General features: G+C 50.7%; 1 protein-coding gene across 1 annotated transcript; it reads right to left on the bottom strand.

Annotated features, from left to right (window-relative positions):
* Window positions 1-11,316: 11,316 nt before the first annotated feature.
* SLC9A1 (solute carrier family 9 member A1) lies at window positions 11,317-60,343 on the bottom strand. Its single transcript, XM_046661946.1, has 12 exons — window positions 59,206-60,343; window positions 24,137-24,597; window positions 20,828-21,078; window positions 19,657-19,874; window positions 18,424-18,626; window positions 16,746-16,835; window positions 16,197-16,267; window positions 15,906-16,079; window positions 15,521-15,635; window positions 15,264-15,365; window positions 13,821-13,893; window positions 11,317-13,180 (listed from the first exon to the last, which is right to left on the bottom strand). The coding sequence occupies exons 1-12, from the start codon at window positions 59,552-59,554 to the stop codon at window positions 12,843-12,845; spliced, it is 2,445 nt and encodes an 814-aa protein (XP_046517902.1). The 5' UTR covers window positions 59,555-60,343; the 3' UTR covers window positions 11,317-12,842.
* Window positions 60,344-71,167: the final 10,824 nt, after the last annotated feature.

The following is a 71,167-nucleotide window of genomic DNA, read 5'->3' as shown; positions in this document are numbered from 1 at the left end:
CCCCCCCCCCACTAAATCTGCAAACACACCTGCATCTGCCTGCCCTGGAGAAGCTGGCCCTGCTTCTCTCAAGGGTGTCTGACTCTGAGTCTCTACCCCTTTTACCTTCTCAAAGTGTTTTCTTCTCGACTGGGTCATTTCCCAGCAGCTTACAAATATCTCTAATAGCTCCTATCCCCCAACGAAACAAAACAAACCTTGGTATTAGTTTTCTATTCTGTGTAACAACCACCACAAACTTAGTAGCTTAAAAACACACAGATTTATTGTGTCACAGTTTCTGTGGGTGAGAAGTCCAGCATGTTTTTGCTGGGCTCTGCCCAGGGTCTCAGCAGGCTGCAAGCAAGATGCTGGCCAAACCTGTGATCTCTTCTGAGGCTTGGGTTCCATTTTCAAGCTCACTACCTGGTGGCAGAGCCCAGCTCCTTGCACTTGTAGGACCAAGGTTCCCACTTTCTTGCTAACGTTCCACTGGGGGCCACTCTCAGCTCCTAGAGGCCACCAGCTGTTCTCTGCCATGTGGCCTTCTCCACAACACAGCAGTTTGCTCCTTCAAGGCCAGCAGTAGAATCTCTTTCTTTTAACGGCTCACCTGATTAGGTCAGGTCCACCAGGATAATCTACCTTCTCATAAATTCAAAGTTAACTGATTAGGGACTTTAGTTATATCTGCAAAATCCTTTACCTTTGCCGTATAGTGTAACCTAATCACAGGAGTGAAGTCCCATCATACTCAAAGTTTCTGCCCTCACTCAAGGGGAGGAGATTATACAAGGCACATATACCAGGACTCAAGAATCTTGGAGGCCATCCTAGAATTCTGCCTATCACAGCCTATCTTGACTCTCACCTCCTCCAGTTACTGCTTCAAGTCCATTCTGTCTGACACAGCAACCTTAAAAGAGTGGTCTAGACTTGTCTCCATTTCCCATCCACTCCAGTCTGGCTTCCATTCACTGAGATTGGTCTTGTCAAGTTACTGGTATCCATCTTGCCAAATCCATTACGTACTTTTCTTTTGAATTTTTTCTTTGTTTTTTTTTATGACGGAACATTTCAAACGTAAGTAAAATAGATAGAACAATATAATGAATGTCCATCAACTCAAACACCCAGCTCCAATAAACATCAACATGTGGCTAATGTTTCATCTCTACCCCACAACTTCTCTCCCCTCTATTCTTCTGGGTTATTTTAAAGCAAATCTCAGTTATTTATATCATCAGGAAATAAATCAAGACTTCAGTATGGAAATCTAAAAGAAAATGACTTTTAAAAATATGACCACGGTGTCCTTGTCAATAAGAAAATCAACAGGAATTCCTTAATTTCACCTCATGTCAGTCTTCGAATTTCCCTGATGGCTCCATAAATGTCTTTTAGAGCGAGTTAGTTTGAATCAGGATCCAAACAACAGCCATTCACCACATTTGATTGATCTGGTTCTTAAATTTCATTTCATCTACAACAATCCTCTTTTTACTCTTTTTTTGGTCTTGCCACTTATTTTTTGAAGAAATGTGGTCATTGTTCCAGAATTCCTCACTTTCTGATCTGGCTGCTCAAATCCCTCTGGTGATTTTTCACGTGTTCCTCCGTCCAATGGGCCCTTTCCTGTTATCATCAGACTCACGGCTCAGCAGCCTTTCACTCTGCTGCCCGCTTTCTCCTCCTCAAGACACTCTCCTCTCCCGGTCTGGACAGTACCACACTCTCCTGACATTTCCGCTTTCTTCCGCTTCTCTGGCCAGTCCTCTTCAGTTTCTTTCACAGTTTGCTCCTCTTCCACCCAACTTTGGAATGATGGTGGCAGCTCAGGTCCCTGGCTGGGCCCTCGTCCCTTCTCTAGCCACACTCTCTCCCTAGGTTAGTTCATCTGGTTCTGTGGCTTTTAATGACATTTAGATACTGTAAGACAGACCATTCTAGCTAAAACCTGTCCTGCAAGCTCCAGACCATTTATGTGGAGATTTACTTGATAGTTCCATTCAGTTCTGTCACTGGCATCTCAAATTAAACACCTGCTAAAGGGAACTAGGGATTTCCTGCTCCCCAAACCTGTTCTCCATCTGAGTGAACGGCAGCACCCCACCCAGTCACTAGAGCCTGGAACCTGGAGTTTCCCTTGATTGCTGCCTTTCCCTCACTTCTCATATGCAGCCTATCTGGGTCTGTCATTATAAGTCTAAATTACACACGTCTGCATGAGCACCATCTGCACCCTGGTCCCAGCCACCATCCTCTCTACCTGGGTCACTGCTCCAGTCTCCTTACTTCCTTCTTCCATTCCAGACTCCCTCTGATCAATTCTCCATACGGCCCAAAGTAATCCTTTAAAAGCATAAATCAGATAATGTAACTACCCTGCTTAAATCATGTGAATAATTGCCCAGCGCACTGAAAAAAAGTCACTCCCCACTCTGGCCTATGAAGTCTACGTAACCTGCCGTTGCTTACCTCTCCCGTGCTTCTCTCTCCTTTGCTCTCCAACTACAAAAGGCCTTCTCTCAGATTCCCCAAAATGCCATAGTCCTGCCAATCCCTCTGACTGAACGTTCTCCCTGCTACTCATCATGGCTGGTGCCCTCTTTTCCTTCAGCTGCAGCTTAAACAGTGCCTTCTCTAAGAGCCTGTCACTCACCACTGAGTCGAAGGGATTCTCTCGTATTACTCACTCTTTGTCTCCTTCAGTGCACTTAGCACAAATATGCTGATGTGCGCACTTGTTTATTATCCATCTGTCCCAGCAGACCATGGTCTGTTTCCCCTTCTCGTGAGTGGTGAACTTACAGAGAACGCAACCCTATTCTAGCTGTACGATTGGGCTGACATTAACCAGCCAGGCTCCCAGGAGCCCTCCCAAGCTGCAGCGAACTCTGGATGCTGCATGGATTAATTATTCAGGATGTGAACTCCAGGGCTAGTGGCTAGATTTCTTTATATCATTTTTTTAAATGGAGATAAAAGTTATACATAGTAAAATGCACAAATCTTAAGTGTACAATTCAATGAGTTTTGACAACACCCTGCTCAAGATATAGAAGACTTCCATCACCCCCAAAATTTCTGCTTGCCCCCTTCCAGTCAATCCCCAAACGCTATAGGGAACCACTGTGGGTAGCTGGATTTTCATACCCTGTTGAGGGCAGTGCAGTGTTTCTGTAATACTCCAGCCAATCCACATATCTTTTTTTCTTTTTTTAGGAAGATTAGGCCTGAGCTAACATCTGCCACCAATTCTCCACTTTTTGCTGAGGAAGACTGGCCCTGAGCTAACATCCGTGCCCATCTTCTCCATTTTATATGTGGGATGCCTACCACAGCATGGCTTGCCAAGCGGTGCCATGTCCCCGCACCCAGGATCTGAACCAGTAAACCCCTGGCCACCGAAGCAGATTGTGCGAACTTAACCGCTACACCACCTGGCCGACCGTAATCCATGTATCTTGACACTACTATTTTTACCCATGAGACTCTTTTCTGATATTCAGTGTGCTAACTGGCACTCTAGGGTTGATGGGAAATAAAATAAGCTGAAGCTCTGGTCATGGCCGAGCCTGGAGAATGGCCCTGCTGGCTAAACAAGGGCTGATAACCTCCACCCACTCCTCTCTCAGTGTGAATTTCCAATTGGAGCAACTGTCTGCCCCTGGAGCAGAGCTTAAACTAACACACATCTAATATCACACTGTTTATGCTCAAATTCAGGAACTACAGCAAAGTAGAACCAGTGGAACAGCTAGGCAAAACGGACCCTGGAAGGCTGGCTGGTGGGCCTGGAAAGCCAGCCAGTGGACCAATGGCTGGTGGTCTGCTGAAACAGCAGGCCTGGTTGATGTCCTCTGGGGCACACACCCAGTCCAGCAGACACAGACCACATCAGAACACAGTCTTCTCTGACCACCTGCAACCCAGCTTCAGAGCCACCTCTGACCTCCGCTTCCCCTTCCACAATGCAGGGTGTTATTAGGGACTCCTTTGGCATGTAGAAGGAGAAACAGCTCCAGAGATGCACGACCAAATCTGCCCCTTTCTCTCTTTCTGCAGCCCCCAGACTTTCCACCCTGGACTCAGAGATTCCTGCTCCTGGGTTCAACTCTTGCTGTCCTCCTTCCTGAAGTCCCTCTCGCGTACACCCTGGGGGCTAAGCAGGTGGTTTTCAACTCTCCACAAGTGCCCCCTCCCACCCCCATCCATTCCCTGAGCACAGAGTGCAGCATATAGTGAGACCTCAAAAAGTGTTCCTTAATGTAAAATTGCTCTCCTGGCTCTCACGTTATCCTTATACTGAGCTTATGACATGGGCAGAAATTAGGAAACACACACACACACACACACACACACACACACACTGGTGCATGCACACCCACACATGTGCTCTGGGCCTATTTGCTGAATTGCATGGGGGCAGCTAAGCCTTAGTTTCCTTACCTGTAAAATGGGCACCGTGTCAGATTGTCTCCATGTGCTAGTACAGGCCCACCCTTCGCCTTTCTTCATTCTGCACTTGTCAGCGGAGGCTGACCTTTCCCAAGGCTTCAGCTCTCACCAAGTTCCAGGACCTTCCCTTGCTCCCCAGGTGGTTAAGCTTCCTGCTGCTAGTCCCAGTGCTTCACTAGCCTCTCTCAGCTCCTTTACCTCTGCCCACCACTTTGTAATAGTCCCTTCATCAATCCCTTTTCAAGCACCCCTTTGAGCATGCCCTCTGTTTCCATCCAGGGCCGTGACTGCTACAATTGGTACCAGAATAGCCCTGGGAAACAAATCCTTGGATGGGACCTGGGTGGGGTTTCTCACACATCTTGATTAGTGCGTGGATAGCCTCCTTGATGGGGGTAATAGACAGTGGTAATCTGTGGCATGCAGTGGCATCACAGTTACTTCGTGACAGGTGGTGGCAAGAGATGGACTGGTAAGATGCTGGGAGATCAAGTAGCTATGACACTTAGTCACTATGGTGACAGTAGTGATTATAGACTGCAGTGGCCTTCTGACTCTACAAGTGATTGCCCTAGGAAATACACACAAAGAAAAAAATGGATTAAAAGCCTTAAGCTGGGCTATACTGGGATATAATTCTCAGTATGGGCCTGGAGGCAATGAGAGGTGATGAGGGTATGTCCTGAGGAAAATCAGCTTTCCTGTGAGGCAGCTGCCCCAAGAGAGATCACTTGAATGGTTGAGAGATCAACTTGAATGGTTTTTATGTGAAGAAAGGCTAGTTTCCTCAGACAAAGCAGGGGGGTTGCTGCCTTCACCAACAAGGAGGATTCAAGGGGTGTTGGGGTTCAAAGTTCTACCCAAATGTCCCCATTCCATGTCTGGGGGTCCCATTCCTTCTTACCCAGTGCTGCTCCCTTAGCACAAGATACTTGGTGGAGTTGCACATTTCATTGGCTTTGCAACCCTGGAAACCTGACAGTCAGCGCCTGTCAGGGCTTGGTTCTCTGGTAGCCCCTTGGCTACCAAAGAGCAGATTCCTTCAGAGCCACCCTAGAGGCTTTCTAAACTTCCACCCTTGCACTGAGTCATGAGTTCAAGGCTTTCAGTCTTTTCTGACCCAGAGCGGATCCAATAGAACCACAGACCCATCCTGTGTCTGTACATGAACTGGCAGAATCCCCCTGCTGATTTCCTGACTCATGGAGTGAGCTCTTATCAGAGAAGGGCCCTGAACTGCAATTTCACCACCATCAGAATAGCAAACCAAATGCAATACTACATCCCTAAGGAAATTTCAGAAATTAGTGCTACCATCAAAAATCTGAAATATGTAGAGGTTGTCATTCCTATCAAGACTCGGTTTAACTCACCTATTTGGCTGCTACAGAAACCAGTTGGGTCTTGGGAAACGACTATAGATTACTGTAAAGTTAATTAGGTGTGATGTCAATTGCAGCTGTGGTTCTAGACATGAAATTTTTACTGGAACAAATCCATGCATCTCTTGGTCTGGTGTAAATCTTTGACCCCAAATGCTTTCTTTTCTATTCCACTCGGTACAGATAATCAGAAATAGTTTGCCTTTGTGTAGCGGGGACAGTAGATATCTTTACTACCTTGGGGCTTTGCCTACTTTCCTGATTTCTGTCATAATAGAGTGCAAAGGGATACTGATTATCTTGTTAGAGTTCATAACATTATGCTGGCCCATTATATTGATGACATTCTGGTAACTGGGCCTAATGAGCAGGAAATTGCAAGCACTTTAGATTCTTGGTAGAACCTACGTATGCCACAGGAAGGATGATAAATCCCACACAAATTCAGAGGCATGTCATGTCAGTGAGCTTTCTAGGGTATCCAGTGGTCTGGGGCATGTCAGGATCTCTCTTCTAAAATGAGAGACAAGCTGCTGCCCGCTACAAAGAAAGAGGCAAAATGTTTGATGGGACTCTGGATTTTTGAGGTGACATATGCCACATTTGCCAGTGCTGTTCTACCCATTTCCTGGAAAACGCATAAGACTGCAAGTTTTGAGTGAGGCCTGCAGCAACATAAGACTCTGCAGTGGGTCCAGACTGCAGAGCAAGCTGCCCTGTCACATGAGCTTTATGATTTGGAAGTGACTAGGGCAGAAAAAGATGCTGTATGGACAAGCTCCAATAGGAGAGTCACAGTGCAGTTACAGACCCTTAGGGTTTTGGATTAATTCATACTCTCTTCTGCCAATAACTATTCTCCATTTAAAAACAGCTCCTGGCTCACAACTGAACATGGAAGAGGCTGAATGCCTGACTGTGGGACACCAAGTGACCCATGCAACCAGAACTGGATATTATCTGACCCATCAAATCATAAAATTGGACATGCATGGTAGCATTCTATTATTAAAGAGTGTATATGAGATCAGGTCTGAGCAGTCCAGAAGGCACAAGGAAATTGCATGAGCAGGTGGCTCAAATTCCCATGGTATCTACTCTTTTTTTTTTTTTTTAAAAGATTTTTTATTTTTTTCTTTTTCTCCCCAAAGCCCCCCAGTACATAGTTGTATATTCTTTGTTGTGGGTCCTTCTAGTTGTGGCATGTGGGACGCTGCCTCAGCGTGGTTTGATGAGCAGTGCCATGTCCGCGCCCAGGATTCGAACCAACAAAACACTGGGCCGCCTGCAGCGGAGCACGCGAACTTAACCACTCAGCCACGGGGCCAGCCCCCCATGGTATCTACTCTTATTGCTTCACTGCTTCTCCCTCAACTTACACTTGGGGAAGTTGCTATGACCAGTTATCATGGAGGAAATTGCACAGACATGATTTCCAAATGAGTTTGCGTGGTGTGTTAGCACCAGCTACAAATGGACAACTGCTGTATTAGAGCCACACTTAGGGTGTCTCTAAAAGATGATGCTGGAGGGATATGCTTTCAGTGAGCGGAACTCCTGGTTATATTGATTGTCCATTTTGCATGGAAGGAGAGATGACCGCAGGTACAGATCTACACTCATTCACGAGCAGTGGCTAACAAGTTCGTTGGCTGGTCAGGGACTTGAAAATAATAAGATTGGGAGATTGGAGGTAAGGAGGTCTAAGATATAGATATATGGATGGACTGCTTGAAATGGGCACAGGCAGTGAAGCTCTTCTTAACCCACACAAATGCCCTGAGAGGGCATCCATTGCGAAAGAGGCTTTCAATAATCAGATGGACAAGACGACCCACACTGTAGATGACAACTTCTTTCCCCAGCTACCCTGGTTCTTGCTCATGGTCCATATACAAAGTGGCCATGGTGGCAGGGATAGGGGCTAGTCATAGTGTGGTAGGCAGAATAATGATCTCCCAAAGATATCCATGCCCTAATCCTTGGGACCTGTGAATATGTTATATTTTGTATGACAAATGGTGAATTAAGGTAGCAGATAGAATTAAGGTTGCAAATCAGCTGGCCTTAAAAATAGAGAGATTACCCTGAATTACCTGGGTAGGCCCAATGTAATCACAAGGGTCTTTAAATGCAGAAGCAGGGGGCAGAATCATTGTCAGAGTGGTGTGATATGAGAAAGAGTTGATCGGCCATGACCGGTGTTGAAAATAGGAGGAGGGCACAAGCCAAGGAATGCAGGCAGCCCCTAGAAGCTGGAAAAGGCAAGAAAAACAGATTCTCCTTTAGAGACTCCAAAAAGGAATGCAGCCTTGCTGACATCTTGATTTTAACCCAACGAGACTCATTCCAGGCTTCTGATGCCAGAACCGTAAGAGAATAAATTTGAGTGGTTCTAAGCCACTAAGTTTGTGGTAATTTATTACAGCAGCCATGGAAAACTAATACACATAGTCTCAATACATTTCCCTCACCAATCTGATCCAGCATCTGGCACTGCTGAGGGCCCAAGCTGCCAGCAGAAAAGACCAAGCTGAGTTTCCTATATGTTACTATTCCTTGGGGCAATAGTTCTTAAAGGGCGGACGAGGAACCCCTGGGGGTCTCCAAGATTCTTTCAGGGGTTCTATGAGGTCCAATCTATTTTCACACTAAGACATTCTTTGCCTTTTTCACTGTCATTCTTTCATGAGTGTATAGTGGAAGTGCAATTTTCCAGAGGCTACATGCCACGTGTACAACGGACTGAATGCTGAGCAGACTAGAGAACCAAGCTGTCTTCTATTAAGCCAGACTTTAAAGAGATTTGCAAAAATGGCAAATAATGCCATTCTTCTCACAATTTTTGTTTTGAAAAAGTGATTTTTCATTAAAAATATTATATTAACACGTTATGGATTTATTAGTTTTAAATATCTTAAAGCTTTAATTTCTAATCCAGCAAAACAGAGAGATATAACCCACATCAACAAAAACTCTTTGTAATTTTTAAGAGTGTAATTGTTCAATAATTTTTAAGAGTGTAAAGGACTCCTGAGACCAAAAATTTGAGAATGACTGCTCTAGGCAGAACCAGCTAGCTACTTATTTATTGGCAGGGTGACTACACTGACTCCTTTTTTCATGAAGGAAACAGTAGTTCATTACTTCATGGTAATAAATATGTATTCCTGATATGGACTTGCCTTCCCTGCCAGCACCATCATTTCTGAACTTTTTAGAATGTCTTTTTTATCACTATGCTATCCTGCACATTGCCTATCTTCATTTTACGGTAAAGAGCATACAGCAATGGTCTCACCCATGGAATGCACTGGACTTACAATGTGCCCTGTCACTCAGAAGCAGTTGTCTGAATAGAATAGCTCCCAGCTGGGAGGCACCACCCTGCAGGGTTAGGTTATTGACGGCTACTGGATGCAGTACGTGCTTTCAATCAGTGGCCAATATATGGCTCCACCTCTGTTAGCCGGAACACAGAGGCCCAGGGACCAAGAGGTAGAGATGGGAGTGGCTCCTCTATTATTCAAAAAAACCCTACTGGAGGCTTTTTTGCTTTCCATCCCCTCAACTTTGTGTTCAGTGGGTCTGGAGTCTTTACTGCCCAAAGGAGGAATACTTCTTCCAGGGAAAACACAGATGTGGTTCCTTTAAATTGGAAGTTGAGCCTTCCCTCTGGTCATTTTGAGCTCTGGGTGTTGCTTAACCAAAAGGCAGGAAGGGAGTCAGCTGTACCAGACAGGCGACCAAAGTGTTGGCAGGTGGTAAGAGGAATATGGAAGGGAGGGGGAGGAGGATGCCGTGATTGCTAATTTAGGCCTTGTGACCCGCCACAGAAGGCGGGGCTGTAGCAGGTTTTTGTTGTTATTCCTCCCCCGCTGTCTTATTGAAAGAGCCCTGGTGCTAACATTTTAAGATGGGATCCAGGTGAGTATGACTGAAGGATGACAAGGATGTGGTGGAGACGACAAGGATGTTGCAGTTGATGAGACTGTGTTTCCCATTGGGGATGAGCGGTTTTTTTTCCCTTTCATTTTTAAAAAATTGAGGTGAAATTCACATAACATGAAATGAACCATTTTAAAGTGAAAGATCAGTGGCATTTAGTACTTTCACGAGGTTGTGCAACCATCACTATGATCTATTTCCAAAACTTTTTCATCACCCCGAACAGAAATTCTGTAACTATTAAGCAAGAGGGACATGAGTTTTTCATCTGAAGGACAAAAGTAGATGGTGGGGGGCAAAAGGAATGGCTCTGCTCCGATATCCTGTCTCCCCTCACTCCATTTCCTGGAAGGCTGACTTGTGTGGACTGAACTCAGTGAAGTCACTCAGGGACCTTCCCTTTTGACTTTCAGATGGGTTTGGCCAAGGGGAGGCACCAGCAGGATCAAAGTCAGAATACTTATCCCTGGCTCCCTGCCTGGCAGGAGCTGTGTTCTGCTCCCCGTGGCTGCAGTTCCAGCAGGCAGCCCCCCTCCCACAGTAACCGCTCCCTCCTCTTGCTCTTCACGTCTCAGGGCTGTAATGGCTTCCTGGAGTGTGAGCCCCCCGGGTCCCATCCCTCCTAGGCTCCCTTAACCCTGCCCACACCTGTGTAAAGAATCCTGAAGGCTCTTCAGTATCCCTTTGAGTACCATCCGTTTCTTGTTGGGACACCGATTGATACAGGAATGGATGGTGTGGTCCCTCCCTACCGTCCTTTTGGCACTCACCACTTCAGATTTTCTGAGTCAAGCCAGCTCTGTTCACAGGTACCGGTCTGGGCAAAGGAGATGCTTTCCTGGACAATCCAGGTTCCAAGGGTGCCTGGGGTGTGTGCCAAGGCCCCACTGCCCTCTGGTGGGCAGCTCCTGGAAATGCACCTCAGGGATCCAACATCAGCTGGGCACGTGCACTGTACCAGCCCATTACCCACCTGAGCACATTTCATCCAGAGTTTATTGTCCCCACTTAACAGGTGAGAACCTTTCCATGGCCCTTAGTATAAAACAAAATCTTAACCGTGGACTGCAAGGTCCCATCTTTTCTTCCCCTCCTGTCATTCCCTAACCCAGCCATGCCAGCCTTTCCTCACACGTGCAGCTCCCAATTGGAATATTCGGGAACTCCAAAACCTTCCTCACCTGGTTAACCTCAGCTCATTCTCTAGTCCTCTCCTAGGGTATCACTCAGGAAGATCCTCTTCACCACCCATCCCCCCCCCCCCCCCCCCCACCTTTCATTCACTGTCATTCACAAACACCCTGGGTTTTTCCTGGTCTCTATGAATGTTTGATTAATGCCGCTCTCCCCACTGAAGGCGCCTGAGGGCAGGGAGCATCTTGCTTCACTCACCAGTGTATCTCCGGTGCCTGACACACAGTAATCACCACACCAGCAGCTGACATGGATTAGGCATTTCTCTGTGCCAGCCATTGAGCTAAGTCCTTCAGGCCCCCAGGCCACCCTCCTCCCCAAAGTCCCTGGTCCCCAGGAAACAGCCCTCAACTCTATCAAAAACTCATACCGATTTATTAGAATATGAAAAAGATTCGGTTTCTGTACAGGCGGCAGAGCGGCAGCAGCTGTGGTGGCTTTGAACATGGTTGTCAACATCATCCTCGCATGGTGACTCCTGCCCAAAACAGCACTTGCATGGAGAGGAGGGGAGACAGATGAGCACCCACTGCCCAGTCCACTGGGAAGAGGGACACTCTGACTATTGCACAATCCTGGGGAAGGGAGTGCCCACCAATAGGCCTGGGCCTGGCCATGGTGGCAGCGGGGTGGGAGTGTGTGCCTGTGAGCAAAGGCCTTTGGGGGCCCAGGACCCTGGCCATCCACCAGCCCCAGCTGGGCGGAGGATGCTCAGAGGAGGCCTTCTCCCCCGAGGACTGGGCCCCACAGCAAGCTGGGTGCAGTGTACAGAAGAGGGAGATTCCAGGGGCCAACAGGGGGACGAGGGAAGGGACAGGCGAGCAGGAACTGAGGGTCAGGCCCAAGAGCAAAGAAGGCGCCAAGAGGCCCAGCGTCTGAGAGTTAGAGAGAATTATGACTGGGTTGGGGGTCACTTCTGAAATCAGAGCCTTGGGGCCACAGTTAAGAGCCCAAAAGGCAGAGGACCGATTTAGGGGAGAGTGTTGGGCACACAGGCACAAATGAAGAGGGGTAACTCTCTGGAGTAGGAGGGCAGGGCCGGAGCTCTGTCAGCCAGGGGTTTTTAAAATGTTTTAAAAACAGGAATGCCCTCTGTGCAAATAGAATCATACATGGAAGTGTGAACAAACAGAACAGATAAAAAGGCAGCACTTTCTGAAGCCCCTGACAGTCCTCCCCTGACAGCACCCCTGAAGAGCCTGCTGGTCCCTTGGAGCACAGTCTGGAAAGCTGAGTCACGTCACTGTCCAAAGCGCCCCAGCTCCAGACAGAGAAGCTCAGAGATGCCCTCAGCCTGCAGCTCTGAGTAAGGACAGGTCAGGGGGGCTGGCCAGGGTGACAGAGCTGGCAGGAGGAAGGACTACCATGGGTCACCAATCCCTCCCCCAGTCAGATGCCTGGTCCCCTAGTCTTTCCCCTGTTAATGGAGGGCCTGGCCTAGGCCAAGGGAGGCCTTGGCTCCTTCCCTTCCCAGGTGGGACCAAGGCTGAGCCAGAGGCTCTTTGGTTAGAAACTAAGATTGGTTTGAATGAGGAGAGTGATGGAGTGGGAGGGGGACCTCTGAGGTCTGGGAAACTCAGAGGCCCTAGTCGGGGTATGGGAGAGAGCCTGGATCGGGAAGGGGCAGGGGCTGCCTCACGGCCCAGCAGTTCTGCCTAGAGGACTGGGAAGGCAGTTCTGGTGGGAGGGAGGGCGCTTCCCAGGAGGCAGGGGGAAGCCGTGCTGCAATGGGGGCTGTGGGCCCAGCTGCCATGCGGTGGGGAGAGGGGCAGGGCCAATCCAGGTCAGGCAGGACGAGGGAGCCCTCCGTTCCCCCAGCAGCCCCTACTCTGGTGGGAGAGTCTGTGGTAGGATGGGCACTGCCCGCTGGCCGCAGGGCTACTGCCCCTTGGGGATGAAAGGCTCTCCTTCCCCAGGCTCAGGGTGGGGGCCTGGGTCACTGAGGCACCGCTGTATCCTCTGGGAGCTGGGGCTGTCACTTGGCCCAGGTGTGAAGACATCATCGGTGCCTGGGGACGAAGGCTCCTTGGTCCGCATCACAATGCCCCCATCGTCATCATCCTCGTCCTCCTCAGCCAACCTTGGATCCCGGCTCAGCCCCAAGACCTTGCCCTTCAGCTCCTCATTCACCAGGTCCACGGACTCAGGCGACTGCGGGGAGGCTGGGTCGATGGTGATAACAGGCAAGTCGGCCTTTGGCTCATAGGCCAGCGGGTCTGGGGACCAAGAGCAAGGCACAAGCTGGCTTCTGCCCCTGAGCCCTGCCCAGCATGCATCTACCTCAGCCCATGCCAGCGACTCCCATGGAAGCTTCCTGTGAGCACAGCAATCCTGAATCAGTCTACGTGGACCTTTATGAGCCCTCATCAGAGAGCTTCTCTTCCCCTTAGCCTGGGGCTCAAAGGGAGGACTGTGTTCCTCTCCTCAGACCTGGGGCTCTCATAGGTGCCCCTCCTCAGACCAAGAATTAGGCCTGAGGTCCTTCCTGAGTTGCTGTCTGCTCCCGGGGCAGACCTAGGAAAGGCCTGCCCTTGTTTCCCCTAAATCTTGGAGATCCCAATGGTACAGACCCCTCCTGCCTCCCTGCCAGGCACCCAGCTCCCTTCAGGCCTCACCGTGAGCCCCAGGTGGAGCACCTCTGTCCCTGAGGACAGCAGGGCCATTCCTCTGCCCCCTTTGGTGAACTCCCAACTCCACCTGATGCAGGAGGAGCTCACGGCTTGGGAGGAGGTGAGGGAGAAACCTGTACTCCCTGTTGACTCTGAGGCCTGTTCCTGTGGGAGCCTCATCAGGAGACGGTGGCACTGAGGGCCAAGTCTCGAGGCCCCTCTCCAGGCACCCTGCGCCCTGCCTTACCTGAGCCGATGCGGGCCCGTGACATGGTGGGCGAGTCCAGCTTGTGGGCAGGCACCGTCAGGTAGTTGTTGATCTGACAGAGAAAGAGCAGACAGGGGTGAGTGCAGGCAGCCTCTCCGGATGGCACCGGAAGCTGGTGGCTATACGCTTCTTTGGCCTGTTCAGAGCGCTCTCTCCCTCTCTGTCAGTTCCTCATCAGGCTCTTCATCTGCCTGTGCCTGCGCTGGTGCCGTGCTGGCACTTCAGGGGATCCTGGGGGCTTGTCCTGGGTTCTCATCAAGCCATGTGATCTCCTGGGCTGCCTCCCCATGGTGACACTGCCCCAGCTTCCAGCTCCAGTCCACACCTGCCCCTGAGGTCCAGACCCATAAAGAAAGCTCAGGAGCAGACAGCTGGGCCCTGGATGACCCGCAGGCATCACAGTGCAACATGTCGGAACTGAGCTCATCTCCTTATCTTCCCTCAAAACTTTGCTCCCTCCTCGGCATCCCCTATCACAGCCAGCAGTCCCAACTACCCAGAAGGCTAGATAAGACCCCTGACTCCTTTTCCTCTTCCCTCAGCCCCACCTCAAACGGGTGACCAAGTCTCACTAGGTCCCCCTCTGAGATGCCCTGAATCTACCCACTCATCTTCATCTCCCCCATCACTGCTCTAATCTGGGCCACCCCCACCCCTTCCCATGTCACTCCTTTGCTTAGAACCCTTCATGGTTCTCTATGTCCCTGGAATAAAGCCCAAACTCTTACACCATTAACAGGGTTCCTTGAAAGCTGAACCCTGCCAGTGGCTATTTCTAGAATGGGCCACATTCTGTGACTGAGAACTTAGGCACAAGATCTTCCTTCTGCCTGGACCACTGCTCTGCCCACACCCTCTTCTCCCTGGCTCTTGTTCCTAAGCTTAGCCTGACTTCCTTCCCGTTCAAGGTGTCCAGGGCCCCTTGCACTTCCTGCCCTGCATGGGCCACTGCATTAGAAGCTCTGCAAGAGAGGCACTGGGCTGAGTCACCGCCGGATTCACAGGCTACGCTGCTGCTTGGCACTTAGGAAACGCTCAACAAATGTTTCCTGACCAAACGGATGAATGCGTGTGTGCCTTGTTTTGTGACCCTGGGCAGGTCCCTTTCCCCCGGGACCTTAGTGAGAAATCACTAGAAAATGGGAGGTTGGAGAGGGCACACGGATAGACTCTTCTAGCTCAGAAGCCTGAGGATACAATGAGGGGCCCTGACCTCTTCACTGCTCTGAGGTGGGAGGGGGTGAGGAGGTAGCAGCTTTCTGGAACCTGCCCTGGAGCTTCGCCTTTGAAACAAGAGGAGGAAGCCAAAAAACCAGGTCAGAGTGGCTCTATCTTCAAAAGGGCTTGGTGGTGGGGGTGCACGAAGAGGAAGGACCCACATTCCCAGAGAAAGGCAGGAGCGAGCTCCCGTCCCAGACGCACCTTCTGCTCTAGTTGCCGGGCCTTCTGTCTCCGGAGCAGCATCTGGTTCCAGGCCTCCTCGTAGGGGTCTGCCACCAGCGTGTGTCTGTTGTAGGACCGCAGCTGTGAGGGGAACAGCTGTCAGGTGGGGCAGGCCCCAGAACCTGGGCCTAGAGAGGTCGAGGTGGCCCTGGGCACATGGGCAGCAGGGCTGGAGCAGAGAGGAGGAAGAGGGGCTCCTCTGCTGGAGAAGGAGCTGGGTGGGAGGGAAGACCCACCCGCTGCCTGGTCTTCTGCAAGTTGTTCCTCAGGATTTTGCGGATCTCCTCCTCCTTGTCCTTGGACAGTGCTGGCAGGATGCGCTCAGCAGGCAGGGACTTGGGGTGGATATTCCTGGGATAACAGGGCACAGGTTAGGTCCCCAAGAAAATTCCTGTGATTCTGGAGCCTGCAGGGCTGGGCCAGAAGGAGGTCACCCCGGGATGGCCCAGGTGGGTGAGCAAAGCCTCAGGTCCTCAGTGTGGCCCTGCAGCTCTCTCACTCGCCCTGACAGGACAACAGAGGGGCCTGTCTCAGTGTCCCCCAAAGGTGGCCTGCTCCCGGATGGTGTCGAGGGGTCAGTGTGTGGGTGCAGAAGCTGCAGGGTTGGCCATTAGCACTCACTGCATGGAGACGGTGGAGACGGCGGAGGGGATCTTGCCCATGCCCCCACTTTCCACCAGCTCAATAGCCTGCTTCATCTCCATCTTGTGGTAGAAGGCGATGAGCTGGGGCTCCTTGGAGCGCTCGCCAGCTATCAGACACTTCTTCACGTACTTCTTATTAAACCGGTTCAGCCTGATGGGAGGAGGGAGGAGATGGTTATAACCAGCTCCTTGGGGTGGGGAGACACCCAGGCCCTGGGAGACCCTTACGACCCTCCCTGCCCACCTGCCCACCAGGCCTGCCACCTACTTGTCCTTCCAGTGGTGGTGGCCGTAGTGGCCACAGATGTCCTCGATGCCTGTCAGAAGGTGGTCCAGGAACTGAAACGGGCCCAGGGCCAGGTCAAGCCTTACTACTGGGCTCCTTCCCTACCAAGACTTCTGAATAGGCTCCCCCACCTTCCACCCTACAGCAGCTCTGCCAGCCCAGCCCTGTAGTTCCAGGGACAGCCAGGAGGTGGCGCCTACACCTCACTCATCCTGAACTCCAGCGGCACCACATCAAGCCCTCTGCCACTGGAGCCCCGCTGAGCCTCCCTCTCTGAACCCACCTGTGCCCAATGCCTGGGATGGGTTCCTACTAGAGACAGAGATGGCATGACGCCCCTCCTCAGGCTCCAGGCTGCTCATACCACAGCTCCCTATGCTGTGACCTGGTGACCTCAGGAGGCTGAAAAACCACTTCGGCATTTGGATAAGGGAAGAAGGGCTGGCTGAGGGCATGGACACAAGGCCTAGCTGCTCCCCAGCTCCCTGGGCCTTCTCCCACAACCGAGGGCCCAGGCCCAGCTTCCAGTACCTGCGTGTGGATCTCCTCATTGATGGAGCGCTTCGTTTCTTGCTTTTTCTTCACAGCCAACAGGTCTACCAGGGGGCGAATGGTCATACCCTGGGGGGCAGTTGGGTGTCAGGCACTCCAGTTCTGCTACACTGGCAGGGAGGCCACAGAGCCTTCCTCCCTCCCCCCAGGGCCCCTGAGGCAGGGATGCCTTCTCCTCTGAGGTCCCCCATCTTCTAATCTCCGCGCCAGCACTTATGTAAAGGCCGATCCTTAAGGCCTGCTTCTTCCTGAAGACACAGCTAGAGGTGTAACAGCCCAGCCAGTCGAATGACCCTCATTCTGAGCATCTAGCCCAGGGCCAGGGGTCAGAGGGCCTGGATTCAAGTGTGGGCTCCACTACAGATGTATTCTGCAACCCCAGGGAAGTCAGGATGGCTAACAGAGAGAACCACCTCTGCTCTGTCTCCCTCGCAGGACTGAGACCACGGAGACCTAGTAACAGCAGCAGCAGTTAATTTAGCCGCATACTTGCCATGTGCCATGTGCCAGAGCCAGTTGTGTTTTACAAGTATTAGCTTTTCAATACCCAGAACGGCCCTAAGAGGTAGGTCCTTTCATTGTCCCCATTTTACAGATGAGGAAACTGAGACTCAGAGAGGTAACTTTCTAAGGTCTCACAGAATTAGTAGAGCTATAATCAAACCCAGGCAGGGAGGTCCCTACCTCAACGCTGCCTTCACTGAAAATGGGCTTGACAAACCATTACATATAACACTGCAAAGTCAAGGTGATAAAATATTTTTGAAGATAGAAGTAGGGCAAGAGGACAAAAGAGGCACTCCCCTCTCCTAAAGGACAGAAAATAAGTACCCTCCCAAGAGGTGTCCTCTACATATTTTTCTCCTGAGAAGGCAATGATGTTTCCCACCTAGGGCTCTGCCAGGATTAGAGCCCAGGAAAGACGGAGGGGATGGCAGAGAAACGGAGGCTCAGACAGAGTGTTTCTCACATGCCCAAGGTCACAGGTCAGGTAAGGTGGAGTAATTTACACCATCCCAGGCTGGGCTTCCTTGGAGACTCAGGAGGTTGGGGGTGGGCTCTCAGCTAAGCCTGGGTCATTTAAATGCACAGAAATCGCTGACCACTACACTGGAAGGATTCTTCAGGATCATCTAGTCCAGTCCCCTCACTTCACAGATGGGGAACTGAGAGCCAGGGACAGGAGAAGCGTCTTTCCCAGGGTCACACAGGCAGCAGCAGAGCTTGGACTGACTCCACACCTCCCGCTGCCCAGCTCAGTGACCTTTCCGGTGCCCCTCGTTGCGCTATTGTTCCCATTTTACCGATGCAGAAACTGAGATCGTAAGCTATTAAATCACTTCCCTGATGTCCTACAATGAGCATCGTGGGCCTGCTGACTGTACTCGCTTCTCTTAATGCTTTCTGGGTTCCTAACTAAGCTAGGCAGCATCCTGTTCACTTTACATTCTGCTTGGTCACTTTGCAATGACTCATTATCACAATTCACCCTTTACAATTGAGGAAACTAAAGCCCAGAAAGGGGGCGTGGCTTGCCCAAGGCTGCACAGCAAGTTATTGGTGGAGTTGGGACTAGAACTCCCTCTTAGGTCACGCACTTCCTCTATCCACTGGCAGTCAGGGTCCCCACACAGGGCTGCTCTGCCCTGTCCAGCACCTGTACAAAGACGGTGAAGAAGATGACGGTGATGATGGCAGTGAGGAACAGCTCACACATTGGGAAGTGCTTCTTGTCCAGGAGGTAGCCCAGGGAGAAGGCGATGGCACCTCGTAGGCCCCCATATGCGATGATGAACTGGTCCTTGGGGGTCAGCTTCACGATGCGGAACTTGTTGATGAACCAGGTCAAGCCCAGCACACCTGCCAGGGAAAGGCAAAAAGAGGGGTCAGGCTGTCCCCAGCCTCTCTTGGCTTCCATACCAGTGACTTCTGTCCGCAGGAGCCTCCACTAGTGAGCTTGCCCAGTTCATTCATTTCCCGGGTCCCTCAGCCCAGCGTGCTCTGAATCCCTGAATCCAAGAGCTGAGTGGATCCTTAAGGGGGGTCTCCCAACCTGGATGTACTTTAGAGACATCACAGAGGCCTCCAGTGGCCAAAGGTCGGGAGCAGAAAGGGAAAAGAGATAAAATAAGACTGGCCACAGGTTGACACCTATTAAATATGACGGGTACATAGGATCTACTTTTCTATGTGTTTGAAATTTCCCATAATAAAGTCATTAAAAAATGCAGAAGTCTGGGTCCAGCCTCAATCCATGGAACAGAATCTCTGGAGGACAAGGCCCAGGATTAAAGGGTTTTAACACTGTGCACCAAGTAACTGTGATGCCCAGACAGGTTCAGCGATCATAGATCTAATCTCAGAGAGGAGGTGAGTGAGATCATGAGTGGGGAAGTGATGCAGTCACTGAGGTGAGGCGTGTCTGGAAAGTGTAAGCAGAACCCAAGGGTCCGAGGCCTGGTCCCCGTGTGCAGGTCCAGGCTGGCAGCATAGATTTGGAGGAGCCGCACACAGCTTTGCAAGTGCTCGAGTCATCTGTGCCACGAGACAGCTCAGAGAACACTCACAGACCTGGGCTCTGTGGGCCTTGGTCTCCTCCTTAGAAATTGACAGGCTCAGAATCACAGGGTCCCTGAGGCCCCTCCACTCTGACGCACCACGACTGTCTCCCTACAGATCACAGACTTGCCGCCAGCATGGGCTTCTTTCCCCTCATGGGCCCATCATGGCCTCAGTGTGGCAGAGAGAAGAGGTGGGGAAGCCCCTGCCATCCAGCTGTGCTGGCAGCAGCCAGGAGCCAACCTGGGCCCCTCCATACAACACACTACCCATCCACTCAACACCCACCCCCTAACCCCCCATCCACCCCCACTCAGGCCTGGGGCCTCACCCAGTACTCGGGCGATGAGGCAGAAGATTAGGGTGCTGATGACAAAGGTCCAGTTCCAGTGGTGGGAGCCAGCCACAGTGGAGACGCCGAGGAAGATGAAGATGAGGGTCTCGCTGACACTGCTCCACATCTTCAGGAAATATTTGATGGTCGTGTGGGATTTGTGGGAGATGTTGGCCTCCACGTAGGGGCGCATCACCACTCCCGAGGCAATGAGTCTGGGGTTGGGGAGGAGTGGGTTTCAGGGTTCAGATTCGAGCTGTGCCTTCCCGGAGCCCCGCCACTGCCAGGGAGGCTGACAGGTACCTGTTTACTGAGCTCCTCTTACAGGTCAGATGCCCACTGCGGGCTTTACACACTTGTTCTCACTCAATCCTCACATCAACCCTACAGGCCTGGGCATATTCCTGCATTTTTCAGATGAGGGATCTGAGACTTGGAGAAATAAAGTTGTCTGCCCACTGTCACACTGGCAGCGAGTGGCAGAGCTAAGACGCAAACTATGGTCTGCCCAAATCCAAAGCCTGTGCCCTCTCCCCGAGGCCACACTGCCTCTCTGCTTACAGGGCATCAATTACACACATCCGTGGCCTTGGGTTTATTCCCCAAGTGTGATGCCCCCTAATGCACAGGAGACCCCACAGAGAGCTCTGTTCCATGCAGCAGCCCAAGCTCTCCCAGCCCAGCGCCCACACCTGGACTCCAGTCCTGCTGGCCTGGCTTCCTCGCTGTCACCCTGAATCCCCTAATCCAGGCCTGCCTCTGCACTTACAACGTCTCCCCTACTGGGAACACCTCTGCGCCTCACTGCCTCTCCACACGCCCGCAACTTCAGGACTCAGCTGAGGCCCCAGGACCTCCAAGACTCCTCACTTCAATGGAGGCCTCGAGCCTCCTTGCTGGGGCTGCTGAGGGGCGCAGTGAATGCGAGTGCCTGCATCCAGCTACAACCCAGGGAGTCCCTTTGAGACAAACGAAGGGAAGAAGTGGCAGGACCGAGATTTTCCAGAACTTTAAACTCAGTGCTTCCAGGGGCAGTCCCAGGCCCTGGAGCATGGTGCTCGAGTCTCATCCCTGGAGCTGGAGGCTGGGCCCTGGGGAGCTCCCCTGTGACCCTACCAGCCTGGGGAATCCAAGTTGGCGGCCTCCCCCACGCTGCGCCCAGACTCACGCCATGATGCCTGACAGGTGGAAGAGCTCGGCTGACAGGTAGGCCATGTAGCTGTAGAGGAAGACGAAGAGCGGCTCGATGACGCGGATGTGGGAGGTGAATCGGGAGGTGAAGGCTGCGATGACCCCGTAGACCACGCCCACAAACACCCCGCCCAAGGACACCACGAAGAAGCTCAGGAAGCCAAGGACAATGTCCACGATGCCCACATGGTCGTAGTTGGCAAACTCCTCAAAGAGATGATACAGGACCTGGAGAGGGTGTGCAGGCTGGTCGGCGGGAGGGCAGAGCCCTGCCCCACAACTCCCTGGGGTCCACCCAGGGTGATCCTGTCCCCTCCATTGACCATGGCCACAAGAAGAGGTCACGTGGTAGCAGAGGAACCCTGGTGCCAAGCAGGTACTCAAAACCACTGGCCTGGGGGCCAGAGGGTCTTGCTCTGGGGCTCCAGGATGCCATGCTGGTGAAGAGCACAGACTCTGAAGCCAAACTGCCTGGGCTGGAATTCCAGCTCTGCCGCTCCCTAGCTGTATACTGGGGAGAATTACTCCATCTCCTTGTGCTTCAATTTTCCTATCCATAAAATGGGGATAATGGTACCCACATTATAGGACTGTTGTGAGGATTAAATTAGTTAATAAAGGAAAGTGCTTAGAGCCATGCCTGTCACAGCTTCAGCTCCTCCTGGCATAACTACGTTTGCCTCTCACTGTTTGACCTTGGGCAGATCACGTCCCTGTCTGGACTTCAGTCTCTCCTTCAGCAAAAAGCAGGGAAAGTTCAGAGAGTGAACTAGAACAGGACTTCTTAACCTCTGAAGCTTTCCGACAATACACACGGCCAGGCCGTACCCGAGCTGGACTCTCTGGAGGCGAGGACCAGAAATCTCGCCAGGTGGCTGTGATGAACAACCAAGTTCAGATACTATGGAACTAGAGGCTCTCTAAGGCCTCCCCACCTCCTGGACTGGGAAATAAATGGTCGTCGTAATAAGTGGCACTTCACACACCGTCAAGCCCTTTGACAATGGTTATCCTGCTTGACACACAACAGCCTCATGAGATAGGCTGGCCAAGGATGCCTAAACTGAGGCTCAGAGTGGTGAAGCAACTCGCCAGAGGGCCCCCAGCTTGGGAGCAGCAGAACTGGGCCCAGAACTTGTTCCCTGACAGCAGTGGGTGGGGCTTCCCAGGCAGGTTCAGCTTCGAGGTTCTGTCCCTGCTTAGGGTTGGCTCCCTGGCTGCCTGGCCTACTCCTAGACAGCTCTGCCAGGAAACCAGCTGGGAGTTTCCGGGCCTGGGGGGTGCTGAGGGAGAGGAGAAGGGGACCTGAGGATCCCTGAGAAGGAATTCTCCAAAGCCCCCAGTAACTGGGCAGCACCTGGAGGCAGGGGGTGGGGTGGGGGTGCTTGCTGCAGGGCAAAGGCCTGAGACCACACAGCTCAGGGGCAGCCGTTACTTTTACTGTCTGGGAAAACAGGGCACTCAAATCCATATCCAGAGCTCTAGAAAAGGCCCAACTTGGGCCAGGCAGGAAGGGGAGATGTTGAGCACTGGCCAGTCCTTGGTGCTGCCTGGACCAGAGTGGTCTGGGAGACAGGGCAGGGCTCCAGCAGTGGACAGCTGAATTCACTCCTGGCCTGAGATTCATAGGTCCTCAGGGTGCACCACCTGGGCCAATGGAGTGGGCACAGACAACAAGGTCCTCCTTCCTAGCCTGGTACTATTGTCACTGGGACGAGAGAGGCAGTGTAGCATGCATAGTGGTAAGTGTCCAGGCTCTGGATTCAGACTGTGTAGATTTAAACTCCAGCTACATCACTTATCAGCTAATATGACCTTGGACGAATTCCTTAACCTCTCAGTGCCTCAGTTTCCTCACCTGGAAAAACTGGGGATAATTACAGTGCCAACTTCATGGAGATTAGATGAGGCAATAAACATTCAGACAGGAAGTGTTCAATGAACACCAGTGAATACTGCCACCATCTTGGGGAGGCATGGCTGTGGGCCCAAGGCGGCTGGACTGAGGTATCCACTTGACACAACCATGCCCCACTGCTCCCCAGTAGTGCCAACCTGTACCCCAACACCCAGATCCACTGGGAGGGCTTCAACTTTGGCACCTACTAGTTTCAGACATTAGTGAGTGTGACTCCTGTAAGAACCGTGGGAGGATGACAGGCTAAGTACTGCAATCCCTGTTACACATGGGGAAACTGAGGCTTGCACGGTAACCCTGGGCAAGAGTTGGTGCTAGAGAAACCAGGACTGTGGCCTGCCTAAGGCCAGGCTACCGCTCTACCAGCCCCACGAGGAGCTGACAAGGGTGTGGGGAAGAGGAACACGAAGAGGAAGCCAAGGCTGCGGGCAGCCGACCACCACTGTCTGTCTCTTCTTTGAGGTGCGGCTTCCTGAGGGGTTGGGGGTGGGGAAAGAGGAGTGCATGTGTAAGTGTGCGCTGGGTGTGCACACGCGTCCTTATGTTTGCCTGTGTATGCAGCTGCTCTCTGAGGGGGCCAGCTAGGAGGGGTATGGAGGTGTTTTCACAACATGATGTGAGTGTGCACATACACGTCTGTTTCCTGAGGAAACTGGCTGGGAGGAAGGACGTGTGCAAGTATATGCAGCACTGCCACGTGCAGACCCTGCGTTGAGGGCATCCGTCCTCACTAGACCCTGGCAGGAAAGCACTAACTATTCTGCCCCTTCGCAGCTGTCAAAGCTGAGGCCCAGAGAGGTAAAGTCACTTACCAGGCCAACTCACTTTACTTATCACTCTCTCGAGGTTTGGGAGGCAAGGTCCGTTTCCACAATTGCTACCCCAAAACTGTGCACAAACCAAACTCTAACTTAAGACACGGCCAACATGAAAGCTGAAATGCCCCTCACAGACTAAATGGTCTGTAAAGGGTAAACTGAGGTACAAAGAGGATAAGTAATTTAACCAAGATCACATCACAATCCAAGTCAGGGACAGAGCATATGACCTGGTAGGGCCAAGAGCTCAGGCCCTGGGGTCAGACAGACCTGGCTTCTATCCTGGTTCTATCAGAATCTAGCAAGTTATTTAACTCCTTTGGGCTTGATTCCTCCTCTGTAAAGTGAGAACAAGCCCGTGCTAAGGTTGCCACGAGGATTAAATGAGATACCCATGTCGAGTGCTCAGCATGACAGCTGGCACAGAGTAAGCAGGAATGGACATCTGCCCTTTCATTACTATTATTAGTGGGTGGATGTGGGATTCACTCTGGACCAGGATTCGGATCTGTGGCCTGTGTGCATGTGGGTGTGGTCCCTGCCCCCTCACCACAGTGACGGCGTCATTGAGCAGGGACTCCCCGAAGACGAGGATATGTAGCAGCTCGTTGATGTGAATTTCCTCAAAGACAGCCAGCACGGCCACGGGGTCCACGGCCGAGATGATGCTGCCGAAGAGTAGGTTGTCCAGGAGTTTAATGTTGCTGATCTGCTCGTCACCCACCAGGCACACGGCATACATGAGGCCGCCCAGGAAGAAGGCGTTCCACAGCGTGCCCACCACGGCGAAGATCAGGATGGTGCCCAGGTTCTCTGTGAACTGCCGCAGTGGCAGGAAGTAGCCTGCATCCAGGATGATGGGCGGCAGCAGGAAGAGGAAGAAGACGTCCGACTGCAGGAAGGGGGGCGTCTCCCCCACGCCCTTGATCAGGCCCCCCACCAGCAGCCCCACCACGATTAGCAGGCAGCTCTCTGGGACGATGCTCGAGATGGTGGGGATCACATGGAAACCTGCGGAGGGCAAGAGAATAGGAGGCTGTGGGCTTGCGTGGAGCCAGGAGAACAGAAGGTTGGGGACAGGGCCGAGGACGAGAAGAGGAGCTGGTGAGAGGGGCACAGGCTTGGCTTTAGATGGCTGCTCTCTTAACTGTCTGAGCCTCAGCTTCCTCACTTGTAAAATGGAAGCGATAATACCAGCTTGACAGGGTTGCTGTATAAACTAAGTGATGATGATGTTTTTAAAGTGCTTTTTTCAAAGGATATACAGATGCTCTGTCACTGTCATAAAATAGTAGAAAGAAGCAGCTCTGGAGGCCTCTAGAAGGCCAGAAACTATACACTGATTACTGAGGCTCCAAGTATCTAAGAGCATTACCTACACCTGAACCCAGGTCACCTTTCCAGGTACAAGATCAGGGAGGCAGATGGGAGCTCAAGACCAGGCATAACAATCTAATAGTTCTGTCTGAGGGAAGACAGCAAGTTCCCCGTCTTGGAAGTGTTCAAGTGGAAGGCAGGCAACTAGCTGGTGGAGAAGTGACACAGGAGATAGAAAGAAGCACAGAAGAATCAAAGACCATCAGTGTAGGAAGGAACTTGGGGCTCATACCACCCCCCACCCGGGGTCTGAAAGTCTGCAGAACACATGCAGCAACCTCCAATCCCGGACCCGCAGGTTTTCTTGCTGAGCCCAGAGAGCTGCTCCAGAAGACAACAGCAATCGATCTGTTTTGCATGTGAGACAAAACCTATTTGCCACCCTGTTTCTAGCCCAATCCCACTCACTTTGAAGATGGGGCAACTGAGGCTCAGAAAGGGGAAGGAACATGCCCAAGGTCATATAGCAAATCCACAGCAGAACCAGGACAGAACCCAGGTCTGACCGTCCCCCCGGCCCGCCCCAGCTCCTATCAAACTCCACAGTTAAGTCAACCCCTCCTGTCCAACCTCCCCGTTAAGGCATGAACAGATCCCTCTGCCTAAGACCCAGCAACCATCTCCCCAAGCCCAGTCCTGGCCGGCAGCAACAGCAGTAGGCCACTCTCTGCAGTGGCCTACCTTGGTGCTCCAAACTCAGAGCTGGGAGGCAGCAAAAATTACCTTCAGAGAGGGCCTCTTTCAATGCCAAGTTTGCTCCCCAAGCTCCCTTTGGTTTTTTTGGTTTGTTTTGGGGTAGCAAGGTGGGTAGAGAAGACCTGGGCATCTAGCTGCATCTTGGTACCATGACCCCCAGGGTCAGCTGGGTTAAGAGGGTATGACATTTTGCTCAAGGTGAAAGCTCTCATTCTCCTCCCTCCCTAGCCTGTAAGCTCTGTGCAGGCAGATTCCATATCGGCTTATATTTATATCCCCAGGACTGGGGACATAGTAGGTGCTCAACAAGTATCTACTGACTTGAAAACGCACAGAGCTGGGCATTACGTCCCATGATCCCCAATAACCTATCTGGCCAGGCCTCTGCTCTCATTACCCCTGAGAGCCTGGGGAAGGATAAGGAACATCTGTCTCCATCCTCCAGGCCCTCCTGCTCTCGGGTACTGATCTGAGTGTGCCAGTGTAGCTACAAGTCAAGACTCTCACTCAAAACAGAGCCGTGGCACAGTGCCAACCATCCAGGAGACCCTCAAAACAAATTGGATAAAAATCTTGTTTTATCCTAGGCCAGGAGAGGCCCCCAAAGCCACCATGTACATTCTCCTGACTTCAAAACAGACCTGACCAGAAGTCACCACTTTCGCTGAAAAGCCTTCACCGGGAACCACCAACGTTCAACTGGCTGCTACACTGGGAAGGGCTAGGTCACGCTGAGTCCAAGTCTCTCTGGCTGTATAAGTTAAAGTCCAAAGTTCTAACACTGCCTCTGTCATCTGATCTTGCTCATGTCCCATACTCCCCACTTACATACTCCCATTCCTACATTTCAGCCTTGCCAAATTCTTTGCAATTCCCCTAACTGAGCCACGTCCTCTTCCACCTGCAGACCTTACCTAGTCTAGTTTGTCTCTCCGGAACACCCCTCCTGTACCTCTACCCCCACTGTGTGTGGCTGACACCACATCCTCTTCCTGCTTCCTCGTCCGGGGAGTTTCCTGACCACCCTCGTGTACCCAGGTTAGAGCAGCAGTCCTTCTCTGCTGTCCCCCCCACTTTATAACATCTAATCCACAGTCACCGCCCAGATTCCTCTCTCTCCCTGGCAACGAGCAAGGTCAGACAACCCAGGCAGGAGCAGCGTAGACAGGACAATGGCACCACACCTCAGAGATCTGCACTGTCCTGGAGCGTAGACAGGATGGCACAGGGGTTTAGGGGAGCGGAGCTCCTGCAGGCAGGGGCCAGGAAGCAGCTTCTCCAGCTCCAGTCAGCTGACCTCCTCAACACTCTACCCTCGACCTGCCCTGGAGTTGAGCACCAACAGCTGCCTTAGGGGAAGGCAGAGTTTAAAGAGACAGCCCAGGGCAGGTAGATGACAGCTTCCACCTCCACTGAGCATGTTACAATTTAAAAATGCCTCCCCACCCATCTACACCATCAGTCCAGTCCAAAAAGCTTTCCTGGTCTCAGGAAGTGCCAGACAGTACACTTGAGACCCAGAAACAAGTAAACCACAGCCCCTTGGTGGGGGCGAGGTAGCAGGTGTGTGAAACAAGCCAAGAGCAGTAACGTGAAGAATGTTCATTACTCCTGAAGGTGCACCACAAGCCAGACACTGTGCTGGGAGCCTGGCACATATCATCTCTTTAGTCCTCACAACAGCCCTGTGGGATAGGTGCTACCCCCATTTTGCAGAAGAGAAAGCTGGGCTCAGCAAGATTCAGTGGCTTCCCCAGAGTCTAAGGGAGTTCTACTCTAGCTTAGAGCGTCTCAAACCCGCAGCAGAGGGAGCTAACGAATCCTTTACTCCAGCATGAGTATTTTCTCTGAGCCAGGCCAGCCATGAAGGTGGCGCAGGGTCAGAACCTGTGAGGAGCTCGTGGGGATGGCCATGCTTTTCCCAACCTTGCAACCTTCAGGCCATCGAGGCTCCATCACTAGGTGAAGAGACAGCTGGCATTCCTATTTGACAGATGAAAACCTGGCGCACAGAGGAAGTAGGACATGTCCAGGCCACCCAGGATGAGGTCCCGGGCCTCCAGACTCAAATGTAATGCAGTTTCTCCCAAATAAGCCAGCTCCCAGAGCACTGGGGCTGGAACATGTGCCAAGCAGGGCTCCTCAGGTCTCCCTGTGCTGGCCCTGTCTCTCGGCAAGCCCTGACTGGCATGGGAAGGGGAGGGCTGGGCCCAGGCTGGGAGGAAGGTCTGGGATCCACATTTGGCTCCTTGCCCATGGGTAGGCGGCACGTTACTGGAAAGCAGCTTCCCGGGGGGAGGGGGTGGAGTCTGTCATCAGATGCAGCAGCTCATGGAAGGAGAGGCCTGCAAACCTGTTCTTGGCTTGTCCCTCTCCCAAGACCCTGACCCCACCAGTCGTCCCCACCCTGCATCCCTAAAGAGTCCCCTCAAAGTGCAAGAAGTGGGGCCAGCCAGGTGGCGCAACGGTTAAGTTCACACATTCCGCTTCAGCGGCCTGGGGTTCCCAGGTTTGGATCCTGGGTGCGGTCATGGCACCACTTGTCAAGTCATGCTGTGGCAGGCGTTCCACATATAAAGTAGAGGAAGATGGGCACGGATGTGAGCTCAGGGCCAGTCTTCCTCAGCAAAAAGAGGAGGATTGGTGGCAGATGTTAGCTCAGGACTAATCTTCCTCAAAAAAAAATAATAATAAAATAATTAAAAAATAATAAAAATAAAGTAAAATTAAATTTTAGAAAAAGCACAAGAAACTTGCTGACACCAGATGCAGTGAAACGGGCACAGTCAGTGCCCCTGGTCCCCTGATAAAGACCCAGCATTGAGGTGAGATCCCAAGATGCCAGGAAATTAGGCAAAACTTTCAGGGCCTGAACTTGCAGTGGTAATGTCACCAGGACGGAATCAGGGGTGGGGCAGAGGCAGTTAGAATCAGATCCAGAGCCGTGAGAGCTGGAACAGACCTTGGAGATCATCCAAATCCTCCATTACACGGTTAGAGAAACTGAGATGCAAAGAGAACCAGTGACCTGTCAATGGTCACATGACCAGTTCCACCATGAGAACCCATGAAGCTCCAAGTCCAGTGATCTCGCAAGCCACAAGGGCGAGGGCGTCCAGTCTTCCAAGAGCAAGGACACAAGAAGGTGTGGAATTCAACATCTCTGAGCCACAGATACAGTTCCGGGTGGCTCCCCTTTTAGGTGAAGAGGCTAGGGAAGGGGAGAGCTGTTTCTCATTCCGTCCAGTATAGGTGGCAGGTGGGCAACTGAAGGTACTGGGGGACCATACACATGCTCGCCCATACTCTCTCTCTTACACACACACTCATCCACACTCTCTCTCACACACATATCCACAGTCCCACCCTTACACCCACACACACCCACACTCTTGCTCTTACACACACTCATCCACCCTTGCTCTCTCTGATACACACACACTCTCTTATACACACATGCACACATATATTCACCCACACTCTCACACTCTCTTGACACACATACACATACACAGGCACACTAAACAGACACAACCAAACTTTGAATTAGTCAGTGGTTCCCACCTCCTCTGCAGCTTCTCTGCTCCTCACCATGAGAACATTTTATTTACATCTCCTCAGACTGTCCCCATCTGCTGAGACTGGTGCAGTGGAGCAGGCAGGCAAGGCTGTTTCACATCACCCTTGGTTGCCAGCGTGACCAGACACCCCTGATCCCACTTCCGGCATCTCTCCCCTGGCCTGGGTAGTCAGAGGTGGGTGCCAGGAAGAGAGGCCCCCATGGCCCTCCAGTGCCAGGTCATCATCGACCCAGGGCCACACGAGGGGCTCCACCGCCCTAGTTCCAGGCCTGAGGACTGCTCTGGGGCTGCAACTCGGCCAGGTCCCAAGGGATTCCTGGTTGCACAATGATTCCATTTCTTTAACTCCCTCTTCAACTGTCCCAGCAACCAGTCTCAACTACAGCAACGAAAGGTAATGCCTCCCAACGAAAGCCTGGCCCTCCACAGTTTACAGCAGTGTGCTCTGACACTTCTGACTCATTTGCACCTCACTCCGGCTCTGGGAGGTCACAATTACCAGCCCCTCATTTTATAGATGGGGAAACTGAGAAAGGTTAAGCAACTTGCTCAGAGTCAAAGAGCTGGTAACTGATTCAAACCCAGGCAGTCTGGCTCCAGAGTCTGTGCTCTTAGCCACTTACCACATTATCCCTGGTTTTATTCTTATTTTGTTTCTATGGGGAGCATCAGCACCCAGGACTGAAGAGGCCCAAAGTGGTTCCCAGACGACAAGAGGTGGTGCTTCTTTCCTTGAGCTCTTCTCAAGGGAAGTCTCACCACTGCTCCCCTTCACTCTAGTGGCCTAGCGAAGACCTTGGAAAATCCTTCCTATCTTTTAAGCCTGGCCCCTCCAGGAAGCCCTCCTGAGCTAACTCAGCCAGACGGGGTCAGTCTTCTCCACTAAACTTCTAGGGCAGGAGGTGGGAATTCTCAGACTGCTCAGCCCCTGTCTGCCTGATCTGTACTCAGCTCCGGTCTCCAGTGGGGCTGGAGGGTCCTTTGGGGTAGGAGGAGCTCTGGTTCTTCTTGAGTCTGATTCTTCCCAGTGTTGATTCTTCCCACCATCAACGTCAGCCGTGAGGACCAGGGAGAAAGATAAACCAGACTACAAGAGACTCAGCTGCTGCCTCAGCAGGTTCACAGACAGACCAGCAGAGACAAAATCGCATGGCACCAGCCACCCTGCCCTGGGTTCCAATCAGGGTGCAGCCACTGACTAGCTGGGTAAATTACGTTCTATCTCCTATCCTCAGTTTCCCCATCTGTGTAAAAGCCTATTGCAGAGGGTTTCTGGAGTACGAGAGGAGATGATAAGGATAAAGAATGCCACACAATGCTGGCACTCAATGTCAGCAAAAAGCAGTGACTGCCATTATCATCATAATTTCCTTTAAAACCGAAGTATAACATGAATCACTCTACATTTATCATGACCTGTTGGTGTGTATTTGTCCATCACTGGGCTTTAAGCTCCCTAGGGGTGGGAACTTTTTAGAATCATCTGGGTCTCTAGCTTCCAGCATAGAGTAGACATTAGCTATTTGTAAGAACTGAGATGAAGCTGACTTTTAGATGTGAAGTGTGGGAAAAAGGAAGGAGGTGGGGATGGCTTGGAAATTTCAGAGTATCTGAAATGCTCCCAGAGCAGGGATCCTTTGGATTGGTTTTGAAGGATCAAGAGAAGTTTGCCAGAGAGAGAAGCAGAGGAAAAGCCATTCTAGGGTCTGTATCCTTGAAAGAACCCAGCACAAGTACCCTGCACAAAGCAAAGCGATGTACAGGGGATGAATGAATGAAAACAGGAAAGAAAAAGACAAACAGGAAGGCAGACTCACTTCACCAAGCCTTCGCCAATATCCAAATATGAGTGTTGCGGTGAGGAATAAATGAGATGGTGAACGTAAAACACTTAGCACGAGACCTATTATATGTGTCTTTGAGTCTTGGTCCCTCCTCTGGAACTGGGGAGATGATGCCAGGCTGGCTGCATCACTGAGATATTTTACTTAGAGCTCCTGGACCACAGGAGTCACCCGATGAATGACAATTTTTAAAAACCGCAAACCAATAGCGCCCACTCACTAAGACTGTATTTGAACACGAGTCACTTTAAGATACACTCTCCAGCACAGAGAAGGAGAAAAATACTGAGTGGACTCTTAAAGTGTCTGAAGCAAAGTGCTGTGCTGGGGGCTTTTACATATCTCCTCTCCTTTCACCTCATATCCTGACCCCCATTTGACAGAAGAAGAAACCGAGGCTCAGAGATGTGAAGTGACTTACCCAAGGCTACCTAGTTGGAAGATGGCAAAGTCAAAATTAGAACCCAGGGCTCCTAATTGCCAGTTCTTTGTGTCATGCTGCGTCAATGAAAACTAAGTCTGTCAGGATCAACAGGAAGAGAATTCAAGTCTGCAATATGCCTCCCCTGCAGAAACAGCCATAAATAAATCTGTTCCAAGTACCTGGGTAGGAACCATTTCCCATGCCGGGGGAGCCAGTCTCTGTGCCCTCCCCCATCATTCTTCCAAATGGCACCTCTATTTCTTGCTTATTTCACTCCATGTCTCAGGGAGACAGGGTCCCACACTCCAGGAACATCAAGTCTGGGTGGGAAATCAGCTAAAAAGCTGGCAGAGAACCCAGCACCACACGCTGGGCCACCTGAGGCGTGGAAAAAAGAAGGCTGGGCCAGGAAGCCAAAACCCCAGTCTGAGGCCCAGCTCTGCCCTTGAGTAACCACGAGGCTTAGGGCAAATCATTACATCACACACAGGCCTCAGTTTCCTTGTGTGTAGACAAGCGAGAATCACGGGACTGGACAGAAGCACCTTGTATCCTGAGGAGGGGCAGACAAACCCCAGAGATGACTGATGAAGGAGAGGTAAGGACAGAAATGCCACAGAGGCCAGGGAGCCTTGAGAGCAATAAGCAGAGTGATGCAGTGACCTCCCGGGCCCTCTCAGAGACCATAGCAGGACAGGCTGCTCCAGAGCAGGTACTCTCTGCTGTGATGAGGATTCCAGGGTCAGGGAGCTGGCTGAGCTCAGGATTAACCCTTAGCACTTAACTTCCATCCCCATCAACCTCTGATCTCCAGTCGCCAGAAGTCCTCAAACCCCATGTCTGCGCACACAGAGGGGAACTCTTCTTTACCTCGAACTTCTACTCACCTTTCAAAATCCAGCACAGGTGTCACCTCCTCTGAGAAGCCTTCCCCAAACCCCCCAGGCTGAGTCAGGTGCTCCTCCAAACTGAGGAGCCAGGAGCTCTGTAGCTGGTGTTCTAGTTCACTTGACATCCCAGCACATGGCCCCGGGCCCCACAAAGGTGACGCTCAGGAAAAGCAGGTTAAGGGAATGATGGTAGCTTCCTAAAGGACGTGGGATTGAAGTTGGGTCTTGAAGGCAGTGGACTAGTAGGGAAAGAATGTGAACAAATGAATAGAGAATCTTAAAAGCCTTCCCAGGACCCCGAAGCCTTCAGCCAGCCTGGAAATGAGACTGTACAGTGGGGGAGATGCTGGCACACAGCTGGAGCAGGCAGGACATGCAAGGAACTGAGTCAAGGGGCCCAAGCTGAGGCTGCAGTCCTCAGAGGCTCCCCTAACCTTCAGGCCTGGTCCTGAATGCCCCTGACCTGGCCTTGAGCTAGGTTCTACTCCTGCCCTGCCTTTCATTCCCACGAGCCCTCTCCCGGGTCTCAAGACTCATTTCAGTAGCCCCTACCCCACCCTGAGCTGGGGCAGCACCTCTCGGTACCCAGCCCAGCTTCCCCAATCATCTAAGCTCTCCATAAACATTTGTTGAATAAATTTCACTCCGGCAGCTTCTCCCCACCCCCCACAGGAAAGGCGCAGGATTGAGAGTCCCCATGCGTGAGGTGGAGGATGACTCACACAGGGGAAGGGGGTAGGGACAGGGACCAGGAACTGGCAGTAAACAGCCCATGTGTTGATACGATACAGAGCTCCATCAGGCAACAACAGGGCCTGGCAAGGTGGAGGTCTCCAGGCAGCCCGTAGGGGTGGCAGTTCAGGGGGTGCATAGGACCTGAGGCTCCAAAGCCCCTCCTGGCTGGTCTGGGTCCCTGGCAGGTCACCACATGATATTATACATTAGTTTCTTTTGATTTTTTCAAAATGGAAATATACTGCTTTGGTGATTTTAAATGGAACCCATGGTCATTTATTTTTTTCCAACAGTATACAAGCACATTAAGTAGAAGGAGAATAATCTGCCAGTGATTGTCCCTTGTTCCCTATACCCACTATACAAGCCCCCCAACCCCCAAATCTACACTGTTAACAATTTGATTGCAAACTTCCAAACTTCTATGCATCTATAGTTTTAAAATTTTGTATTAACGGTATATTCTACAGACTGTGCTATAACTGCCTCTATGGGGCAGAGACTGTGCTAAGCACTTCACTGCAGCATCTCATTTAATTCTCTCAACAACCCTAATGCAGTAGGTACTATTATTATCTCCATTTTAAGATACATAAAGAGAAGGTCACTTACATGCCCCAAGGTTACAGGACTACAGAGCAGCATTTCAGACCCAGGCTGACCCCACTCCCCAACCCGGCCCCCTATGGAGAAACCTCACTGTATATATGGCCTTGTCTGTGCCATAATGTATTGGACAGTCCCTCTACAATGGCATTACACCTAAGGCTGGTTTCTCATACTCAGATCCTCCACTAAGAGCCCCAGGCAGGCCTTGCCTCTGTGGCTGGCAGTGAAACCAGAGGGCCTTGGTTTCCACTTTCTCCTAACCCCATGGTACCAGTGGCAGAAAAATCTACATCACATCCCTTGCAAAGAAGGCCCTTCTAGGCTCCCTGAATTTCAACCTTGGAGTGTGGAGGAGATGAAAGCACAAAAGGCTTGAGCTGAAAAGAACCTGGGATTAGTCTGCTCTCAAGCCCCTGTCCCCTTCCTTTCCTGGTGTGCAGCTCCCCAGCTCAGGCTCTCCCCTCCCCATGCCAATCCCCATCCTTGGCCCTGTCTGTGACTCCTGCCAGACGGCTCTCAGGACTCACAGACGCTATCAGGAGCTCCAAGCACCAGTCTGCCCCACACCTGGCATGGGGGAAGAAACAAGAGGTAGGATAAAAGAGGTTCCATTTCCAGAAACTTTAGAGCCATGGGAAAGCTGGATTTTTCTTTTCTTTTCCTTTTGGTGGGGGGTAGGGTATAGTTTGCAAAATGCAAATTCCGGAGAAAACTGAAATTGAGTATACCAAATACCAGTTGTTCTTAGTGTCCCTTCCAGTTGAAAGTCACTTAGCCTAGAAGTGTAACAATGAATTAAATCCACCATATATAGCTGGAACTTGCTCACAGTATCATCGAACTTAGATACAGAGAGGCGGCAGGAGGAGAGCAACACAAAGAGAAATTCTACCATTTCCAGGACAACAGCCCTGCAGAAAGCTAGTCACCGCGTCCCATTTTCAGCTGCTACAGGGGAGGGAGGGGGGCTGCAAAGGGAGGACAAGACTCAGGCAGTGCTGGCGGGTTAGGGAGTGAACAGCTTCTACCCTCTCCCAGCTCAATCAGCTATGGAGTCTATTATGTGCTTCAAAGCGTCTGGGGGTGGTGATGAAGCAGGGGTGTCAGGTACCCTCAACCTGAGCATTTTGGTGACCTCTCAGAAGGACCAGAAAGATATTAATGAAAGAAAATGACCCTCAGAGGACAGAGCTTGGAGTGGGCCCGAGAGGATGGGGATGCTTCCTGGAGGAGTGGGCATGGGGTGACCCTTAGGCTGGTGTGTCTGGGTGCAGATGGGGTGGACCTGCAGAGTGACAAGGGCACAGGAGCTGAACTCCTATTTCCCCAGCCCCAGACCTGCTCTTCCTACAATGCCCCCATCTCCCCAGCATCACTCAGGTGCTCAGGCCCCAAACGCTGACCCCTTTCTTTCCCTCACACCCACATCCAATCCAGAGGCAAACCCTGTTGGCTCTGCTCACTCCCCTCTAGCTCTACTGGCCTCCTGGCTTTTCCTTGAGTGTAAATATGATTCCACCCCAGGGCCTTTGCCCCACATAGGTGGACAGCAGATTCCCTCCCTTCTTTCAGGTCTCTGCTCAAATGCCACCCCCTCAGGGAGGTCTCCCCCTACCCTCTCCATCTGCTTACCCTGCTTCATCTTTCTTTATAGCACTTACCACTTCCTGACAGTCTGTGTGTGCTCACTGATGGTGAACTCCATCAGGGCAGATGGTCACAGTCACTGTAGTATACCTAGCACCTGAACTTGTGCCTGGCACACAGTAGGCTCACAATCAGTATGTGCTCAACGGCCGATCATCTCCTGCCTCAAGGACCTAACAAGGTTGTTGTGAGGATCACATGAGACCACAGACATGAGAGCACTGAGCAAACCGCAAGGCCCTGTCACGGTAGGGTACTGGAGAGCCAGTCCCCCAAGGTACCGCTCACATATCAGCTCCTCTGGCAGCTTTCCCTGAATACACCCCAAGGCAGAAACTAATTTATGGTCCTGCAGAGCCTGGGACACACAGCCCTCCATCAAGAACCCTGTCCTATTCATTGTTCACTCTACAGTACTGAGCACAGAGCCTGGCACATGGCAAGGATCAAGACCTGTTTGCTGAGGCTGCATGACTATTCAAGGGCAGAATTCCTGTCTGATTTAACCTAATCTCCAGTGTTTGGCACTAAGCTCATGTGCACTAAATGCTAGCTGAACTGGGCTGACCCTGAAGGAAGGGTGGGGTTAGGGAGGCACAGCAGGGCCTTCCGGCAAAGCACCAGCATATGGAAAGGCAGGTGTGGGGAGCGAGCATGGTATAGATAGAGGGTTTCTATTGGGTGCAAATGACAGTGAAAGCTGGAGAGGAAATAATTATTCAGACGGTCAAAAGAAGACTCTCCTCTGGTCCTCACTAAAACTGGGGGCAGTAGACAACAGATGATGAAAAAGAAGTTCAGGGTAGTCCAAACACTCACCCAAGATCACATGGGGTAGCAGAGTCAAACCTGAGACTGCTGACTCCCAGTCCAGTGCTCACCCAGGGCCAGATCATGAAAGGCCTTAAATATCCTGGAGAAGAAATTCTGGGTCAACCTGGTGAGCCAGGCAGAGCCACCAGAGGGCTCTGACCTGGGGCTGGTATGAAAGTCCTGCTTGCAAGCACCTCAGGGAGGAAGACAAAGGAGATGGTGCTGGTCCCCCAGGCTCAGCACTCTGGGCAGGCAGAGCTGTCCAACCATATAGTCATTAAGTCTAGGCTCCAGGAGCAGCTGGCACTGCCTCCTGCAGATTCCAGCAGGACAGGTAAGCTCTCCTCCATCCTACCTCCAAATGCCTCCCGAGACCAGAAAGCTACATTCAGAGAGAGAAAGGACCTGTGCCAAGCCCAGGCTGGGGATCAGGAGACCTGGGTTCCAGTCCAGGCTCTGCCACCAACTCACTAGGTGCTTTGAACAAGCCCTTGCCTTTCTCTGGCCTCAGTTTGCCCATCCTCAGAGGCCTGTTGACAGCCTTTCCACCTGCGACATCTGACCAATGAGCTCTGCTGATGGACAAAGCTGGTGCTCTGTAATACTCACCATCTCTGCCCATGCCAACAAGCATGGCGTCTGAACCCAGAACAGTCTTCATGCGGAGCAAGATCGCACGAGGCAGCACAGGGCAGCATAAAGAGCCCTGGTCAGCCAACAAGGGAGCTGGGTTCTGTCCCAGTTCTAAACCTGAACTTCTCTGTGATCTCTGGCAAATCAGGGTCCTGCCCTGAACCTCATTTCCTTCCCTCCAGCATGGGGATAAGCAATGCCATGGCACAGGATGCTGTGAGAAAAAGGAGAAAATGGAGATAGAAACATACAAAGGAAGATAAAAACAAACACCCAGCGAGCTGCAGTGAACACTGTGAGAACTCCACTTCCAAGGAAGACACAAGGGGCAGAGGACACATCTTGGATGGAGGGGTGGGATGGCAAGAGGCCTCTCTGCTCCTGGGCTCTTTTCCTCCAGGGCTCTGCCTGCTCTTCAGCCAGAGCCCTGGTTGCCACCTGACTTGAGTTCCACAAGAGCACAGCAGGAATGTTGTGACACCAGAGGGGCTGCGCCCTCCACTGGAGCAGAGGTCACTCACTGCCTGGCTCACTCTGGAGCCTTGGCCCAGCCCTGCAGCCAGGCCCCACTGAGAGGAGGACCCACTGGTCAGGAAGCAGTACGCAATAGAAGCAGCTTCTCCAGGGGCTTGGCAGCCAGCACTTTGATCACTGAGGCAGAGGGACTGGGCCTGGGCTAGGAGGGCTGAGCCAAGGGAGGTAGTCCACACGCAGGGTGGAAGGTTCTGAGTGAGACGGCTGGGAGGGGAGACACTGGAAAACAGAGGTATCGCCTTAGGGTTATGTCCAAAGTTTCAACTCAAACTCAGCCACCAGTCAGGAGAGGCAGAGAGCCCTGTGGTTAAGAGAGAGCATGGTCTTGAGAACCCAGCAGCCTGGTTTCCTGGCTCTGCCACCTACTAGTCATGTCTCCTTGGCAGGTACTCAACCTCTGAGTCTCAGTTTCTTCATCTGAAAAGCAGAGTTCATAATCATTTATCTCAAAGGGCTGTGCTGAGGATCCAGTGAGATTATGGATCTGGAGCAAAGGGCTGCCAAAGAAAGCACTCAGCAAAAGGGCATGGTTCCATCTCTGTACCCCCATCCCTGGGCCCAGAGAGGGCCTGTTGGCACCAGAGCACAGCTGCCAGGAGACCAGACCACACTCTGAGGCTGCCTCTCAGAAGCAGAGCCTGGTGTCCTGTCCCTGTCATCATTGGTTCCAGGCTGAGCCTGACTAGCGGGAGTCTCCAGAGGTGCTGAGGGGATGCAGAGGGGAGGCTGTGGGATGGCTGGGGGGAGGCTAAGGGGAGGGTGGGGGATGGCTGGGGGGAGGCTAACGGGAAGCTGGGGGGAGGGTGGGAGAAGGCAGGGGGAAGGCTGAGGGAGGCAGAGGAGAGGCTGAGAGGAGGCTGGGGGAGAGAGAAGCCCTCTGAAGCCCCACTGAACCTGCTCCTTTTCCCCTATAAAATCTGTAAAACTTCCTTCCAGGTACCTGAGTACAGGTTTCAAGAGCTGTGGATGTGGGTGGGCCATGCAGATGCAGGGTCCTTGAAACCTCAGCAGCACAGTCCCTGGGCAGGCTGGTGGCGTGGAGGGGCCAGAGCTCCCCCTTAAACAGGTGCCCCAGGCATCCACCTCCAGGGAAGCCCTGAGAGTCTCCCACACGTTTCCCCTGCAGACAGCCCCCCTGGCTGGGCATCGTGAAGGAGGGCACTCAGAGGGCCTCTCCCTGCCCACCGGGGACAGTTTGTTGCCTCAGGCCTCTAGGAGCCAGGAGATGTACTGAATGGATGGGAGAGTTGAGCATGCTCAGAGGAGGCTGCCCTTTAGAGGACACTGCAGAGAAAAGATGAGGACACGGCCGGCTGCAGGCTTTGGTCCTGGTGCCAGAAAGACCCAGGGCTCCAGGAACAGCAAAGGGAGGTCAGGCCTCTATTGGGGGAGAAAAGGGGTGGCAAAGAGCCACAGGAGGTTAGAGGAGGCAGGACTTTCCCAGACCATTCCAATCCAACCCCTCCATCTTACAGATGCAAAGAACAAGCCCAGAAAGGGACAAGGACCTGGCTGAGGTCACACAGCAAGGTGGTGGCAGAGCCAAGACTCACACTTCAAAGGTGGCCCTTGCTTTGAACACAGTGCCACCCTCCCATCCTACTCCCGTCTTTTCTTTAAACTACCTTTCATCAAGCGCTTTACTCTGATGCTTTGTACACCTTAACTGCATGATCCTCCTAAAAGTTTCCTGATGTAGGTATCAGCATCCTCATTCCGCAGCTGAGGAAACGGAGGCAGGGAGAGGTTAAGGGACTAACCCATGCCCCAAAGCCTGGTCTTTCTGACTCCAGAGCCATAGCCCAACCATGCTACCTCCAGCTCTGAGCCCTGGTTTTGAGTCCTGCGGTGCTGGGAGCAGGGGCCCCAGTTCACTTCCGGCTCTGTCACTCCCTTGCTGGGTGACCTTGGAGGTGGGCCACCCACCACTCTAAACCTCTGGTCCCCTCTAGGACCCCCAGCAGTACCTATATGCCCTGGTTCTGTGTGTGCTCAGCCAGCAGGAGAACCAGGAGCTGTCTGGTAACCTAGTGAAGAGGAATGGAACTCTTGTGAAGGCACTTCCCAGGCCGGAGTCTAGCCTGCGGGGCCCCTGCTTCATGCCTGTGTGCACTGCCTTGGGGGCACACAGTGCAGCCCTCTAGCTGCACACCAGCATGGGAAGGGAGAGTTAACACCAAGCCCTGTGCTTTCTCATTTAGCCTCAGCAGCGCCATAAGGAAGGCACTATTTCCATTTTCCAGAGAAGAAACTGAGGCTCAGAGTTTAAAGAACTTGCCTAAATGTCACACGGCCAGTAAGCAATAAAACTGGTATTTGATCCCAGGACTGCCTGACCCAGAGGCCAAGCTCTGCCCTCAAATCAGATAGGAAATGACCTGTAAGTGCTTGCTGGTGTCGCTCTCATCCTCAGGGCACAGGTTCCAGAGGCTGGCTCAGATGTGGCTGTGTAATGACAGCCTGGCCAGAGGCCAGGAGCCCATCAGTGATGAGCAAAGCACAGAGGGGCAAGAGCCCAGACAGGCTGAGAGGCTGCTGGCCTGCCTACTTGCCTGCTGCCAGCCCAGCCCATAGAAGTCACAGCCCCGTGCCCAGGAAGGAGTAAAGAAAGCCTCCATCAGCACCTGCTTCTGCCTGGGCAGGGCCCATCCTATGATTCTGCACAAGGCACAAAGGCGGGGACCCCTGTGGTAGCAGAAACTGGGGAAGCAGCCCCCACAGGGCAGGACACAGAGGGCCGGGAGCTCCAGGTGGGGCCCTGGTTCTAATCAGCTCAGGCCAGCTTCCTCATGGGTTGGGGATGTTAATGGTGAGAGCACTCGTGGAGGGCTCCTTAGTCCTCACAACTACCCAGTGAGGGAGGCACTATCATACCCACATATAGAAGAGGAACCTGAGCTTCAGAGAGGCTAGGTATTGCCCAAGCCTCCTAACTGGTAAGTGTCAGGGCCAAACAGGATTCAAACCCAGGAAGCTGACTCCAGACCTGACAGGGGCTCATCCTCCAGGGCATTTCTCAACCAAGTTCCTCATCTGAGCCACAGAGAAAATGATCTGGATAACTATTTTCTCAATTCCCCAAAGGATGGACCTACCAGAACTGTCTCAGAATGTTCACACTGGGGCCTCAGTATGGCAATAACTATTGTTGTTGTCAATGGAATGGGAAGAACACTGGTCCTGAAAGCCAGTCCCCACACTGCCCTAACTCTAGGCCTCAGGTTTGCTCAGCCATATGAGGGGAGAGGACCAGGTAACCTCAAATGGCTCTTTTACTCTGGCTTCCTGGAATTCAAGGTCGCTCAGTTCCACTACTTTCTGGTGCATGTGACCTTGGGTAAGCTAGTTAACCTCTTCAGACCACAGGGTGCTCATTTATAAAATGGGGACACCTCCACTTGCCTCACAGGGTCACATGAGGCACATCTGAGATGAAGACAGAGGACCCAGCATAGTGCTATGCATAGCAAGGCTCGAGCATGAAGTGGTGGTGCCTCCTATCCTCTGTGCAGGACTTCTGTGGCCATCACCATCACTGCCACTAGGACACGTGTCACTCCACAACCTTGCCCTGAAAGCAGATACCAGGGCTCAGAGCCCCTCCCAAAACCTCACCCTGAACCAACAAGGCACTCCCAGGAGGGCCGTGTCCAGCTGCCTGATATCACTGCCATGGGTCCTTTCATAATGAACTGCGGCCCCGAGAGAGGTGGAAGCCAGAGCACGAGGAGCCATTTCCACCACCGTGTGCCTGGCACTGCGTGCGGTGCCTAAACACCGAGGAACATGGGGCTCACCTGGGCCGGTACTGTGCAAATCTTATCACGCCAAATTCTTCCTGGGGAAGGGCAGGGTAGTGAGGCCGGTCAGGGGTTTGTTTCTGGTTTCTTGACCTCAGCCTAGGCTGTAATCTCACAGGCCTGGGGGACCCCTCTCTATCCTCTTGCAGAAGCTGTGAGGGCAAAGGCACAAGAGATCCGAACACTGAGCTAGAAGACATCTGAGAGACTACTCAGCTCCAGGCCTTCATCAGGAGCAGGGGTGCTAGCTTGGCTTCTTACGGGGAGGGAGTGAGCTCTGTGGGGCTGGGGGATTGACAGAGGCCCAGGTTTGGGTACAGTTAGCGCAGGGAAGGCATTATGGCCTAGCTAGACTGGGGCAGTGTCTCCCTCCTCATCCAAGCCCCTGCTTCCCTGCCCTCTTGGACCAGGGGATGGTGGGCACAGATCACAGCCTGGAAGTTCTACTTGCCTCAGTGGCCTCAGCCAGGGACCCGTGGGGAGACTCGGCCTGGGAAATTTTCTAGAGTGCCCTTCCTCCCCAGCAGGGAGTCTCAGCAGATAGGAAGTAGGCGGGTCAGAGCGAGGCTCTGGCCTAAGGGAGAGTGGGAATCCTTGGGGTGAGGTGGGAAGCTGCAGCTCGGACGCCTCCCTCGGTTTGGTGCTGGCTCCATCACTTGCTAGCTCTGGTCTTCCCCAGGCGACAGCCTCCGCATGTAAGACAACAGGCTAGGTTAGCCTCTCACAGGCCTCCTCCTCTAGCTCTGACACCCCATGACTTTACGTAATAACCAGCACATATGCATCACTTTCCATTTCGCTTTGTACTTCCCTACACTTTATCGCACTTAAATCTCATGGCAGCCCTCTGAGGGAGGTATCAGTTCTCCTATATTAAAGATGAGAAAACCAAAGCTCAAGGCATTTAGGCCCAAGAATTCACCAGATAGGGCACTAGAGAGCCAGGACTTCCACCCAGGGTTGCAGAGAGAGGGCAGCCTTGCCAGGCCAGGGGGCAAGGCCCCAAATGACTGGTTCAGGAGCTCATTCCAGCCTGTTGCTCTCAAAGCTGCTCCTTCAATGCAGACACAGTGACTCTTCAAAGATCAGATTTAATGAAAACAGTTCAGTTGCAAAAGAGTATGGACAGCATGATTATTATTATGAAACCATTTTTATTAAAAAGAACTTCACATAACTGTAGGGAAAAGTCCAGGCAGACACACTGAACTGTGAAGAGTGACAAGCTCTGAGGAGCAGGGGAGTGAAAGAAATTTGACCTGTATGTTTTCTTTATATACTTATGCAGTGTTTGAATTTTTTTCCTTTTTATGAACAAAAAAAATCTGGGAGGAAAATTTTCTGAGCACTTGCTCTAAGTCAAAACTCAGTATTAAACATTTTGCTGTAATAGATTATCTCATTTAATTTTCACAAAAACCCTCTGGAGTACAAGAATGTTCATAGTAGTTTTATTCAAAATTGTCAGAAGAGGAAACCAGCCCAAATGCCCGTCAACAGGAGAATGAACCAACTGTGGAGTACTCATACAAGGCAATGCCGCAGAGCAATAAAGGGGACAAACCTCGGGTACACGAGACGACAAAGAGGAAACTCATGGATACGCTGAGCAAAAGAAGCCAGATACAAAGGAGCACGTTTTCTGATTCCAGTTGTGTGAGGTTAAGAACAGGTACAACCAATTGATAATGATGGAAGTCAGAATAGTGGTTACCTCTGAGGAGTGTGGGCGTACCCACTGGGAAGGGCAGGCTTTCGCTGCGTACACAGATGTCCGCTATCTTGACCTGGGTGGTTGTTAACATGGACACAAACATTTGTAAATAACCACTGAGCTCTATACTTTAAGATTGGTGCACTCTATTGTATGTATGTACCGTATGTATGTTATTCCTCAATTAAAGAAAGAGAGGGAAAACAGGGTTAAAAAAAAAACCACATGCAAGGGAGAATTACCTCTAGAAAAATGACACTCACAGGTCAGGTACTCAGCCTAAGGTCATACAGTTGGCAGGCAGTGGAGCTGGGATTCAAAGCCAGGTCTGTTGGACTCTGACGACCTTAAGCCACCAGGCTATACTGATCCCTGACTGTCCCAAAGGATGCCTTGAATCTCAACATCCAGGCCCCTGCACCCAGCCTCACCCCTGGGTTCAGACACGGGGACCTGCGTGCTTCTCACTGCTAATCACTGGTCTCTGTGGTTCAGTCATCTGCTCACGCTAAGTGGAGCCTGCCACCCCCCAAAAACCTCAGCACACTGAGAGCTGCTGTTTAACTGGTGAGACCAAAAGAGAGCAGAGGCCAGGCCCACAATTAAAGTTTTGGGCCTGCTGGGAGCTGGGATGGGAGGAGGAGTGCTCTGTGCCAGGAGAGGGTGCCCTGTGTACACCCACTTGCCATAAGAGGCCCTGGCCCACAATGATGGAATTTCAGACGTGGAAGGATAGTTGAGCGGCAGAGCTGGTCCAGTCCTCCGGCTGCCGGGCCACACTAGCTCACACTTTCCCACCAGGATCCCAGCTCCTGTTAACTCAGAAGAGCCAGACCCTGCTAGTCAACCTCACCCCCTTCCCCACCAGGGACCAGGAGCAGAGGAGCTTTGAGGGACTTGGCTCCCCCAGAGTCACCCACACACTGCTTTAAATTCCCAGCCTCCCCAGGCTCCCCTCACCCCGCTCCAAAGGGAGCCACCTCCTGCTGCTTGGCATGGATCCCCTTCCCTGCTGCATCCTCTCCACTCTCCTCCCAACTCCTACACAATCCTTGTCCCAAATCATTTCCTGCAGTTTCCCATCTGATCAGTTTCTTAGGAAGGATAATTACCCATGGAGGGAGGAGGCAGAAAATTCCAAGAACCAAGAACACTGGGAAAAACTTCATCTAGTCCAGTCTCCTTCTGCCAGGAGAGCCTTCGTCCTCAACACAGGCCAGTCATAGTTACACCTCCCCCCACAACTTCTGCAGTTCCTGCCACTACAGGAAAGAGTCCACGCTCCTCTACAATGAATCAGAGGCCTTCCTGATCTGTCCCAACTTAGGTTCGGCCTTGTTGCCACCACATTCTAGGAAGCAGTGCCAGAACCAAGACCCGTCTGCCACCAGGGCCCACGCTGCATTGTGCTGCCTCCCTGTGTCACTTCAGCCTGCTTTGTATTTTAGCTGTTTACATGTCTATCTCCCACACAAAACTGTCAGCGCCGCAAGGGTGGGAACCACCTCCCACATGGCCGTGCCTGACACATAGTAGGTGCTCAGAGGCAAGCTGAAGACAAGGTGGGATGCCCAGGGCAGTCTCCTCACTCTGCAGAAGGAATAGGGGACTGTCCCAGAAGGAATGATACAGGAAAAAAGGCTCACTTACACCATCACAGAAGAGCTGTGGACTACCGGCTGGGTGACCAGAACTAACCCCAGCTCTACCACTGCCAACTGTGGCCTGTGGGCAAGTCATTTCCGCTCTGGCCTTCTGCTTTCTCCTCTGTGAGACGAGGGGGTTGGGAAAGGCTCCATCACTGTTCACCATTTAGGAGCCCTCACTGGCAGGTGCTCTCCTCAGCATTGTCACTGAACCTCCACGACTCTGCAGCCAGGCTCCACACCGCTGCCAGAGCAAGAGCTGGGATTTAAGCCCAGGCCTTCTCATCCCAACACCTTATCTTTTCCACTACATCTTCTGGATCCTCACTCTATCTCTAGGTTCCCTTCCAACCATAAAGTCTGATTCTCTGATTCTAGGCCTGCCCTTTCTGGGTCTGACAACTCCTCAGGCCACGTGGGACCATAGGGTTCAGCCAGGACAGGCATGTCAGGGCCCTAGTGCTCGGCGGTGCCATGCCTCCCACATGACAGTCTGGTGACCGCCTGCCTGCGGGCACAGGGCTGGGCAGGGGAGAGGGCAGGAGTCCAGCAGAGCCTGGTGCCCCAGTCAGCCCCTCCCCTCCCCACATGCCCTCGTTCCCTCCTGCTCTGCTCCTACTCCCTACTCACCGCTCCCTGGGAACAGCTCTCCCAGGCTAGAGCTTCCATCCCCTTCTGGCCTGGCCAGAGATGCCTGGTAGAAAGCTTCATTCTTGTTGCTCTCACAGACCTGGGCCGAGTAGCTGCAGGCCAGGGACTGGCTTTGCTCAGCTCACTGTGGCCAGCCCTGAGCTGGAGCCAACTCTCCATCTCTGACTCCCAGGCTGCTTTGAACATCCCTCTCCAGGTCAGACCATGTCACCCAGCTCAAAAGCCTCTGATGGCACCACAGAGCACCTAGAATCCAGTGCAATGCCGAACCCAAGGCCCACAGGCCCAACATGATCTGGTCCCTGCCTTCCTCTGCATTCTCACACCACGCCTTCCTCTCTTACTCCACTCCAGGTTCCTCAAACACCCCATCCTTAGAGCCCCTGGTTTTTCAAAGGCGGGCTCCTTCTTATCATTCACTCAGCTCAGAAGCTATCTCCTTAGAGAGGCCTTCGCTGACCGTCCAAAGTAGCACATCTCTCTCATATTTATTTTCTTCAGGACACTTATCACTACCTAATATTGTTGTGGTCACTGTCCAACACCGTACACTGGTATGTGAGCCCCCTGATATCAGGAGCCTCCTTGTCTTGCTCCTGGCTGTATCCTCAGCACCCAGAATAGTGTCTGACATGGGGGGCGGGGGGTGTTGCTGCACATTAGACTGGGTGGCCAAGGAGGCCTCTCTGAAGAGAGGACATTTGATCCAGGGCCTGAATGAGGAAGCTGGCCTGCAGCAGTCTACAGGTAGTCTTCCAGGCTGGGGAGAGCAACTGTGGCTGCCTGTGGAGGAACACGCCTGACAAGGCTCTGCATGTTTGAGGAACTAGGAAGGCTGGTGAGTGGAGGAGGGGAAGGAGCAGCAGGGAGTAAAGTCGAGAGAGGTGTAGGCCACAGCTCTCCTGGATTTTATCCTTTGTTCATCAGAAGGCAACTGAAAGGTTTTTAGCAGGGGAATGCCATATTCTGGTTTACATTTCTAAACAACCCCTCTGAGTGCCCTGTGGAGAGCTGATTACAGGCAGAGGGTAGTGGAGGTGGGAGACCATTCAGGAGGCCACTGGAGTCACCCAGGTTAGAGATGGTCGCGGCTTGGATGCGGAGAGCACAAGTGGAAATAGAGTGAAGGGGCAGCATTTGATCCATGCAGCCATGCTCTCCACCAGCCTGAGAAGCGCGGGCCAACTCCACACCCCTCTGGCTGGAGTTCTAGCTGCTCGAGAATCCAGCCTGGTGCACCTACTCAATTTGATTTCTCAATGACCCCAGCCCAGACTTTCCCCACATACAGCTGTCTGGGCCTCCTTTCAGGTGCCCACTCACACCTGCTGCTCAGAGCTTCAGCTGGTGCTGCGACCCTTGCCTGATCTGCCACCTCCTCTCCTCTTAGGAGGGTCTCGTGAAGGTACCTACACAAAGTCCTCTGCTCCCTGTTCATCCCAGCCACATCTCTCCCCTCCCTGAAGTCCTCTGGGCTTTGAGGCAATGGCACAGCAATCATCAAGCACTAAATTATTCCGTTTCACTTTCCCAAGGTAGCTGGAAGCTGGACAAAGGTGGATACCACCTTCGGGGTTGTTGTAACGCTCAGACAATGACGCACTATGCAGAGCCTGCAGCAAAAGGCCAGACAAGTGGTAGGTCTCAATCAATGGTGGCTCCCTTCTCACTGCCAGAATGTGGCAACACCCATCACTGGTGTTCACTGCCCCAAGGGGGGCTCAGCTTTTCTGCCCAGCCAGGCACGTGGGTGTAGCACATTTGGGAGTGAGGTAGAGGGGATAAAGACGGCCCCAGTGGGTTTCAAAAGCAAAGGTCAAATCTATGGCTCTGCATTATTCACATCTCTGTGCCTTTCTCGAGCTCCTCCCTTTACATGAGCTGAGCAAACTCCTGCTTAACCTTCAAGGCTCAGCTCAAAGCTCTGGGAAGGCGTCCCCGATCCACCTCCCACCCTGCTCCTCCCGTGCACCCACAGCTCTGCGGGCCCCCACTGTGGCACTTCACAGCATATTGCAAGTGCCTATTTACATGTTGGCCTCTCCCATGAGGCTGGGATTATACTTATTCATCTTTCCAGCTTCAGCACAGCATTTATCAGGCACAAATCAGTGTTTGCTGAGTGTGCGTCTCCTTCTCTCCCCACTAAAGACCAAACTCGGCTCACAGTCTCATTTGCAAGCCCACCCTAGTCCTGATGACATTCAGCCCTATCCCAATGCCCTCCAGCCCACATGCCTAAAATCATCCTCCACTACCAGACTCCTCTCCTCTTCTCTTCTTCCAATGCTATAGGAATAGTGGCAACTTCCATTTCTGAGCACTTACGACGTGCTTGGGGCTTCACAGATACCATCTCCTTTTGACTGGGGAAACTGAGGCTCAGACAGGGTGATGCAGTTACGAAGCGGCAGAACCTTCTGCCCTTGACATTGGCACAGTTCACCTGGCACCTCATCACAGTTGGGCCTATTTTTAAAACCATCATCTGTTCTGCAAAACTTAGTGCTTTTATAGCTACACATCAAGTTGTCATACAAAATCGTGCTTTGCTCATTAAATGCTTCAAGTGATAAGTCTTGCTACTCCAGCTAGGTGGTGAAGTGACTGCTATGTAGGAGAAATAGCATCGGACTTGGAATGGGAAGCCCTGGGTCTGGTTTCAGCTGTACCATAGTCAGGCTATACGACTCCAGGCAAATCACCTGAACTCTCTGGGCCTCAGTTTCCTTCTTTGTGGAAAGGAGAATAACAGCATCTCCCCAAAAGATTTCCTGAAGCATGCTGGAAAGTGCTCTACCCACCTTAGAGGGTGTGCTCATTAAAAGGATAAGTATTATTTATCCATAGCATCCTCACCCCTGCGCTTAGCACAGCACTGGACACACAGCAGGGCATCAGTAAGTCTTGCTGAGTGATTATTCATTCAGCTGCTGGGAGATTCTTCAGGAGTCAGAGAAAACAAGCTCCTATTTCTTTTTTTCCTGATCCTAGAGGGACTCCTAAGTGCCACCATTTACTGTGTGTTCAGAATGTGCCAAACTCTGTGCCACTCATCTTACAAGGGTACTCTCCCTGAATCCTCCCGACAACCCTGCCACGTGCTACCCCATGTTGCATTTGATCAAATTGAGATTCAAAGTGGGGAAATGACTTGCCCAAAGTCACAGTGCTACAAAGCGACAGAGCTGCAATTTAAACCTAGGTCTGCTGAGCTGCAAAGCCTGTGTGTCCAACCACCACGTTTCCAAAGGGAACTGTCCTGGGACACTATTCTGCAATCCAAAGGTCCTGCCCCAAGCAGAAGCTTCTAGCTGTGCCCAGTGAGACCTATTTCACTCAAGCATCTTATTTCAATCTTATTCTTCAAGGCCAGGTTCAACGGTCACCTCCACAAAGCCGCCTCTGATCCTCCCAAGTGGGAAGCTCTTTCTGCCTCTTCTAGACCCTCAGAGAATTCCATCTGCACCTCGAATCACACCCACTTTCTACTGCCTGACAGTTCTGCATCTATATTGCATTTCTCAGACCAGTCCCTGAGCTCCTTAAGAGAGGCAGTTCTCCTGTGTCTTTTTCATTCCACTGGCCAGGCAGATCCGGAAGGGTGGGGTAGGGTGCCTGCTCCTCTCCCCGACTGAGCTGTAACCTGAGTCTTGGGCTGTGCTCAGCTAGATGAGCTGCCCTCCCCTCACGCTGGTATCCTGCCTACCTGGTACAGCATCCAGATTCCCGTGCTCCCTGGCCCAGAACGCAGGAGATAAGATCTCATTCCCCAGTTTGATGGCAAAGATGCTATAAAAAGCACAGCACCCAGGCTCAACATTCTCTTGTGATGGAGTACAAAGGCCTGAGGAATTTGATGGGTCAGAGCAGAAGCCTCTGACCTGGCTCAGAAGTCCCGAGCCTTGCACTTGGTTCTCCTGCAAGGACCTGCATGGCCAAGGCCAAATGGCTTCCCTGCCAGGAACAGCTCTCTGATACACTCTCCAGCCCTTAGGCTTAAAGGGCCCACCAGACAGTAACCAATGCTTAGATACCTGTATCCAGGCCAAAGACCACAGCCCCTTCTCTTGGTCCAGCTCTGACTGCCTAGAAATCCCTGGGTTAGCTAACAGAGAAAGGAAAGTCCTCCATCTGGAGTTAATTCATATGTGGCTCTGGGCACATCCTCTCTGGGCCTCCAGTGGAAAATGAGAGGACCAGATCAAAACATCTCCGTTTCCCCTTTGGGCCTCAGGGCCACAGGCAATAAGGTTCTTTCTACTTCTGATATTCTAGAGGTAGAATAATATTCTCTACTTTCACTCACAAAAACAGGGTGAGAGCAAGAGATGGAGGTCCTCAGCCCAGGGAACAGCAGAGGCCAATCAGGGCTGCCTAGCAGTAGGCCCTCAAAGCCGGTCCCCTTTAGAGGCAATCTCTTGCTTCTGCTACCTCAAAGGTAGCTGCTTTCCCTAATAGAGCCTCAGAGGTGTGTTTGGGCCCTAGCCACTTTACGAAAAAGTTTGGGAGGCCTGACTTATCTCCTGGAGTATGAGCTGGGATCACCTTGGAAACTCAGCAGACCCAGGGTGCAGAAGGCACCTAGCACCTTCCCTGCCTGCACAGGGCAGAAGGAGCCTGCTGCATCTGCTTTGATCCCCAATCCAAAACAGCTTTTCTCTACTTTACAGTCATTTTCCCTTCTCTTTTACAGTAAGGACACAGCTTACTCATTCTGACTGGTTCACTCCCCTTGCCTAGAAGGAGTTCTGCAGTCCCCCAGGCAAACCCCATTCATCCCAGAGTTAAGTACCACTTCATCCAAGGAAAGTCCTTTACACTTCTTCAAACTCTCACAGCACGAAGGGCAGAGCTCTCAACATTTGGGGGACCAGAGAGTCCTCTGAGAATCTGTGGCTACTATCGGCCTTCTCCCTCTGATAAAAACACACATATAAGAAATGTCTGCAGACTATTTTGGGTGGGCAGCAGGTCCCCCGAACTCCATCACAGACTCAGGAAGAATCTTAGGAACCTAGATCCTAGAAGAATAGCAGGTTATCTAGTTCATTCTCTCACCTAAGCCAGAATTCCTTCCAACAGTAACCCCTCCTAAAGGATGTTCCTCTTCTCCATCTGGCCCACCGCTCAAGATCACCTCTTTCACGAAGCCCTCCCCATCTCTCCTCCTCCTCTCTGATCCCCTCAGAATCCCAACCTGAGCCACACAATTTCCCACCTGTGCTTTCTCCCTTGTGTGTTGTCTTACTTCTCCAGCAAGTGAGCTGGCTCTCCATGGACCTATTTATTCAACTCCATAATTGTGAGCTGGAGTTGGAGACAACTACAATCCGGTACTTGAGAATTCTGTGCTTTGAAGCCAAGACTCATGACAGCATTGGCCCATCCCCCAAAAGATGGAGCTGTGGAGATACCCTTCCGAGGGCCTCACCAAAGCGGGGGCTCCCCTGGGATGACTGCTGTTCCCACAGAAAGTCCCAGAGAGTCTTTCAACAACTGAAATCCACAGATAGGGAAACTAACGCCCAGCAAGGCAAAATGACTTATGATAGGTCAATAAGCAAGAAACAGGCAGAGCAAGGAAGAGGACTGAGGTCTCTCATTCTCAGCCTAGAGCTCTTTCCCTTCGTACAAATGGCTTTATGAAAACTAAATCTGCCCACACACTCATGTATGCATAAAGAATTTCTGAAAAGATGCACAAGAAAGTTAACAGTGGTAACCTCTGGGTAGGACGACAATGGGGGTGGACAGAGAAGTGAAGAGGGAAACTTTCACTTTTTAATACCCTTTAGTACCGTTAGGTTTTATTTCTGTTTGTTTTGTTTTCTACCATGAATATGTTTTATTTATTCATATTATAAAAATAAATCTGCCACAGAGGGGAGGTTCTGGCCCCAGCCCACCCCCAACATACACATAAAAACAAAGAGAAGCCATAAGTCAACCTGTCCAGGTACCACTATAAATTAACGAGATTGCCTTCTTGCAGTTTATGGCCACTGGTCTCATTAATTCATAGTCACAGTGCAGTTGATGGCTTGAGGAATCTTCTCGGGAAAAGCTTAATTCAATTAGGGCTCTTGGCAGCTCCCTGAGGAAGCTCTGGTATCTCACTTTTACTTATAAAAATTGAGGGCAGACCAAACAGAACCAGATTTTCCCAGAGAGAGCCCAACCAGCCCAGAGAGAATGCCCTTGCAGACCCTCCATTAGAGCCAAGCCGAAGGAGGGAGGCAGCTGCGGCAGCACCCCTTACACACAGGCTGACGCCTAAAGCATCACTCTGTGTCGCTTTCTGAGCTCAGTTAAACTCCCTGGCCTAGCATTCTGTCTGGAGACCAGCCTCTCCAACCCTTGCTCTCCCTCATCTCTGAGCAGTCAAACTGGTTTCTTGTCTGCCCCAAAGGCTTCACACGGACCCTATCTCAGCATGCACTCACTCATTCTCCAAATACTTAGGAGCCCTTACTCGGTGCCAGGCACAGATAAGAAAGTAAACAAAGGCCCTGTCTTCAATGGGTTTACATTCTTGTGCAAATTGGGTACAGTCAGGTGTCGCATAATGACATTCAGGTTAACAGTGGACCCCACACACGATGGTGATGGGTGGTGGTCCATAAGATCAGTACCATATAGCCTAGGTGTGTAGGAGGCTGTGCCATCCAGGTTTGTAAGCACACTCTATGATGTTCGCACAGTGATGAAATCGCCTAACGACGCATTTCTCAGAACATACCCCCGTGGTTTGCGATGCATGACTGTACTAAGAATAGCTCTCTCTGTCCCCCCTGCTTATCTAATTCCTCTCCATCATTCAAGACTGGCTCAAGTTCCACCTCCTCTGAGCAGCCTTCCCTAACCACCTCTGCCCCCAGGGATTGCTTGTTCCCTCTGAACTTTGCCTCTGCCAGGAGTCTGCCCAGCCCTCAGCACAGATCAACCATTTTCTCCTAAGCAGACTGGAAGCTCCTAATGAGCAGGCCCTGGGTTTCACTCTCCTTGGTTCCCCATTGGGCCACAAGCTAAATGCCTGATGGCTGATTTCAGCTGACCTGCCTCTTCGACTCCAACTTGAACAGATGAATTCATTAGCTGCTCTCAGTCCTGGCTGGCCACCACAAAGACACAGCCTTTGTCAGCTTTGCCTGGCACACGGCAAGTTCTATGTAAGTGCTAGCTATTTATTATTTTGGTGAGCTTGTGGGCTCTGCTTGACACACAATCGTGATGTCACCTCTTCACCGTCAGTGGCCTGGCCTCAAACAGGCTGAGCACTATGGGAGGACCAGTCCGGGCTTAAGGGGAAGTGTCCCCCAAGGGACCAGAAAGGGGGCTTGGGAAGAAATAGGACTTCTCATCCTGAACCTCACTTAGAGTACTTAAGGACAAAGCTTTTCAGAAAAGAGCTTCCTGGGGTAATCTAGGGAACTCCAGATTCTCAGCAAGTCAGCATAAGAACTCAGGGGTCAGGTCTGGCCTAACAGACCCCAAAACTGGTCCTGCATGTTGGATGAGCTTTAAGGGGGAAGGAAACGAAGTCAGTATGATACCAGGGAAGGTGGGCAGCCCACTGATCCTAGCCCAACCCAAAACTTAGTTCAGTTAAAATTAGATTAGCCCATAAGATTAAAAATACCCACATATAATCACGGGCTGCCTTAAAGCATCAGTTGATGTTTATCGGCATCTAAAGAGAGGGTTTGGCCCAATGCGGTGTGCAGACAACCTTGGGTTGAGACATGTCTGACTCAGACATTTGCAGGGGAGTGAGTGCTGCAAAATGAGGCCCACACAGGCGATGGATGACTCAGGAATAACCCAGGTCCTGTGTTTGCTGAGTGAGCCCTCTCTCCCCACCACGGAAGGAAAGGGGGCAGATGAGGGGGAGACCCGAGGAGGGAGGGGCGGAGACAAGCGTGCTCGCTGTGTACAGGCTGGCATTCCCACAGGGAGCCTGGGGCCCCTCGGCTCCAGTCCCCTGCCCTCCGGTGTTTCCGAATGCCTCCACCTCTGAGAAGGGCTACTTGGTTCACAGCGGCACTTGGAGGGGGTCACAGTCTTTTCCCTAAACCCAAGAAATAATCCAGAGAGAGCAGCCAAGACTTGAAATACTAAAAGCTTTAAACCCTTCCCTGTTCAAAATGATTACAGGAAAAATAAAACTTCTGAACTGAAAGGGAGGCAGGGCATGATGATGAAAAGAATGTAGGCTCCGAAGTCAGACAGAACCGGGCTTAAACTCCAACGTTTGCTAGCTGTGCAAGTACCTAACACAGGTTCTGAAACAGGAGCTCAGTAAGTGGCAGCTAATATTTACCAAAACTTACAAATTAGGAAACAGAGGCTCAGAGAGGTTGTGCCTTGCCTAAAGTCACACAGCTAAGCAAAGAGCTAAGACCAGCTCTCAAGTCTCCTGACTTCCCCACTTCCACCCATCCAGCATGTCTTCTGTTGTAATTCACTTCTCTGCCCCTCCTTTCTCCTCCTCAAACACTTCAAGGGAAAAGAAAAGGCCTCCATTTCTAAGGTTTGCTGCTCCAGAGAGAAGGGCTCTGAGAATGACAAGTCCCAAGGCTGTTCAGCCCCCACACCTCTCATAAAAAAACAGATGTCCTCAAAGGGTTGACAACAACTCAGAGCTGAACTGGCCTGGGCTCCAGGCCACCCCAGAAGGCCCTGCTCCTTCAGCCCTTCCCTCCTACAGAGGAACTGGTATCCGTCCTGACAACCATCCAGGTTACCAGTGTAGATGTGCCTGGTCATTTACTTTCATCAAAGCCCCCAGGGATCTCTGGTCCCCTTTATCTTCACAATGACCCAGCACGTCAGCCAGGCAGCAAAGAGGAAAGGGCCTTTGGTTAGAAGTCCAGGGATTGTGTTCTTTGCCATTTACTTGCCATGTGACCTCAGATGCCTCGGATATAAAATGGGTACATTAATACCATCTGCTATTCTAACTCCAGGACCATTGAGATGATCAGAATTAAATACTGTATACACAAGTGCTTTGGAAACATTTAAATGACACTACTAATGAGAATTACTACTAAACTCTGCCTGCCTTACAGGGCTAAAGAAAATTGTGCCACCTACTCCCAGCATAGAGGCTGCCTCTCCGGGGATCCTACTGGGCCCTGAGGGTAACCAAAATCAGCTCAGCAGCCTTCCTGCCCAGCAGCAGGGGATTACACTCACAAGGTTAGCCATCCCCTGTTGGCTAAAGGAAACTACCCTTTACCTGGCACTCCCCTGCCCAAGCAGGGAAGAAGCTCCAGTCAGACCATGGAGAGGGCACCAGCAAAGACACGGCAGGCAGGGTCACTACCCCTGGACAAGGACGCAGGATTCAGTTGCACCCATGCAACTCACAGGAACAGAGGATGGGCCCAAAGCTGGGCACAGAACCCCAACAGCTCTCTCAGGGCACAGAGATGACTCCCACTGTTGACATCTGCCCAGCCCCCAGAGGGAGTCCTAAAATTCCCAAGTGCAGGTGCAGTGAGCTGGGGACCTACTCAGTCAGGGCAGCATGCATCTGCTGAGGGGACTGTGGGGGGCAGGAGATGCAGCTGCACCCCTAAAGGGGGCTATGCCAAGACTCAAACAGAAATAAATAACAATTCTCATCACTGAAGATAACCTTTATGAACTGTTTCCTCATCTGTGAAACAGAGATAGCCTTTATCTCATATGATTTTAGTAGGGATTAAATGAGATTACTTTTATAAAGTGCCTGACACTCCTCTGTAGATACTCAATAATGGTAATTCTTATTAAAACGCACACACCCCCAACAGAAGAGATGTCACAGGGCAGGCTAGGCCTTATGCCAAGGTTGTGGATAAACAATAAGGGAAACGGGTTCGGGGGACAAGTGAAAGCGACTGCTGTGGGCTGGAGTGGGCTGGGACGACCGCCCAAAGAATCTGAACAGGCCCTGAAAGCTGCCAGAGCGAGCCAGGGACCGTGCTGGGCAGGCCCACATTCCGTCCCTACATCAGTCCTAGAAGTTAGAGATGGTGTCTTCACCTTCCCGATGACGCAAGTCAGGTGCAGAGAAATGAGGTGCCTGGCCCACGGTCACACAGGTACCAAGGGGCAAAGCCCAGGCTTTGTGACCATGTCTTTCCTTTCCACCAAAGCTGGAGGGGTGTGGCTAAACGAGAGGAAAGGCGTGCCTCATGGGTGCTCAGCTGAATGGAGTCCAGGGAATATGACCAGCCAAGGGCCTCTGAGTGCCCTGGCACTTCTGGAGACATATGTCCTACCTGAAGCCTTCTGCCCAGTTCCCAGGTGACCTCCCCTCCCACTGTCCTACAGTCAGTCAGTTGTTGTCCCAAAGAGAAAAAGGTCACCTCTTTCTTTTTAAAGACTCCCATCTGGGCTTCCTGAGACGTTCCAAGGTGACCTTTAAGTCATTCCTCTCTCCTTCTGAGAAGTAGGAGAGGGAAGCTCTAGTCTTATTTTTACCGGAAACCAGTTGCTGGGTCTGATATCCACGCATGTGTAGTGGGCATAATGACCCCCATCTCCCCAACTCACAGACTTGTTCTAAGGAGGAAATGGCAGGATATGCCTTGCAAAGACCAAAACTAAAAAAAGCTATACGATGTAAGGGACAAGGGAAGGCGTTTTTGTCTCTGGTCAGGAGACACGATGAATACCTGCTTTATGGGCTCCCGGGCCTGTGCCAGGAGTTCCGGGGCAGGGATTTGTTTGCGTTGCAAACAAACGCAGGGGGTGCCAACGGCACGCTGGCTTTCAGTGAGGCTCTCCCTTGGAACCAGCACTGGACTGGGAGATGGGTGAGCTGAAGACAAAGCAGAATTCACGCAGGGTCCAGATCACAAGGTGGGGTAGGAGTGCGGAATGGATCTAACCTAAGGCTTGGGGTCACTCTCACAGTTCTCCCAATAGTCCAAACCTCCTCCATGCCATTAGCCCCTCCCCGTCAAGGAAAAGGCAAGACTCCCTAACTGTCAGAGAGAGCAAAAAGGCCCAGAGAAGGGAAGTGACTTACCTAATGTCATCTACTGAGTCAGCTAGAAGAGAACCCAGAAGCATTTTCCCTAGAACTTCAACTCTAACCCTACCCCTCCCACACCCATCTCCGACAACGTCTACCTGAGGCTCTCAGGATGATTAGGAATGATTAGGAAAAGAATGAGAACTGCACACAGCACTTTCTATTTTTAAAGGAGGGGTACCTTGCAAGGGAAGCAGCTGCCAGAGATGACAGAATGAGGCCTCCAACATAGCTCCAACCCACACTGGGGCACTCAGAGAATAAACAAGACCCCAAACTGAACTCCTAAGTTCTTCAGTATCTGACAGTGCAGAGGGGGCATGGCCTCAGCCCCCCATTCCTGTGCCCTAAGTCAGCTGGTGCCATCTCCCCTCCCCCCAGACCAGCTCTGGAGGCAGCTTAAGTGAAAGGAAGAACAAAGTCAGTAGGACACACCCAAAACTCTGAAACCTTAAGGAAGGACACCCCGTGGCAGCCTCGGTTGACAGATTTGGAATTCTTCAGCCTGAGAGGAACGCTGTAGGAGGCTGCGGTAGGGATGCGTTTGCCTTAGGTGGTTAAAACACCAACGGGGCAGCTGCCACTCACTGAATGCTTCCTAGGTACAAAGTCAACTTTATGCGCATTAATTTATGTCGCTGCCACATCAGCAGCACTATAGCTAGATGCTATTATTTCCTCCATTTTATACACAAGGAAACTGAGGCTCAGAGAGGATAAGTGGCAGAGTAGTGGAACCCTCATCTAACATCAATTCTACACTGCAAAGGCAAAGGAAAAAATGGGCTTTCACTATTGCCGCCTGAACTAGGAACTTTGAGATCTTTAAGGCACCCTTCTCTCTACTCTCTTCCCCAAGGTGGCCAGATGCTAGGGGTCCTCTGTTTTCCAAGGCAGAAAAATGCCCTTCCAAGCCAGAGACACAGACTTATGGAGCTACAAAGGCCCTCAGAGATCATATCCAGCCTCCCCAATTTATGATGGGAAACCTGAGGCCCGAGGCTGAATGACTTGTCAGGGTTACCCAAGCCAGGGAATGGCAGAAATGTCAGACCTGGAAGGGGCCACACAGATCAACTGACAGGTGGAGAGGCACGACTGGCCCAAGGTCACAGAGGGAGGTGGGATGACAAGCCAAGTTTCCTAACTTCTAGACTGGTCCATTTGCCATGGCACCATCTCTGTTCTCCAGCTGCCCAGGATCCCTGGCACAGGTTCTGGTGGAGACAAAGCAGGCCAAGGCCGACCCCATTAGAACTAGAGATATCAGGCCTACAGGGAGAAACTCCTGACTGTCCACAGTAGAATCTTTTCGGTGATGCCGTCATCCCACCAGGAGGCACTGAGACCTGCAGTGTGTGTACCAGCCCCAAGGCCCTAACACAATGCCAGATGTAGCTGGGAGGTGAGGGGGTTGGAGAGAGGAGAACAAATTATAGACAGTGCTTGTGAGGTCTCTTCTTGCTCTCACACAGGCAAATGACACATCACGGTCACTTCAGTTTCCCACAACAAATTAAGATAGAGGTTTCATGACTCAATTGATATGGTTAAATTTAGAGATTCTCGCCAGTTTCACAGGTGGACGAGACCTTCAGAAAATGGCCCCAGTTTGTTCAAGGTCATCTATTTGTCAGAATCAGTACACATGGCTCCCCTTGCCCAGTCCTTGATTTTTTCCAGGAAGTTGGCTGCCATTAGGGTATAGGTGCTGGTGGCCCAGCTCCACACACAGGCCTGTTACTGTTACAGCACTAAAGCCCTGCACCAGGAAGCCAGCTTCTGAATCTGTCAAAACAGAGTGGCCTCCTGCAGCATGTCCCAGAGCCTGCCTCACGACAGCCCGGCTGCTGCATGTCCTTGGGAAAGCTGCGAGGCTTCCTGTCAAGAGTCACAAACTCCCCAAACCCAAGCCAGCAGAGTCCCAGGCCCTCATGCCTTCCACAAGCCGGGGGTAAAAAAAAAAAAAGCAAAGGCAGCTTTCAAAGCCCCCCTCCCCGGATGTACTTCCAGGGACTTCTGGGCTATGCAGACTCTGGTGAGCTCCATCCATCACCCAGCAGAAAAGTACTCAGGCCTAGCAGGGAGACCAAGCCTTTGGAAGGGAACTTTTCTGTTTCCTTCTCCTAAAATGAACATTTCAAAGTCTCTTCAGACCAGAACATCCTGAGCCCCTCCACCTGTCTCTCTCCCACTTGGCTGAACGGTAGGCTAACGTGACTGGTCAGCCCAGACAGCACCTTGAGACACAGCCGGGTGCCAATCCGGAGGTGAGCTGGGGCCAGACCAAGCTTCAACCTCCTCCACTCCCTCTCCACCCTCAAACAGACTTCAGAAATTTCCAGGGCTCCTTGTCCCATAAACTGTATAAGGGCTGGTATTGCTGGGCCGGAAACTGACTCAGGGGCTCCTGACCAGCCTGGGCAGGCAAAGCTTACAGATAACATTCTCAGGATAAAGAAGGTGAGAATACGGGGATCCTTCATGTTCCACCACTCTTCTAAGTCTCCATCACACAGGTCCCCCACTATACTCAAACACCTTAGACAGGCCAAGTAGAAATACACTCCATCCTGGAATGCCCTCCCATGAAGCATGTAATTGCACTGGTGCAGTTGACAGAGCCAACTGTGCCGATTGCTGGAAGACACTCTTCTCTCCCTCACACACAGCTGGGTGCCTGACTCCCCTCGGGGTCTGACCCCACCAAAGGAGATGTGCCAGGCCTGGAAGCCTTGCTGAAGGTATCTAGCATCAGAAGCAACCCATGCTCTAATCCTGCTTTCTCCCATGCACAATGCTGGCTCCAATCTTTGGGGGCCTCAGACCACAGAGGCCACAGAGCTCAAGTTTGAAAAGAACCAACATGGCAGAATGGAGGCTGCCTACATTACTGTCCAGATCCTTATTCCTGAGCAGCCTCAAGTGGTAAGGACAGGACAAGAGCTCACTGGTTTGGCGGCAGCAGAAGCATTGGAGCAAACTAGACTTACCTATCTTCATGAGGCAAGCCAGAAGGATCCAGAGGGAGATCTCAAAGGGTGTGCGCACGTGTGAGTAGTCAATCCCCAGAACCGGAAAGGCCTTTCGAGTCTTCATGCTATGTTCAGTGACGGAATGGTTAACAGGGCGGCTCTCAGGGGGGGACTCCGGTGGGGCGGTGGTGACATCCCCAATGGAGCGTTCCCGTGGTGGCTCTGAGCCTCGGATGGTGCTGGCAGTAGGGCTGGACTGGAGGTCATGGCTCCTGAGAACAGGGAGCAACCCCACCAAGGCTACCAACACAAGCAACGAAGGGAAGATTCGAGGCGGCGAGAGGCCACAGATGCCAGACCACAGCATTGCGCTGCTCCCTCTGCCCAGTAGGCCTTGACCCTTAGCAAAGTGAGAGTAAGACCAGGGACATAGGTAGCAAGGGGTCAGCAGGTGAGAAGAAAGACTGGAGTGGTCTCTAGGAAAAGTTCATGTTTTAGAGAGGTATTTTGTGGAAGCAGTCCTCTGGGGGGTGGAGGGAGGCTGGTTTCCAGATCTTGAACTCCAAAATGGGGAAGAGGAACAAGGACCCAGGAAGGACCACAGGTGGAGACCAAAAAGTCTGGAACTCCAGGCCTGGGAAAGGGGGAGAGGGAAGGGACTGCGCCCTAGGGACAGAGGAAGGGACAGGATAGACTGGACCCCAAGCAAGGAAAACGAAGAGGGAAGGTTGGGACCCTCAGCTGAGGAAAGTGACTGAAGAGCTGACTCGGCTAAGGGAAGGGGCAGGCAGCCTGGGCTACAGGAAGGGGACCGAAGGGAGTGGGATCCAGACCAGGAAAAGAAGAGAGGGGGGTGGGAGTCCAGGCTGCGAGGAAAGAGAGGAGCTGGAAAGCGGCCGGGAGCTTCCTCCCCCAGTGAAGGGCCGGGATGCAGGCGCGCCGGGCTGAGATTCCGGGCAAATGGAGGGAGGTGGAAGGCGGAGGCAGGCGGCCTGGCGGGAGGGCACCTCGGCGCGGGCTGGAGGCGGCTCGCGGTGGGCCAGCAGCAACACGCCCCTCCTTGCGGCCCCTGCGCAGCGCTGCGCTCCGCCCCGGCCCAGCTTCAGCTCCTCGGCGTCCAGCTCCAGCTCCAGACGCAGCCCCGTCCCCAGCCCCGGCGGCGGCAGACTGATGCCTCGTTGAGCCCGGCGCTGATACTTATAGGCACCAGCGAGCAGCCAGCGCAGCGAGCTAGAGGGACCTGTCAGCGCCCGCGCCGCGCAGCGACCCCTTTCGCCTAGGGGAGGAAGTATCGCGTAGGAAGAGGAAGAGTCAGACACGGAAAAAAAAGTCCTGAATCTACAGAGATTCTAACTAACACAGGCAAAATGTTTTACTATTTACAAAGCGCTTTCGCATCTACATCCACAATCTCATGAAGGCTTCCCGATAATCTTGTGAAAGATGTATTTTCTCATGCGTTTAGTTAACTTGCGACCTTGAGCAAGTTACTTGACCTCTCTGTTCCATAGCTTTCTCATCTGTAAAGTGGAGATAGTATGAGCACCTACATCAGAGGGATACTCTGATGACTAAATGAGATAATCTATGTAAAGTGTGTAGAATGGAGACCGCATGTAGAACCATTATTATGGTTCCAATTTTGCAGATGAGGAAATGGGTGAAGAGAGTTCCTTGGCTACTATTTAAGTAGTTGTATTAGTTTGCTAGGGCTTCTATAAAAAAGTACCACAGCCACCGGCCTGGTGGCACAGTGGTTAAGTGCACGCGTTCCACTTCTTGGCGGCCTGGGGTTTGCAGGTTTGGATCCCAGGTGTGGACATGGCACTACTTGGCAAAAGCCATGCTGTGGTAGGCGTCCCACATATAAAGTGGAGGAAGATGGGCACGGATGGTAGCTCAGGGGCAGTCTTCCTCAGCAAAAAGAGGAGGATTGGTAGCAGATGTTAGCTCAGGGCTAATCTTCCTCAAAAAAAAAAAAAAAAAAACGTACCACTAACTGGGTGGCTTAAAGAACAGAAGTTTATTTTCTCATTTTCTGGAGGACTGTGAAGGAGAATCTGTTCCATGTCTCTCTCCTAGCTTCTGGTGGCTTGCGAGCAATCTTCAGTGTTCCTTGATTGTGGCAGCACAACTCCAAACTTCGCATGGTGATCTCCCTATGTCTCCGTCTCTGGGTCCCTTTTTATGAGGTCACCAGTCAAACTAGATTAGGGATCCACCGTAATGACCTCATCTGAACTTGATCATCTTCAATAACCCTATTTCCAAATAAGGCCGTACTCATAGGTACTGGGGTTAGAACTTCAACATCTTTTGAGAGGACACGATTCATCCTGTAACAGTAGTGGAACTCGGATTTGAACACAGTGTTGGTTGGAATTGGTAAGATTCAAGAGGTCATGTCTATATGCTGGAATGATTGGAAAGCTTTTAAAAACTACCATGGCCCAAACCCACCTTCAGAGATTGGATTCAGTTGCTCTAGGGTAGTGCATGATAGGTATTTTTTCTAAAGTTCCCCAGGTGATTCTAACGTATAACTGGCGTTGACAACTCTTGACATTACATCCCTGTTGTGCAGAATAGTAAATCAAGGCCAAGAAAGTCAAAGGGACTAGCTTGAGATCACAAAATATTTCAAAGGAGTTCAGTTCAGTTTAGCAAATGTTTACTGGGCCTCCTGACAGGTTTTGTGTTGGGCTCTAGCAGCACAGAGCTAAGACATGAGGAAGAAGGAGCTGAGAGTGATTGGGAGGGGACACAACCAGGGCTTTTAGGGTGCTGATAATGTTCTACTGCTTTACCAGGTGGTGGTTACAAAGGTTGCACAGATATGGTTGTTTTGTGATAACTCATCGCATAATCATAATTTGTGCACTTTTCTTGAGAAATGCTATGCTTTCACAAAAAGGTATATTAAAATGATAATAGAGTGATGTGATAACGACTGAAGGTGCCAACACTAAACTGAATTCTCTGTACCTCGTATTCTCCTGGCACAGGTCCAGCCACTTGGGAGATGACAGAAGAGCCTAGAAGAGCCTTCAGAAGGCCAAGGACCTTGTGTCACCTGGGAGCAGATGAAAGGAGAGCATCAGCTATAATGGAAATAACCAGAGAATAACAGGATTTAGGGCAAGGATCAGAATATGACAATGATGCCTCACAATGAGTCCATCCTGTATAGTTCACAACCAAGTGCCCCAGGTTTATCAATGTCCCAAGTCCTGTGTGTAGTGAGGACTCAAAAAATAGTAGTTATTATTCTCATTTCCATTTGACAGATGAAAAAACTAAGACTCAGAGACATGAAGCAATTTGGCTGAGGTCACACACCTATTAGGTAGCAGATCCAGGACTTAAGTCAGCTTTCTAACCTCTAAATCCAGCACTCGCCCAAAATACCACAGGTTCAGTATAGAAAAAAGAAGAGCGAAAGGATGGGGCTAATGGAGGGACTTTCCACAGGTAACACGGAGCCAGAACTGAGACCCACAGTTCTTTCCAGTCTAGAGGGCAACGCTCACTGGTGCACTCTGATCCTCCCTACTCTCTCCTTCTCGCTCATTCCAGTCCTCAGTGAGTCCTTGGGTGCTAGCCTGGAAGGTAGCAGAACCCCAGAGGGCCAGGAAATGCCAGCTCTGAGATCCTCTAGAGCCTGGAGAAGGTTATAACAACATGACAGTGCCAGGAAAGAGCCCTTGAGAGAAACCACCTGGGACAGCCCATGGCCATGGCCCAGCCCAGCCCAGACAGTGTAGGATGAGAGTTAAGTACAGGCGCTGCCTACCATGGATAGCTGCCTACATGGATAGCCAGATTGTCTAGGTTCAAATCCCAGCACCGCCACTCACTGGTTCTAAGCCCTCGGGTAAATCAGTCAACCTCCTTGTTCCACAGTTTCGTCCTCCATATTATGGGGACAACAACAGTGCCAATCTTATGGGGCTGTGATGAGGATTTTAGCCAGTACACACATAGCCCTTAGAGCAGCACCCAGCAGTGTGCCAAGGGTCTCAAATGTAGATGTTTGATGTGAGGACCACGTGAAGTTAGACATGCAGTTACAGAGAGACATTGATAGGCTAGAAAGAAGACCCTCACATCTGTGAAATTGGTCCCATATTCAGACCATACCACCTACGGCATGATATAAATTTAATAATTTTAGATAAATTATACTGCTGCATATTTTGAATGTTAAAAGCATGATCTGATTAAAGGTAATCAGTTAAAATATACTGCAATATTTGTAACCCTGTTTTAGCAAGTCCTCATTTTTTTAACTATTCCAGGCCCACACCACTGTTGACTCAGAGAGGCCGTGTCTCTGCAGACTCTTTCTCCTGGAGATCTAGGGCAGCCTCAGGATGCCCGGGCCCTGGGCAGCATCTCCCCCTCTTTAGGCCATGTCTGTTCCCCATCCTCTCATTGAATCCTTTCACAAAACGTGATGAGAATTGTATGGAATTGCTATGGCTATGACATCAACAGACACATGGAAAATAAATTGTGGGACAAGGAAAGGATCTGCTGGGCCACTTACTAGCTATACATCACGGGCAAGTCACTTTTTGCTTCTGTCACTCAGTTTGTTCATGTGTATAAAAGGTAGATGGAGTCATATCTTCTTTGCAAGAATTAAGTGGCCAATGTGTGTCAAGCCCAGTTCCTAGCACATAGCTGGCACTTAGTAACTGATTTCATTTCTTTCTTTCCTTTGTTATAGAATATCACAGCCCTCCAAGGCCCTCTTCCTCCAATCTCCCCTTCACTCACTCCACTCCAACCACACTGCCTCTGTGCTATTTCTCAAATACTGCCAGCCACACTTCTGCCTCAGGGCCTTAGCACTTGCTGTTCCTTCTTCCTGGAACACTCTTCCCCAGATATCCACTCGGCTCCCTCCCTCACATCCTTCAAGCCTTTCCACCAATCTCCCTTCTCAACGTGGCCTAATACATGGTAACTCTAATTAATAGTGACACTGCCTGACCACCACCACTACCACCCAGTCCCAGCCCCTTACTCAACTCCTTTTCTTCTTTTTTCCATAGCACTTTTCACCTTCTCGCGTATGGTATAATTTACCTATTTACTACATTTATTGTTTAGTGTCATTTCCCCCAGTAGGATATGAGCTCCAGAAGAGTAGGAACACTCTCCTGAATGAATGAATGAGTCAATCACATGATACATTATTTGCATATGAGAAAACCAAGGCTCTAAGAGGAGAGTTTCTTGTCTGAGGCCACAGAGCCGGGAGGGAGAGGAGCCAGGGGTGGGTCCAAGTCTGGCTGACTCTGAAGTCCAAGCTTTCCTCCCTTCTCCAGGCTGTTAGCCACTGTGAAAAAACATGCACATCCCGCGTTGGGAAGACGGTTGAGAGAAGAAGAGAGTTGGGAGAACGGTAAGGAGTTAGAATTTGGGATTCAGTGAGTTGCTTTTAATCTAAGTTCATAATTCACTCAATAAACATCGAGCACCTACTGTGTGCAAGTCCCTGTGCTTCCTGCAGTGAGAGACTCAATAAAGAATCCAATATGGGGCCAGCTGGTGGCGCAATGGTTAAGTGCGCCACTTAAGTGCGCTTAAGCACTTTGGCAGCCCTGGGTTCACTGGTTCGGATCCCGGGTGCGGACATGGCACCACTTGGCAAGCCATGCTGTGGCAGGCGTCCCACATATAAAGTAGAGGAAGATGGGCACGGATGTGAGCTCAGGGCCAGTTTTCCTCAGCAAAAAGAGGAGGATTGGCAGCAGATGTTAGCTCAGGGCTAATCTTCTGCGAAAGAAAGAAAGAATCTGATAAACACTCGTCAGTGAACTTGAAACTCTTATGGGTCCGTTCACCGACTGGATGTCCCATGGGCACCTCCCTCTCCACAGGTACGAAACACAGCCTCCTGTCTTCCCTGAACTTGCTTCCACACCCTGTTCTCAGGTTCAGATTGCTTGGCCCTGCTGGGAGGTTAGGATTTAGGAGGTGGAAGAGGAAGGGCCCAGGGTTTGAATGTTTATTAAGTGCCCTTGGCAGGGTTTGATGCAGATGATCCTGTCCACACTTTGGAAAACTCTGGCCTGGACTTTTTTTTTTTAAAGATTGGCACCTGAGCTAACAACTGTTGCCAATCTTCTTCTTTTTTTTTTTTTTATTGCTTTTTCTCCACAAATCCCTGCAGTACGTAGTTGTATATTTTAGTTGTGGGTCCTTCTAGTTGTGGCATGTGGGATGCCACCTCAACATGGCCTGATGCGTGGTGCCATGTCTGCGCCCAGGATCTGAACCAGCGAAACCCTGGGCCACCGAAGCAGAGTGTGTGAACTTAACCACTTTGCCATGGGGCCAGGCCCTGGCCTCGACTATTAAAGTAACCTTTAAATTGCTCCCACCTCCAGGCTGCCCCACACACAGCTTTCAGGGAGAACTTTCTGAGCCACGGTCATCCCCTGTTTGGACAGGTGCATATCCCATTCCTGGCACAGTGCTCAAGGTCTTTCACACATTCAGGCCCACAAACTTTTTTTTCCTAATTATTTGTAAGGAAATTTTAAAGTATACAGATAATACAACAAACACCAAAATTTTCAACTTTCTGGGTTATCAGCTGTTACAGTTTGTTACATTTGCTTTCAATTTTTTTTTACCGTCGATGTTTTTTATTGTTTTATTGAATTTTAAAGTCTCTTTGAACCATCAATGACATCAACCTCTATCATGAGTGTAATGTATTATTTTGACACTTTAACACACATCTCTTCACCTCGTACTCCCTTCCAGCTACTGCCAAAAACTTGAGAGTTGTTTGTACTGTCTGAATCATTTCTCTCCTCTCAGTCTCTCAAATCTGATCCAGTTAGGCTTTCACACCCGTATGCTGTACCTAAACTGCTTTCAATGTCACTTCTGACCTCCACGGGGAAGGAAAAGCTCTTCCTCTCCAGACCGTAGTTTCTCCAGCTGGGGCCTTGTAAATTAGGCTGGCCAAAGACAGATTTACAAGAGAAAAATAAACAGAAGTTCATAAACATGCATCTCGTACCCAGAGTACCCAGAGATGAGTGACTCAAAGGTTTGGTTAGAACTGGAGTTTATACAGCATCTTAGCAAAGGAGCAATAAAATTTTAGAGAAGTGACAAGACAAAGGGGCCGTTAATTGTGGGAAGGCAAATATGTGGGAAACTAGTGGTAGATAAAGGCTAGTTAGGAAGCTTGCGATGTCGATTCCTCTGCTACTCTCTCCGGGTGGATGAGGGTCTAAGGCTGTCTCCGGTGATTAACTTTTGTCCTTCCTGGTAGAGAGGGGAGGAGGGACACCTTTGTAAACTTGTGCCTGCTTGTATGCAAATAGTAGGTGGGCCGAGAGCTTTTCTTGTATCTGCTTCTTCTCAATTATCTTCAGCTCCCAATAATCCTTGTGCCAAAGTGGCATGTTTTGGAGTGGCATATTCTGCCACTCTACACTTTCCTGTTGCTCAGTCAAATGGTTATTTCTCAGTCCTCATCTTGCTTTACCCATCAGCATCCTCAACACATTTGATCACTTGCTCCATCTTGAAACATTTTCTTTAATTAGCTTATGAGACCCTGCTCTCTCCTGGTTTTCCTCCCGCACCGCTGGCTGTTCTGTCTCAGTCTCCTGCTGCTGAATCCTCCTCCTTCTCCTCTTCCTCCTCCTCAACCACAACCTCTAAACGTTGGGGCCCCCAGGGTTCAGTTCTCACCTTTTCACTGCTCTGTATCTGTCATTTCTCTGATGATCTCACCCTTTCTTGTGGTTTCAAATAACATCTATATGCAGATGATGCATAGATTTTTATCTCCTGCCTCCTCTGCTCTAAACTCGACCACTACGTCCAACTGAAAAATATACATGTCCACCTGGTTGTCAACAGGAATTTCAAACTCAGCATGTCCAAAACGAAATTCCAGGCCTGCCCATCCCCTCCCCAAATCTGCTTCTCCCACTGTCTTCTCCATCCAGGAAACAGTCCTTCCATCTTCCCACTTACTCAGGCCAAAAATCTGAGTCATCCTTGACTCCTTTCTTTCACGTTAATCCTCGGCAAATACTGGCAATTAGACCTTCAAAATGTATCCGGAATCCAACCACTTCTTACCACCTCCACTGCTACCACTCTCATCCAAGCCAACACCATTTCTTGACCAGATTATTAAAATAACCTCTGGCAGAGATCCCTTTAAAGCCTAAGTCAGATGCTATCACCTCCTGCTCAGATCCCTCCAAGGTCCTTATTATGACTTACGAGGCCCCCCCCATCTAACCCCCACCTCTCTCCAGACTCGTCCCTGACTCTTTCCCCTTGCTCTCTCTGCTTTAGCCACCCTGGCTTCCTTGCTATTTATTTTTCAGACCCTCCAGGTTTACTGCTTCCTCAGAGCCTTTGACTTTGCTGTTTCCTCTACCTCCAGATGTCAGCATGGTTTCCTCCTTCACTTCCTTGAGGTCTTTGCTTAGATGTCATCTCTCAGGGAGGCCTTCCCTGACACGCACGTCTCCTCTTTAAAGTGTGATCCCCCCACCCCACACTCCCTCTTTCCTTCCCTTCTTTCTTTTTCTCCACATCTCTTTCACTGTCTGACCTACTACATATTTTTATGGCCTGTCTTGCCTTCTCTACAATGTAAGCGCCATGACAGCAGGGATTCAAGGTAGAGAGTGTAATGACTATCTGGATTTGCATGCTGTCTCTACCACTATCTAGCTGCATAGCCCTAGGCGACCTATTGAAGTTCATTGCACCTCAGTATCTTCATCTGTAAGATGAGGATGATGACAGAACCCATATCACAAGTTCACTGTGAGAATTAAATGAGTTAGTGCATGTGAAGTGCTTAGAATTATATCTGCTGTATAGTAAATGCTTCATAAGTGTTTGCTATTATCATTATTATTATTATTATAGAATGCTTGGCTCATAGTAAGTCCAAAATAATTGTTAGTAATTATTGTTCATTGCTTTATCCTCAGAACTGAGAATAGCACTTTGGCACATAACAGGTCATTCAAGAAAGATTTGTTATATGAATGAATTAGGATACATATATACATAAACAATATATAGTATTTTTCTGTGTCTTTTAAATTTATATCAAAGGCATCATATCATATACATCCTTCTTTTTTTTTTTTGGCAGGAGAAGATTCACCCTAAGCTAACATCTGTTGCCAATCTTCCTCCTTTTTTCTTCTCCCTTCCCCGACAAAACCCCAGTACATAGTTGTGTATAGTTGTAAGTTCTTCTGGTTCTTCTATGTGAGCCATCGCCAAAGCATGGCCGCTGACAGACAGTGGCATGGTTCCACACCTGGGAACCGAACCCGGGCTGCTGAAGTGGAGCATGCCAAATCTCAACTGCTAGGCCGTCGGGGCCAGCTCTATGGCCTTCTTTATCTTTACTTTTTCACTCAATATTACATTTTTAACATCATTAGCCACGTTGATATATATATATCCCATTCTTTCCTTTTAACTGCTCTATAGTAAATATTCCATCATATTAATGTCTCAATTTTTATATCTGTTTTCCTATTGATAGACATTTGAGCTGTTCCAATTTTATGTTATTGTGAACAACGTTGTATCAAAAGCCCTTATATGTACCCCTTGGTGCACATGTATAAGAACTCCTCTCCCTATATACTTGAAAATGGAATTTATGGATTATAGAATTTGTATATCCTCTGCTTTCTTAGACTAAATTGTTTTCCTAAAGTGCCTTTTGCCCTCCCACCTGCAAGTATGAGAGAACCGTTTTTCCCATATCCTCTTCAATACTTGTCAGACTTTTTATTCTTTGTTAATTTGATGGGTAGAAAATAGTATCTTATCATTTTTTTAAATAAACTTTTTACTTTGGAATATACTTAGGTCTCCAGAAAATTTGCAAAGGTAGTCAAGAGAGTTCCCATGTACCCCTCAACTCAATTTCCTCTAATGTTAACATTTTACGTTACCATGGTAGATTTGTCAAAACTAATATTACTATTTAATAATAATATTACTATTAATTAAACTCCAGACTTATCCAGATTTCACTAGTTTTTCCACTAATATCGTTTTTTTCTTCTAGGATCCCAACTAGAATACTACATTGCATTTGGTCCTCATGTCTCCTTAGTCTCCTCTGCTCTGTGACAGTGTCTTAGTCTTTTCTTGTTCCTATGACCTTGATAGTCTTGAGGTGCCCTGGTCAGGCATTTTGCAGAATGTCCCTCAATCTGATCTTACCTGACGTTTTCCTCGTGACTAGACTGGGGTGATGGATTTGGGGGAAGAAGAACACAGAGATGAAGTGCCCCTCTCATCACATCCTCTTAGGGCCATATGCTAGCCACATGACTTATTATTGGTGACGTTAGTATCCTTGATCACTTGGTTGAGGTGGTGTTTTCAGGTTTCCCCACTGTAAAGTCGTTGTTTTTCCTATTTCCATACTCTATTCCTTGGAAGTGGTATCTAATCATTTTAATTTGCATTTCCCTGCTATTGGGAGTTCCTCTTACGAGAATTCCTGCCCATGTCCTTCGCCTATGTTTCAGCTTGTTTGCTTGTCTTTAGTTCTTATGGATTTCTGGGTGTTATTTATATATAAATTGCAATTATCTTCTCCCAGGGAATCATTTGGTATTTTAATTTTGTTTATGATATCTTTTGCAATGTATAAGTTTCTTATTTTAATTTAATCATATGTACATATTGCTTCCTTTATTCTTTGTGCTTTAAGAACACCCAGCCATGACTCAGCAATCTCCTAACAACCATTGGTTCTTGTGATTTTATTCACATTGGCTCCTTGCTTGGAATGCCCTTCCTCCCTTTTACTGCCAGGCAACCTCCTACTTATCTTTAGTGCCATAAACCAAAAGAGACTTCCTCTGCGAAGCCTCCCTGATTCCCATAGGTAGAATTTGTGGGTTGTTCTCTCCACAATGCTCCCACGACTTATTGCCCGTATCTTTATTAAAGCACGTATCATATTCTATTATACTGCCTTTTGCTTAATTGTTTGTGTATTTTCTGTCCCACTAGATTGTTATTACTTGAGGAGAAGGACCCCATCTAATTCATCTTTGTAAGCAAGCACTGGGCCTGATGCAGTCAATGTCTATGGAATGAATGGATGAGGCCATCATTGGAATCAGTGGTCTCCACACTTTTTGCTCCTGTGCTCCCTTTAAGAATTTTTTTAAACTCTGTACCCCCTCTGTATTTGTGAGGATTCCAACAGGAAACAAATGGTACACTTAAAGTAAAACAATTCAAGAGGGTTATATACATTCAAAAGGACAAATTTAGAAGGTGTGGTCAGTGTGTAGGGAAATCACAAGGGATCATACAGAAAGATGGATTGGGCAGCAGTCAGTCTATTACCACCTGAGGCCTAAAGAGGCAATTCTTCTGCCTTAAGAGGAGCACTAACTTTCTATCCTGGGACAGGGCCAGACTGACTAGACCTCAAGGAGTCTAGTCTAGGGACTAAGAGAATAGAGACCCTGACCTCACTCTCTTCTCTCCCTCTATCTCCTGCCAGGACTCCCCATTGGCCAAACCCAAGCCATGGCCAGAAGACACAGAGCCATTGATATACCCCATCCAAGTCAGCCAACTCAGGGAGAGGCAGAGAGGAGGAGGGTGGAGACTGGATCTGTGGGTCCCATGCAGGATATCTGGCACATTTTTAAATTGACAACTAAAATGTTCATCTTAAATATAAATCACTGCAAAGGATATGTTTCCTAGCATATTGTAAACATCAATATTTTAAATAAAACTGTTCCATCATCAACTGAATGCAAGTACCATCATGATTTGATACTCACTATCATTCATTTCAAGAAAATACTGGAACAAGCACTACTTTTAGCAGGCAGAGATGCTACGTCATTATTTCTTCTTGAATGCATAGCTACATTTTGTTTCCTCTCACACAATGTTATCTGTGATATATTTT

The sequence above is a fragment of the Equus quagga genome, chromosome 5 (assembly GCF_021613505.1).
Source record: "Equus quagga isolate Etosha38 chromosome 5, UCLA_HA_Equagga_1.0, whole genome shotgun sequence".
NCBI lineage: Eukaryota > Metazoa > Chordata > Mammalia > Perissodactyla > Equidae > Equus > Equus quagga.
The sequence above is the reverse complement of the archived record's forward strand: the minus strand, read 5'-3'. Positions and strand labels throughout refer to the sequence as shown.

Coding starts and splice junctions, on each gene's coding strand:
- SLC9A1 (XM_046661946.1), bottom strand. CDS start 59,554: ATGCTGTGGTCTGGCATCTGTGGCCTCTCGCCGCCTCGAATCTTCCCT. Junction 19,875..20,827: donor CACCTGTCAGGCATCATGGC/GTGAGTCTGGGC, acceptor CCCCAACCCCAG/ACTCATTGCCTCGGGAGTGG. Junction 15,636..15,905: donor GTCTCCACCGTCTCCATGCA/GTGAGTGCTAAT, acceptor CTGTTATCCCAG/GAATATCCACCCCAAGTCCC.